Source organism: Vicia villosa, linkage group LG2, assembly GCF_029867415.1.
Source record: "Vicia villosa cultivar HV-30 ecotype Madison, WI linkage group LG2, Vvil1.0, whole genome shotgun sequence".
NCBI classification, from domain to species: domain Eukaryota; kingdom Viridiplantae; phylum Streptophyta; class Magnoliopsida; order Fabales; family Fabaceae; genus Vicia; species Vicia villosa.
Window position 1 is genome coordinate 79,178,714 of NC_081181.1, and position 72,089 is coordinate 79,250,802.

A 72,089-nucleotide genomic window follows, 5' to 3' on the forward strand; every position below is an offset into this window, starting at 1 on the left:
GAAGCATCACTTTGTTCAGAACTTGCAAGGTTTGGAGGTTGAGTTTTCTAACTCACTTTGAAACACATGACTTGTAATTCAAGAAAGAAGAGAGAAAACCTATAATTGTGAGGTTTTGGTGTGAATTGAAGAGTGATTTGCACCTCTATTTATAGGCCAAACATTCTGAACTCAGAGCTTTGCAACTTGCTTCTTCTTTGGTGATTTGGCACTTAAAGGATAGAAAGGAATCTTACCATTAAATGCATATGGTTAAAGTTACTAAACCATGGTTAAAATTGGCTATGCTTCTTATCTCTTTCCCATCTGTCTCAAATCAGAAAATATCTTCCAATTATTGCCTCTATGTATCATTACTTGGTCCATTTGGCAATTTGGCTCATAACTTTGGCAAAATGACTTGAAATTTCAAGTGAAAAGTTCACTAATGGCAAAATTCAAAACCATAGCTACACTTCAATTTTTTTCATGCTCTTGGACATTTTGGAAAGCTCATGTTACACACTTCAAAATCCTATTTGAAAGTTTCCTCAAGTCTCTTAAGGAAATGGGTGAAAAAGTTCCATGAACTTTGAGAAAAATGAGGTTTTAAGTGAAGTTTTCAAAAGATACCAACTTTGAAGCTCCATATCTCTTAAATGGTTGATCTTATGGAAAAAAATTATATGTGTCAAAGTTGTTTATTGGATCAAAATCTACAACTTTCATGTTGGAAGTTTTTTTCAGTTTGTAGGTGAAATTTTGAGAATTTCCCTTTAAAAGTTTGGAAAAAACCATGAAAAACACTTAGAAAAATTTTCTAAGTATGAAAATCAAACTTTTGACTTTTTGATTCTTGATTGATTTTCTTGATTTTTCTTGATCAAATGACTTCATATATCATATATTGATGATTTTTAACTTCAAAAGTCATGGTTGACCAAAATTCCCCAAAAGTCAATGGTGATCTTGTACAGTTGACTTTTTCAAACGAATCGCGTTTCTGGAGATTTCAAATGAAACAGGTTATCCTCACCAAATGAATGGTATGAATGGATCATATTGAAGCATTAGAGGATATTGAGCCATGGTTTGAGTTGTGGCACCATGTCCTGATTAAAAAGTCAGTTGTTCAGTGAATTAGGTCAAAAACCCTAATTGTCGACCTGATGAAATTGGTGACTGTGGATCTTGAATTGAAATTTAATTTCCATTGGATGTTGTCATAGGGATTATTTGAGGATGATTGAAACCTTTGATTGACTTCCTGGGGGTTTTTAGGGTTTCCCAAATGTGATCCCTGATTTTAGTCCCTGATAGTTCAAAATCCTGATCTGAGGATTTGAGATTTCACTGTTGATCAATCCTTGTGTAGGAGATGTTATGAGCCAATGGATTAGGTCAAAATGATGCACTTGTGGTCTTGAGGTCATGTCCCAAGTCATTAGGTCAAATCCTGAGCAAAAGTCAGGGGTGTGCTATCTTCAGTCAAAACCTTAATCTGGTTGATTCAAAGTCTTTGAGATTGTTGAAATGAATCTCTGAGGACCAAATGTTGATTATTGATGAAGATAATTCTTTTGAGATGAAGGGAGAACAAAACCCTAATTGATTGTTACTTGTACTGATGAGTGATTTCCTGATTAAATCCTGCTGAGTCACAAGTAGCAAACACAAGCTATGCAATTTTGTTAGAGATGCAAATGATGCATATGCAATGATATAAGATGGTATCTTAGGTCAAAAATTGGGGTATGACAAGAACATGTGTGAGTTTAGGTGATTTTGTTGGGGCTGTTTCTGGTAGAAATTGTGGTTTAGGGTTAACCGGAACTACTGTTGGTACAAATTCTGAATGTAAAACAGATACAGAGACAGGTTCAGAAAGATGTATACCTTTGGATATATTCTGAATAGCTTCAAATTCAGCCTCAAGTCTTTTCTACTTCTTGTTCTTCTTCTCTTCCACAACCTTCGTCTTCCCAAGAGAAATTTCCCTTCTTCTGGCATTCTCCAGTCTCTCTTTCTCTTTATCCACAGCTTCTTGACCTTCAACTTCTTGAGTTGATGCTTCTTGATTTACTTCTTCTTGCTGATTCACAACTTCTGGGATCTCTTCTTCTTCATCCGAGTCTTCTATTATTAATTTTCTTTTCCTCTTCTTCTTCTTCTCTACTTCCTTTCCATCTTCTACATTCTTATTTTTCCACTTTCTCTTTTTCTTCTTCTTCCTCTAAGCACCTTCTTGTTCAGTATTTTTATTTTCAACTAAAACAACCTGAATTTCTTCTGCAATAACTTCTTTTACATCAGCATTCTCATCAACTACTGCAGCAGCTTCTTCTTGGATTTCCTTCTCTTGGTTAACAGAAGGATGCTCAAATTTACGCTTTGTCCTTCTTTCTTTGTTAACAACAACTTCTTGAGCAGAATCTGAAGCAACTTTTGAAACTGCAGGTCTGGAAGTGGAAGCTTTCTTCTGACTAACTTTAGCAGGAACATCTTTGGCTTTATCTTCCTTGAGAGAGTTAAGATATTTAGTCATAACTTCTGGAAGCTCACTTCTGAAGAATGACTCAAACTCAGCAAGAACAGGACTTCTTTTGCTTCTTGCTTCTGGGAGAGGTTGAGGATTGACTCTAACAACTTGAATAAGATTCATCTTTCTCAAGGTGTGAGCATTCAAGCAGCTTCATGTATCAGTAACTAGATCCTTGATAACTCCTTGAGCTTCCAAGTCTTCAACAATCTTGGTATGAATCAGAAGATTTGTAATTATTCTTCCAAAAGGAATAATATTTCCCTTCTTCGTTCCGAAAGAATTTCTGGAGTCCCTTACAACACTCCACATGTGGTTGAAAATTATATAGATAATATCAACCTTCTTCTGAGTGGCAATGCAGTACAGAATGTACTGCTGCTCTTTGTTGACGAAATCTGGAGAATGAGTTGCTTTTCTGTGATAAAAGCACCCTAGAAGAATCTTGGTCCAGACTTTGTAAAGATCCTTCATGTCTCTGACACGATTTGTTTTCTTCACATCAGTATATAGCTTAGCCAGAACGGCATCCCAATCTGCTATTTGATCCATTTCAAAGACACCTTCAGGATTTCTTAGATCAAACATCATTATTAGGATGTTCTCAGTAACAACAATAAACCTTCCATGAACAAACGACAAGATTGATTTAGGGGCTATGACAGCATGCACCCAAAATTCTTTTACTAGTTCTGGGTATACAGGTCCACAGAACTCAGAGAACAGAGAAGTACATCCTTGAAACAACATATCCTCTTTTAGATGGAACTCGTGTTTTTCAAGACTATCAAAGTCCACTGTTAATTCACAGATTACTTCTAACTCATTTCTGGGAATGGAGCAAGAGATAACTGGAACAATTTGTTGTTTTTCTTCTTGAAGATGTAGAGGAACAGAGGAACCAACATGGAGAGATGATGAAGCAGCCATTAAAGCAGACCTGAGATTACTGGATACTTTTCTGGGTTTGCGTTTAGGGTTTGAGAAAAGGGCTAACAATTTGCAGAAATGCATGCAAGAAGAGAGAGAATGAGAGCGAAAAAGATAAAAGTTATGATTTGAAATGTATATATAGGGGCGGATTTGAAAAAGAATGCAATGAAATTATGAGAATGAACAGTTACAGAATCAATTGAAATCAAATGCATTAAATGATGAGTGACGTTAGGTGAGAGAACGTTATATTCGAAATGATTTACACAGTTACCTAGGGCGGCGTCCCATCAGTTTCACGCACGCTTTTACCTATCGTGTGAACACGTGTTCACCATCAGAAAGCACTTGATGACAGCTGTTACAGAATTTGCTTCTGATGAAAGATAGAACTTCTCATCTTCTGATTCTGATCAATGGTTCTGACAACTATTCTTTAGAAAAGATCTAGTTCTGATAGGGTCATCTTTCTTCCCGAGAATGACATCTTCTGAGTGAGCAGAAGTTAGTCTTGACGATCTTCTGACCGTTGGCTCTTCAGAAATTCTGAGATTCTCTAAAGACGCATCAACTTGATCTTCTGATCCTTTGATTCTGAGATCTTCAGCTTCTGATACTTTTCTTCTTGGTTCTTCAGCTTTTGATATATCAATATCTATATCTGCAAAATTCTCAAACTGCTTTGGCTTTTCAAGACCAAGCTTATCATCAAATCTGATATTGATTGATTCTTCTACAACCAATGTTTCAGTATATCATACTCTGTAGCCTTTAGAGCGTTCAGAATATCCAAGAAGGAAACATTTCTGTGCCTTAGAATCAATCTTACCAAGATGATCTTTAGTATTCAGAATGTTGGGCTTTTTGTTCTTCCACAATTCATAAGGAGTCTTATTTAGAATAGGTCTTATTGAGATTCTATTTTGAATATGACATGCAGTATTTATTGCTTCTACCCAGAAGTGCTTAGCCATATTGGTTTGATTGATCATGGCTCTGGCCATTTCTTGTAGAGTCCTATTCTTTCACTCTACAACTCCATTTTACCGTGGAGTTCTAGGGCAAGAGAAATCATGGGCATTACCATTTTCTTTGAAGAACTCCTCAAAGAATCTGTTCTCAAATTCGCCACCATGATCTCTTCTGACCTTTATGATTTTGCACTCCTTCTCAGATTGAATCTAAGTACAGAATTCAAAGAACACTGAATGAGACTCATCCTTGTGTTTTAAGAACTTTACCCATGTCCACCTGTTATAATCATCTACGATAACTAATTCATATTTCTTCCCTCTGACAGATGCTATTTTGACTGGGCCAAACAGATCAATGTGCAGAAGTTCTAACGGCCTAGAGGAAGAGATAACATTCTTAGATTTGAATGCAGGTTTGGAGAACTTGCCCTTCTGACATGCTTCACAAAGAGCATCTGATTTGTATTTCAGATTTGGGAGTCCTCTGACCAGATTTAGTTTGTCAATCTGAGAAATCTTTCTCAAACTAGCATGGCCTAATCTTCTGTGCCAGACCCAATGCTCTTCAGAAACAGACATAAGGCAAGTCACCTTCTACTTCTCAAGATCAGAAAGATCTATCTTATAAATGTTGTTCTTTCTCTTGTTTATAAATAGGATTGAGCCATCCTTCTGACTTACAGCCTTGCAAGACTTTTGATTGAAGATTATGTCATAACCATTATCACTTAATTGACTTATGGACAATAAGTTATGCGCTAATCCTTCTACAAGAAGTACATTAGATATGGAAGGAGAGTTACCAATACTTATGGTTCCAGAGCCAATTATCTTGCCCTTCTGATCTCCTCCAAACTTGACTTCTCCACCAGACTTAAGCACCACGTCTTGGAACATAGACCTTCTTCCCGTCATGTGTCGCGAGCACCCAGAGTCCAGGTACCATGACATGTTGTGCTTTGTCTTCTTTGCTGCCAAGGATATCTGCAACAGAAATTATCTTCTCCTTAGGTACCCACAACTTCTTGGGTCCTTTCTTGTTAGTTTTCCTCAAGTTTTGATTGAACTTGGGTTTAGCATAATAAACAATAGGAGGAACATAATGATATTCTTTAGGTTTAGCAGCATGATATTTTCTAGGTTGTGTCACATGCTTCTTAGTGTGTGTAGCATGAAGGCTTTTAGCATGTGAAGTGAGCCTAATATCATGTGAGTGGCCATATTTGAACTGATCATACAATGGCTTGTATGTGATTTTCATATCATCTATAGGTTCAAATTTGTGTGGGGTATCACCCTCATAGCCAACGCCAATCCTTTTGTTTCAAGAAACACCATATATCATATAAGCAAGATGACTTCTGCCAATACTTCTAGATAAAAACTTTCTGAAGCTCGAGTCACATTCTTTCAGAATATGATTAAGACTAGGAATGGATTTTTCTGATTCAGAAGAAGATCCAATATCTTTGGATAATTTTAAAACTTTTTCCTTCAGTTCAGAATTTTCCACTTCCAGCTTCTTAGTTTCAGAATCAAATAGCTCTTTCAGCTTTTTGTATTTGATACTAAGATGAGCCTTGAGTTCCAAAAGTTCTGTTAAACTGGAAACTAACTCTTCTCTAGATAGTTCAGAAAATACCTCGTCAGAATCTGATTCTGATGTAGGTTCTGATCCATCATCAACTGTGGCCATCACTGCAATGTTTGCTTGTTCGCCTTCAGAGTCTGATTCTGATTCTGAATCTGAATCATACCACGTTGCCATAAGACCTTTCTTCTTATGAAACTTCTTCTTGGGATTCTCCTTCTGAAGTTTTGGACATTCATTCTTGAAGTGTCCAGGCTCATTGCACTCGTAACAAATGACATTCTTCTTGTCAGATCTTTTACTTCCAGAAGATTATCCTCTTTCAGGCTTCTTTGAACTTCTGAAGTTCTTGAACTTCCTTTGCTTGCTCTTCCAGAGTTGGTTTACCCTTCTGGAGATCATGGACAGTTCATCTTCTTCTTCTGATTCTGATTCTTCAGAATCTTCTTGTTCAGCCTGAAAAGCGTTAGTGCATTTTTTATAATTTGATTTTAATGCAATAGACTTACCTTTCTTCTGAGGTTCATTAGCATCGAGCTCTACTTCATGACTCCTCAGGGCACTGATCAATTCTTCAAGAGAGACTTCATTCAGATTCTTGGCAATCTTGAAAGCAGTCACCATAGGACCCCATCTTCTAGGCAAGCTTCTGATGATCTTCTTGACATGATCAGCCTTGGTGTATCCCTTGTCAAGAACTCTTAATCCAACAGTTAGAATTTGAAATCTTGAGAACATTCTCTCAATGTTTTCATCATCCTCCATCTTGAAGGCTTCATATTTCTGGATCAAGGCAAGAGCTTTGGTCTCCTTGACTTGGGCATTTCCTTCATGAGTCATTTTCAATGATTCATATATATCATAGGCAGTTTTCCTGTTAGATATCTTCTCATATTCAGCATGAGAGATAGCATTCAGCAAAACATTCCTACACTTGTGATGATTTTTGAATAGCTTCTTCTGAACATCACTCATTTCTTGTCTAGTCAGCTTTACTCCACTAGCCTTCACAGGATGTTTGTAACCATCCACCAGAAGATCCCATAAGTCACCATCTAGACCCAGAAAGTAACTTTCAAGTTTATCTTTCCAATATCCAAAGTTTTCACCATCGAATACTGGTGGTCTGGTGTAACCATTGTTACCATTTCCATTGTATTGCTCAGCAGAGCCAGATGTAGATGTAGGTGTTGGATCTTTACCAGCCATCTTGACTTAAGCGTTTTTCTCTTCCTGAATATTTTCTAAACACGGTTAAGTGCTTGCACCTTAGAACCGACGCTCTGATACCAATTGAAGGATAGAAAAACACTTAGAAAGGGGGGGGGGTTTGAATAACTGTAGCTTTAAAACTCTTAAGATAAAAACAATTTGCACAAAGATTTGTATCCTCGTTCGTTGTTAACTAAACTACTCCAGTCCACCCCCTTGGAGTGATTTACCTCACCTGAGGATTTAATCCACTAATAACACGAGATTACAATGGTTTTCCACTTAGACAACCTCTAAGTCTTCTAGAGTATTCTGATCACAACCTGATCACTTTAGGAACACAATGCTTAGATACACTCTAAGACTTTCTAGAGAATCTGATCACAACTTGATCTCCTCTAGTTCTTACAAATGAATGTAAACAAATTCTTACAAGAGTATTAAAATGCTTCTTAAAAGCTATAATCACAACTGTGATATTTCTCTTAAATTTTAAGCTTAATCTCACTAAGTTATTACAACAGTAATGAAGTGAGGGTGAAGATGAAGTTTGAGAGCTTTTGAATTTGACAGTGTTTCTGTAAGTTTACGCAAAAGTGTTGTATTCAGCTTCTCATCAGAACTTCTATTTATAGGCGTTTGAGAAGATGACCGTTGGGAGCATTTAATGCATTGCGTGACCCGTACAGCATTGCATTTAATGTTTCACTCTTTTGTCAACTACCTCGAGCCTTGCTTTTCCTGCTTTAACTGACGTTGCATTTAATAGCTTCTAACATTCCTTTTGTCAGTCAGCGTAGCCTGCCATCTTGTACTTGCTTCTGATCTGATGTTTGTGTAAACAACGTTTGAATATCATCAGAGTCAAACAACTTGGTGCAGAGCCTCTTCTTTTCTTCTGACCTTGAAGAGCTTCTAGTGTGATACCATGAGAACTTCAGTGCTTCTGCTTCTGATCTCAAGTTCTTCTGATGCTTCAATAGACCATGTTCTGATTCTTCTTGACCATCTTCTGATGTCTTGCGAGAGCGTGTTTTGATGTTGCATACTTGAACCTTCTGATTGAGTGCTTCTTGCGCTGATTTTGTGCATACTCTTTATATATTTCCTGAAATGGAAATTGCATAGTATTAAAGTACCACATTGTCTCAAGCAAAATTCATATACATTGTTATCATCAAAACTAAGAATATTGATCAGAACAAATCTTGTTCTAGCAAAAATTACCTGAAATGTAAGAGAGAATCCTGACTTGAAGTTGAGGGATATAATGTAGAAAACAAAACAAAAGTGGAATGTAGGGATCAATAAGACACATGCATACAGAGCTAAGTCAATTGCAGTTGACATTGTAGATGGTTCTTTTAGGGATCAATATACAAGAATCCATGATTATGGATGTCATACCCCAAAATTTGCCCACCAAATTTTTATACTCAAGCTCATCCGAGTATCAACAGCATCTAAGGGGATGCACACTCTCTTAAACAAACAACCCATAACTAGGGCTTTTGCTTCTCTGCAAGAAAAATCAAGTTCTGACAATTCAAGTGGACCTCATAACCTCTCATATGCCTCAAAGGATCCTCGTGCCAATTTTCAAGCTCTGATTCAAAAGATTGCTCACTCAATGGCCCAAACGATCAATAATCGACTGGTTGACCTAAAAGTTAAACTATGGTCAAAACATAGTCAAAATTCTGATTTTTTGTCAACATCCTCATTATGAAGTATCATTCATAATTTGATCAAGTATTGATCATGGTTCATCAAGGAAAGATCAGAAATCAACAATTCCAAAAGTTTCAAAATTAGGGTTTTTGGATCAAAAGTCAACTGAACTTTGACCAGCCATAACTTTCACATGGAACATCAGAAATTCTCCATCCAAAGCTCATCGTAAAGGAAATTGAATTCATTACAACTTTGTCTCTGACATGCCAAGGCTAGAAATGTTTCATTTAAGAGATATGGATCAAAACATTATAGGTCCTTTTTGAAAGTCAATCAAAAGCAATTTTTTGTCAAAGCCCATATCATCAAGATAAAATCCTCAAATGGAAAAAGGCTTCCAAAGTGGCTTGTATGGGACATCTTGAAGTTTCCAAAAAATCCTAGAACTCCTCCATATCTTAAAAATTGAGGGAGATATGCCTTGTCGAAGTTGGACAATTTTAAGTAGGAAAATGTAGAATAGAAGGCTTCAAATTGAACTTTCTTGCAAAGGGACCCAATATTTTTTGGCCCAATCTTGTTCCACAAGTTATCCAAGACATCCATTCCAATTACCACGATTTTTTAAGATTTATTGGATTTTATATGAATTTTTATTCATTTAAATCATGGTTAAATCAATTATTTGGATAAAAATAGAATTATTGGATTTGATTTTGGTTCCAATCAGAATCAATCACTATAATGCCCCATATTTGATACCAATTTCGTGCAATTGGAGGTTGAAATAAAAAGATTAAAATTGGACCAAAATAGAAAGAGTGGAAAATCAAATTGCATCAAATTCCAATCTTTGATTCTATAAAGATTGGTGGAGTTTTTGTTACCCTATTTGCATCACATATATATATATACAATCACTCCATATGACAAGGGGACGGTTTTCTCTGCCTGAAAGAACCCTAAAAGATTTCAAAAAAGTCAAGAAGAATTCAAATTCGGTTTGGAAGTTGCCGGCGTTCTCAGGCCAAATTGAAGGTCAAAACATACTCCTGGGAACACTCTGAAGCTACTACCACCATTGTTGAAGCCTAAATCACCCTGTATAGCGCTCTTACAAGTCACGGTTTATACCTCTCTTTTTTTAATTCGATTAAGCTCTTATACTCATCATAAATTATATTTGAATGCATATTCGTGTTAAGAATGATGTTTACAAACTTCTGGTGCTATTTGATTGGAGTTTAGGTGCAGGGAACCCCGTCCGCCATTGTTGGGTCACAGAGGTTTTAAATTGGGGTTTTATAAACCAGGCGAAATTAGGCTAAATTGAAGGGCTCAACTGACTCGGGGGCTAACGTATAGGTGGCTGGGATTACTGTTTCGTGTTTATTGATGATGTTTCGTAGGTCTTGAAATGGAAGGGATATGGCCACGCTTAAAATCTGTAGCCAAAAGCGTGGTCTTTTTAGAACCATCCCAACGAAGAAGACAACTCAGGGGCGCGTGAATGTTGTTCTTTATAAAATTTGAATCGTTTTTTAATATATTATGTCTATCAGTTAATTTGTTTTCAACGAACAAGCATTGGCTCAGTGGAAGAGGGGCGCATTTGAGGCATTCGCTCATAAGGACGCTGGTTCGATCCAGCCCCACGACGTTTTGTTTTAATTTTCTTTCACTACAGATTCCACGCGATGCTCATACAAAAGTATGCCATGTGCCCTCAACGGATAACCATTTGATCATCCCAGATGTTGATCTAACACTCAGGAAACATGACGTGCACCGTACACCTTCAGAGCCTCACCACATAGAATAAAAGCTAAGTATTTCTTATCTTTTCTTGTTTTTTTATTTTTTTATTTGATTTCTTTTATTTTAGTTTCTATTTATTTTTCTTTATATAATAGATATTAAATTTATTTCATATCACCATTTGTTTTCCTTAAGATTTTTTTTAATTAATTATTAATTATTTAATTGAAACTCGATTTTCCTTATAATCCTTTAATTTTATTTGTTTATACATTTAATTAGTTCAGATATCAGGGTTTAACCCGTAATTGTTAAATTTTGTTTTGGTTTATCTATCTAGTCGAACCTTCGATTCCATTAACCTTTTAGGGTTTGTTTAATATCATTTTATATTTTGTTCGCCTTTTTGGTTAGAATAGGGTTCGTGATGAATCTGTCATACACTTAAAATTTCCTTTTCCTTGTGCAGCTTTTCAGGGTTATCATCGGGTTCCCTTCGACTATGCGCCACGCCAATCGAGAAACTAAGTCCCTGATTCTTATTATCATTTTAAATATTCCTCCTACACTTACCCCTATTATTTTTCGTTTAATTCTCAGATGTTCAGAGTCAATTGAGGATTCGAGGAAGATCAAGGCGTTCAAGATAATTAAATTGATTTTTTATCTCTCTTATTTTCTACTTTAATTCCCCCATCCCCGCATGTGTTTATTGTAATAGCGTAGGACATTTAAACTGCTTTACTTTTCTGCTGTGGTTAGTAATCTTAAGGAGTGCAAGCCTTGAATTAACATAGCTCACTAATTACAAGATAAATGTCATCGAAGTTAACCATATGATTGTGCCACACACACACCTTTAGGGTAATCCCTCTTGTTGCCTTATACTGTTGCCTTAATTGTTGCCTGTTGCCTCTAAGTTTACTAAATAGTCAAGTACCTCGATTCCGAGGATACCTAAAGAAAGGTTGCCTTAAAGAATGAAAATCATCTAGTCCCTCGATACTGCCTCGGAAAAATTAGATGATTGTCCTATTGCTAAGGTATCCTCGCATGATGCCTAAAAAGATTAATGACTATTATATCCTTCCCTTAAACTACGTGCCCTCTTTATGGCAAGGGACAGTCTTATGGCGAACGATGCTTTTTCGATGACCCTTCAATATCCAATTGAAAGACTTCCTGCCCTCTTAAGGTATGGATAGACCCTTTTGCCCTGAAAAGCTAAAAGAACAAATTTTAAAACTTAGGGTAGTTGCTATTAATTGCTTGCTCTTTTTAAAATTCAAATTTAAAATATTTTTCCCACTCCTTTTCAAAATCAAATTCAAAAAGACTACGCTTATTTACAAGCTAAAGTTCTTTTTCGAAAATCTTTTCAGATAATTCAAACAAACAAGTGAGCCTAGCGATTAAGAGCCCATGGAAAACCATGGATGCAAAGGGTGCCTTACACCTTCCCTTTGTATAACTTACCCCCCAAACTCAAAATCTTTTTAAAAGGTCTTTTTCTGTTCTTTTAGCCTTTCCAATTGGATAAAATAAAAGTCGGTGGCGACTCTTAGTTACCGCGGCATTTCTTTAAAAGTCAGTTCACCGTATTACAAAACTGGCGACTCTGCTGGGGATTTTTGAATAAAAGAGGGGTTACCTTAAAGTTTAGGGTTCACTTTAAAATGTTTTCTATTGTTTACTTTGCTTGCTTTATTTTTCAGGGCTGTTTTGGGAATTAAATGAAGGACGAATCCTACAACTGGATTCAAGTACACTTAAGATAGGAGTGGCATAGTCATGGAGACCTCCCTTGTGCATGCTTGGGATTGGTCAAAATGAAGTTCGCACTTGAGTTAGGCTTCCACTGGTTATTCTGTACCTCTTTTGCATGAGAGAGGTTTACGCATGTATCTTTGGGTGCGTCGGAGCTCAAGGACCTTTAGTCACCTTTAACCCATCTTAACTTTTATGAACGTAGTGGGAGGGCTATTCTTGGTGCATGCCAAGTTATGGTCCCGAACCGATACTACAGCTCAGATAGGTTTCTTCCTAAAGTATCATTGCGTGGTATGCATGTACCATGTTCGAGGGTGCTTTAGAAGGAACTGACAATTCTGGGTAACTCGGTAGAACCCGTTGCTGAAAATATTTTTCCCACTCCTTTTGAAAATCAAATTCAAAAAGACTACGCTTACTTACAAGCTAAAGTTCTTTTTCGAAAATCTTTTCAAACAATTCAAACAAACAAGTGAGCTAAGCAATTAAGAGCCCATGGAAAACCATGGATGCAAAGGGTGCCTTACACCTTCCCTTTGTATAACTTACCCCCCGAACTCAAAATCTTTTTAAAAGGTCTTTTCCTGTTCTTTTAGCCATTCCAATTGGATAAAATAAAAGTCGGTGGCGACTCTTGCTTACCGCGACATTTCTTTAAAAGTCTGTTCACCGTATTACAATGGACATGAGCTGTTAAGGTCTAATCCTTGTTCAACTGTGGTTATCACTAGTCAACCATGTTAACCAAGTCAAGGTGGAGAGGACAATACTGAGAATCATGATAAGCCTTTGAATCCACACTTCCAAAGGATCTATATCAACTTCAAAGCTTGCAAGGACAGTTTCTTCAAGTGTATACCTATTATAGGTTTGGATGGATGTTTTTTGAAAGGCTACTATGGGGGACAAGTTCATGCAGCAATTGAGAGGGATCCTAATGATCAAATGCTGCCCATAGCATATGCTGTGGTTAAGGGAGAAACCAAAGATTCTGGGAGCTGGTTTTTGGATTTATTGACAACTGATTTGGGAGGTATTAGAATATACAAGACATACACATTTATAAGTGATCAACAAAAGGTTAGTACTAATACATTTATAAGTTTATTTTGTATTGAATTATTTAGTACTAACCTATGTGATAACAGGGTTTGTTACCTGCACTAGATGAGTTGCTACCAGGAGTTGATCAAAGGTTTTGTGTTAGGTAAACATATTTTATTAAGTGCTAACGTATTTATTCAACCTTTTGAGTGCTAGGAAACGGATTCTTGATGCTAATGTATTTATTCCATTTTTTGTGTAGGCACTTATATATCAATTTCAATAAGAAGTTTCCTAGTGTCAAATTAAAGGAGTTGATGTGGAAGGCTGCATATGCAAGTCATCCACATGCTTGGGAAAAATTATGATACAAATTAAAGATGAGAATCCAGATGCCTTTAGACACATTTGGAAGATCCCACCTAGGTTCTAGAGTACATCAATGTTTAAAAGTGGTCCAAAGTGTGACACTTTGGTGAATAACGTGTCTGAAGCATTTAACTTCGTCTTTGTAACTGCAAGAGGCAAGCCCATTGTGACTATGCTTGAAGAGATTAGGGTGTACCTGATGATGAGGTGGGAGTCTAACAGGAAAAGGATTGCCAAATATGATGATACTATTTGTAGCAACCTGCCTAAAATTTATAACTTAGAGAGTCGCCACCTATTCTGAAGGGCGAATAGGAAACCCTACGCAGTATAGAGATCAGGGTAAGATACTATATTCAGGTCGAGGGAAGGTGTTAGGCACCCTCAACCCTTTCCTAAAGGCTAACATTCAAAGATAAAGGTTTATGGCAAGAGATAAAGAAAGATGACAGACAGTAAATAGAGTTAAAGGCTAATTATTAGAACATGATTAGAGTTTGGAAGAGGGGGACTCGCCTTGTTGCCAAGTGCCTACGTATCTCCTTAGGGAGAATCAGAGTCAACGTAGTTCGGGGACAGGATTGTAGGCCTTAGAATTTGATTTGAATGGTTTGAAGTTGATTTGAAATTGTTTTTGAAATGCGAATGTTCGAAGGTATTTTGAATTACCTTATCGTAGTTGTGAACATCGCAGAATTGAAGAGATGAAAATCCGTGGTTTGTGATTTGATGTATTTTAAGTGTTTTGGGCGTACAACCCTGATTTAATATGGCACTATTAACCGCAACGATCAATAGATTCGATCGCCATAGTTAACAGATTAGTAAAGGATTGCTGGCAATTCTAATCGATTGATTCGATTATCACTTTTAGCAAATTGATGTATTTTAATTATTAATTTATTAATTTATCGTTACCCCTCATAACCGATAGTTTCGATTACAAATAATAACGAATTGATAAGGGGAAATATGCTAATCATCATAACCAATAAGATGGTTAAAACCGTTTAGCAAAATAAATTTATTTGAATTTTAATTTATAGGATTTGATTAAATAATTAATCGATTATTAACCATTGCGACCAATAGATTTAGTCGGAACGAATAATAAATTGAATCCTAAAACCTTAGCCAAGTGTTCAATGGGATTAGATAAACCCTAATGCATTAATAAGCTTTCCTAGGGTTGTTGTGATTTATAATTAAAAATTAATTAATCAAATTACTCGAATAATCGAGAATACCATCGAAAGAAATAATTATTATAATCCTAATCCTAATTTAATTATATTTCCCTAATCCTAATTTAAATAAATAAAATGAAATAGATTGTATATACATTAATATATTTACAATTAAATAATTATAATACAAAGAAGGTAAAAGAAACCTGGGCTGCAATCCTGTGTGAGGAATCTTTGAGTGTCTATAGTGAGCCTGCGTTTCCAGCAGCGTTGGATTAGGCTGGGTGGCAATCCGAGGGTTGAGAGGTGAGGGTTCATGGTGAGCCTTTACCAAGTTGTATGCGTGAGATCCCTCATTGGATAATTTATAAAAAAACATGTTGACGCCAGGGTTCGAACCTGTATCCTAGTGGTTATGTTTCCATATCTCTTGCCAACCGAACTGCACATGTTAGTCAATAACAAGCCAATATCTAAACATTAAATATTAGAAACGCGTTTTCATAGTGAGTTCAAATAAAACAGATTCCAACCACCGCCGGTGACGGTACTGTTCCTCTTCTCCGGTAAATCACCTTCGGCAACCTGCAATTTTCGTCGGAAAACAAAAGCAAAATGTCCAGACCCACCAATTTGGGTGCCACGCATTCGATGGGTGTATTAGTTTTGATTAAAACGGCAAAAACGAACACGAATTTTATTAGAGCAAACCATGGTGAATATTGATGTGTTCTTGATGCTGATGAATAATAAGGAAGGTTTTAATCAATTCCCAGAATTTGACTCGGTGCCAGTTAGTCAATAGGTGAGAAAATTAGTCACAAAAAACAGAATCCTCTCTACTTTCTTCGGCCTCCCCTCTGCCATTGCTGTTGTCGTTGCTTTTTCTTTGCTTCTACATGATGATGCGATTGTTGTTGTTTGTTCTCTTTTTTTGTTAACAATCTACCCCTATGAGAGAAAGAGAGTAGTCTAAGAGAAGTTTTTTCTTTGAAAGAACACTTGAGGAAACCCCGGTTTTGTCTGTGTGGCTATCTCCAAGGGTGTGGATTCGTTTGGTCAAGAAAAGAGTCTTGCTGTTCTTTCTTTTTTTCGGTCTACCCTAACTGACAAGAAAAACACCCTATTTATAATGTTTAGATTAGGTTTCTTTTTATTCCTAATGGGCCTAATACCCAATTAAACTAATAATTATAAAAAGACTAAAAAATAAATCCTAATAAAACTAATATTAATACTAATCCTAATAATAGCACTATAAATCCCTAACGACAATTCTACTAATAATATTAACAATAGTTAATTAGTAAAATTAATAATATTAATACTAATGATTAGTAATAATAAAATTAATAAAACAAATGTTAGTAAAAGAACTATAATCCCAGAAAAAGATAAGATCCTTGTGATAATTGGGTCCAAGGTTTGGATTCCAAAACATCTGTTAATCGCACCCCACTTTAACTCAACCTGATTTATAAGAGAGCGAGTTTGACAATAGAAATGTCAAACCCTATGGCTCTTAATTTTGACTCTTGATGTGTTAAGAGACGTAGATCTGATCGGGCAAATTTTGGGGTATGACAGCTGCCCCTGTTCAATCTTCTTAAACCTGAAGAGTTGGATAGGCACGTCTGCCTATCATGATCTGAAAGGTAGAAGATGATTGAACACTGAAAATGCCCTGAAATTTGCTTTTGTCGGGAAGAAGTTATGTGGGAGATGGGCTTACAGATGCCACCCAAGGTAAATATCATTTCTCAGTATTTGAAGCAGATGCTCTCAAAAGGAACCAGATGATTTGATTGTAGCATGGCCTGAAAAGGCAACCTGAATTTTATGCAATGTTATGATGCATGCGATGTATGATGCAGTGAGCTTCTCAAAATAAATGAGAGCGGTGTATGTATATGCAATATGTATGAATGAGGTATGTTAGTTGAATGATGCATGATTGTTAATTAAAGCATGTTAGTAGCTCTGACAAGAAAGATTACACCTTCGATTGTTATTGATGATGTTTTGGAGAAGATCACTGCCGAGGGACCAACGTGATAAACCCAATTGAGAAACTTTTGTAGACCCCTTTGTAAACTCCTTTGTTGTAAAATTCTTTGTGAAACTCCGTTTGCCTGGAAAAGCTCCTAGAAAGGATGGAATACGTCTTAAAGAAGACTGCCTGGAAAGGCTCCTGAAAAGGATGGAATATGTCTTAAAGAAGACTGTCTGGAAAGGTTCCTGAAAAGGACTGATAATATTCATTTGATTGTAGAATGACCACTACGTGGTTGAACTGTAATGATAACTCCGTGTAGAAAATCCTGATATGGGAAAATAAATCCCTGGACCGATAGGATCATTTGCTATGATTATAGCAAACTTACCTGCACCATTAGGATCATTCGCTAGGGTTATAGCAAACTCACCTGCACCATTAGGACCATTTGCGAGGGTTATCGCAAACTCACCTGCACCATTAGGATCATTTGCGAGGGTTATCGCAAACTCACCTGCACCAATAGGATCATTTGCGAGGGTTATCGCAAACTCACCTGCACCATTAGGATCATTTGCGAGGGTTATCGCAAACTCACCTGCACCATTAGGATCATTTGCGAGGGTTATCGCAAACTCACCTGCACCATTAGGATCATTTGCGAGGGTTATCGCAAACTCACCTGCACCATTAGGATTATCTGCCCTGGTTTGGACCGATTTCACCTGCACCATTAGGATCACTTGCCCTAGTTTGAACGAGTTCACCTGCACCATTAGGAATTACCTGCCATGGTTCTGACAAGCGTACCTGCATAAGAAAGATTCACCTGTTTGGAGACTCACGACTCGAGGGTCGGAGAATACACCTTTCGCAACACGAGGGTTGGAAACTGAGTTTTTGTAACAGTCAGGCGGGAACCGACTACCAAACGAGAATTGGATTTAATGTAACAGTCAGACGAGAACTGACTACCAGACGGGAACTGGATTTAATGTAACAGTCAGACGAGAACTGACTTTGCAATGATTTGCCAGGACGGGAACTGGACTTTGTAAGGATTTGAATTGCTAATGAAAATTGGACCTCTGTGATATGTAGTATGTGAATGCCCCAGATGATATGTATATGCTAATGCGTATGTATATGTTTTATGAGTGAAATGAACAGCAAGGTTGCTATCATCGGTAAGGTTACCGGGAAACGTCAATCAGGTGATTGGAAATAAACCATCAGTAAGGTTACTGGCATCGGTAAGGTTACCGGAAAGCGGGTGGATAATGTTTATGTATGTTGATAATGCTTATGCTCATGTATATGTTGATTGACGTAGCGAGTGGAGCGAAGTAATGTCTTCTATAAGACTACCTGGAAAAGTTTCTGGCATGGATATGAACATTTGTCTTGAAGAAGACTACCTGAAAAGGTTCTTAGAAAGAATGAGGAATGTCTTTAAAAAGACCACCCAAAAAGGTTCGTAGAATGTCTTAAAGAAGACTGAAAAGGATGCCAAATCGTTTTGAAAAAGACTACCTGAAAAGGTACTTAGAACAAGAATGTCTCGAAGCGGACTACCTTAAAAGGTACTTAGAAAAAGAATGTCTTGAAGAAGACTACCTCAAAAGGTACTTAGGACAAGAATGTCTCGAAGAAGTCTACCTCAAAAGGTGCTTAGAAAAGGAATGTCTTGAAGAAGACTACATGAGAAGGAACTTAGGGAAAGGAATGTCTTGAAGAAGACTACCTGAAAAGGGACTTAGAAAAAGGAATGTCTTGAAGAAGACTACCTGAAAAGGTACTTAGAAAAAGAATGTCTTGAAGAAGACTACCTGAAAAGGTACTTAGAAAAAGAAATGTCTTGAAGAAGACTACCTGAAAAGGAACTTAGAAAAAGGAATGTCTTGAAGAAGACTACCTGAAAAGGTTTTTTGAAATAGAATGTCTTACAAAAGACTACCTAAAAGGTTCTTGGAAATGACGATGATTGTCTTAAAGAAGACTATCTAAAAAGGTATGGTGTAATGTGTCAACCAATGTATGTAATGCATGGTTTATATGTATTTGCATGATACTCCGATGATAGGCTGTTGATAACCAAAGCGTATATAGCTTGCTGGAGTTGCAGGTTTGTTTGATAAGATGGGGTGTGATGCTAGCGCGATTCCCCGATACCTGTTTTTTGAACTTTGAAGATCGTAGTTAGGAGGAAGATTGATTCGAGGTTGTAAAGTGTGAAGGCGCCTTTCCTTTTGTTGTGCGCCTTGCCCCAGTTTGATTTTGTGAAATAATCCACGCCTTTAACCTTTTGAGGTTCTCCACACCTTTAACCTTTTGAGGTTCAACACGCCTTTAACCTTTCGAGGTTCTCCACACCTTTAACCTTTTGAGGCTCTCCACACCTTTAGCCTTTGAATTGTTTGCCTTATGGATTTGATATCCAATGCCCCAATGTTTAGCAAAGAAAAGATGCCTGTGATCTCCAAGATGTGGAGGAAGTGCCCCAAGAAGTAACATTGTCATACAAATGTGATTCAAATGTTTCAGTGTTTGCATTGAAGGGTATGCCCTTGATCTCCAGGATATGGAGGACTATCCATAGTGTTCTATCCTTTGAATTTGAATTCTTCCTATGTTTGACATGCCCCAGTTTGTGATTGCTTCGAGGTGTGCCCCAAATCGATTGAACCTTTAGGAAGATTGCCCCTAGTTAATAGGATGTTTGCTTGTATGCCCCTGTAACCCTTGAAATTTTGCCCCTGTTTAGGAGAACCCTCTAAATGTGGTTTCCCCATTCAAGAGTCTTTATCAGAAATGATCGCCTTTGTGCTAAGTGTATATTCATAGATGGTGTTGCACCCTTTGAGAAGTAACTTCAATGCAATGCAAATGCAAGTTTTGAAATCGAGGTCCGTTATGAATTAGGACTGGATGTTTTAGAAATGAATGCTTGAAGAAGCGTAGTGTTTAGAAATAGTTTTAACAAACATAGGAGTCAGTATAACAGAAGCCTGCTTAATATGCTTTCGTGGTTAACCTTGCCTCAATTAGGACTTTTAAATTTTGTAACTTGGCCTGGTTCATGTTTTAAAAAACAATGGATATAAGGCTCAAAATTTTATTTAACCCATCCCTTTCTCCTTGATGTTCTCCAGATCCTAAAGTTCGCCTAATCCAATGGATATGCTTTGTTTGTAAGAGAATCGTTTCAGTTCTAATGTTGGGCAGAAGCCTTAGTAGAGATCCAAGCATTGATGGTAAAAGTGTTGTAAAGATCTAAGCATAGATGAGAAGCTTTGATGATTTAGCAGTCACAAGATTGTACTTTGTGTTTTGCTTTGCTTTGTTTTTATCCCTTATTTTTGCATGAACCAATTCCTTTGAGTTTGATCCATCGGGATGCCCTAATTTTTGCCTAAGTCATCTTTGTTTTTTTCTGAAATTCTCCATTTTGACTTAGCGGGCGTTTTTCTTTTGAAAGCTCCTTTTGAGATTTGATCCTTGGATATTGAATGTTGTGACTGCCATGTCGATTTTGATTTGTAAGCTTCACCTTTGACACTTCCTCGATCTTGAATGACGTAATGAGGAAGAAGATGTTGTGAATGTTATCTCCGTTGCTTCCTCAATCTTGGGTTAACGCGAGGAAGAAGATATGCTTGAACCATTGCTTTGCTTGACCCTTATGCTTGAACCTTTGCTTGGATTGACTGATTCTCTTGACAACCAAAATACACCGTTGAATTAATCGAAATCTACCCTGCCCCTGGTTAAAATCAAGGTTTATTTGAAAAGTAGAAGCAAACTCCAACTCCTGGCTCGAGGGGGTGACGAGGGATTAACATCCTTATACCTCCACTGTTTAGGGATTTGAAACAATGCCTGTACATCGTCGGTTCGGTCTTACCTTGAAAGCATATATTTAGCTGGACTTAGTTATTTGTATTCGTCATTCTCCCTCAAGTTTGTTAATGATTGGGAATGATAATTTGAAAGATAATTTGAAATAGAAAGTCGTAGTAATGCAAAAGCGGAGCGAAAGAATTGATTTCGAAACATGCATGATTATTTTATTGAATTATTATTCGAAAGGTACAACGTTTTACATCCAATAGCATTTTGTGATCGTAGGAATTACAACTAGAAAGATAAACCTATTAATCCTAAGGGCAATCTCCTTTGTGAGTCCGTTGACCTTGCTTTACTCCTTAGTTCCTAGACTTGTAGAAGTAAAAGGGTAATCTCGAATTCTCCTTGGGCACGTCAAACTTGTCGGAAATAAATGTAAGCGGTGGGTTTTCGTCGTATCGGAACTTCATGAGTTTCCTTTGACTGAACCTCTTTTGCCCTTTTTTCTAAGGATAGCATCACACCATTTGCAGCCTTCAAAGTTCATAGATTGATAGAAAAACCTATGGCCTTTTTGCCCCTTGGTGTGGAGTTAACATATGTTACCTTCCCTCCTTCGTAGTATGCATCTTTGTCTAGGATTTTGCCCTAGTTGGACTAATCCTTGCCCCCAGGTTATCGTAGAGAGTCCTCGAAAGTTTGATATGTTCTAAGATGAACCCCTTTATGACTAGATACATCTTGAGTGTATCTATGAGGGAACTCTTTGTTGAACTAATCCTTGCTCGACGATAGCCTTTTTTGTATTTATAATCTTGTTTCGAAAAAGGCATGAACACGTGGTTGGCATATTGGAAGACATCCTCTTTTTCTTAGTAAGACTAAGGTCATTCTCAATAATTTATCCTCCTTTCTCCATAGTTTATGATCCTTTTTTCTTTGTGAGTCTCGGGAAATCGGCTAGCATGGTAAGTATGGATGCGGGTGAAGGTAGAAATGCAAATGTGAATGTAAATGAATGAATGCATGAAAATGCGAATGCGTGGGTATGCGAGAGACTCCTTGCAATATAACTCCGTGTATGCGATGCAGACATGTGACATATGATCCTAGGGATAGCCTTAGAGACGACATTAGACCCTCGTGGAATCTTTGCAGGATAAATGTTATGACATACCAATGGAAATCCCTTAGATCAGGGAGTATGCAGAAGGTAGCGGCTGGTGAGCGTTCAAGACAGTCACCAAGTCTCATGGCCATCGAGAGGCTAATCAACGTGTACCAATGAAGTGGTCCTTGGTGGGGAGGTTCTTTATGCGGAACACAACCTATATAAGGACGTTATCGGGTGAAGGGAGACCCCCACAGGTTAAGGACGAAAGATGTAAGCACGGGGTGACCGTTCTAGACAGTCACTAGATCTCATGGTCATCGAGAGACCAATCGACGCGCATTAGTAAAGATGTCCTTCGTACGAAGGAAGTGATTTTTATAAATAGAATCCCTACAGGCTAGGGAATGCGTAGATGGAAGCACGAGGTGACCGTTCGAGACAGTCGCTAAATCTCATGGCCATTGAGAGGCCAATCGACGTGCGTAAGCGAAGATGTCCTTCGTGGGAAGGACGCGTAGTTGTAGATACAAGGATATAAAAATAAAATCCCTACATGTTAGGGAATGCATAGATGGTGATGTCCTTCGTGGGAAAGACGTAGTCTTAGAAATTTGAGTCCCTACAGGCTAGGGACCACGTAGGGATACCTACAAAATTGCAACGCATACATTCGTGGCATATAAATCGCAAATATATATCAAGCACAAAAGCACAAAAGTCCTAGGTTCATAGGTCCGACGTAGCGGCCCTTGGGAGCCAACCTTTTTGTAGGGGTTCTAGAAGGTCTCATGGGGTCGTTCGTAGCCTCCGAGACTTTTTGTCTCTTCGGATTTTAGAACAACTCCTTTTATCCATGAGGTTCGAATTTTTGGGGTAGGTTCTCGGAGAGATCAGCCAAGTATCCAGTCCTGCCCTCAACAAAGTCAAGCCTCGTTTTGGACATTTCCGAATACTCAACCCACTCCGAGTGGAGTTATCAATGAGACTCGTAGGCGATTCATACTCCCCTATTGATCTCAAAGTTAACTCCCTAAGTCCCACACTTAGGGTTTTAACATTACATAATGCCAGCAGTGTATATAAAAATATAACAATTAGGCAATTAAATATAAATATATTAACATAAACAATTAAATATAAACATATTATAAACAATTAAATATTTTTAGACAAAAAACAAAAAAAACAAAAAATAATTGCAAACCCTAAAAAAGGCGAATTAGCCAAACCCTAAAAAGTTGTCAAACCTAAACCCTGCCAAAACATATAGGAGCATAGTATTCACCATTATAGTTATCCCCAGCAGAGTCGCCAGCTGTAGCAACCTGCCTAAAATTTATAACTTAGAGAGTCGCCACCTATTCTGAAGGGCGAATAGGAAACCCTATGCAGTATAGAGATCAGGGTAAGATACTATATTCAGGTCGAGGGAAGGTGTTAGGCACCCTCAACCCTTTCCTAAAGGCTAACATTCAAAGATAAAGGTTTATGGCAAGAGATAAAGAAAGATGACAGACAGTAAATAGAGTTAAAGGCTAATTATTAGAACATGATTAGAGTTTGGAAGAGGGGGACTCGCCTTGTTGCCAAGTGCCTACGTATCTCCTTAGGGAGAATCAGAGTCAACGTAGTTCGGGGACAGGATTGTACGCCTTAGAATTTGATTTGAATGGTTTGAAGTTGATTTGAAATTGTTTTTGAAATGCGAATGTTCGAAGGTATTTTGAATTACCTTATCGTAGTTGTGACACTAGTACAAAAACAACAATATAATTTTAAAATTTACACCCAATATATCAAAAACGGGTGTAAATAAGAAATTCAGTGGCAATTTTGTAAATAAAGTATCATTTTAATTATTAGCAGGTGATAATATAAACCCGATTTTCTAAAAACAGGTTTAAATTAAAAATATTACTATAATCAAATCTCATTTACTCCCTTTAAACTAAAAAAAGGGTGTAAATTCATATAAACTAAAAAATATTATTTAATTTTATAACTTAAAATATATAATTTAAATATTTTTAAAATTAATGAGTCAAAATTTATTTAATGCTTATATTGAGATAGGGAAGAAGTATAATAAAAAAGGGGTTTAATTTTTAACTAAACCACTGTCAAGCCAAAACGAAAAATCCCAGTTTCTCCGAGCGTCTCCCTCTCGTCAAGGTAAGAAATATCCTTCAACTGCGATCAACATTTTTTTCCCATTGCGAGTTAACAATGTTTATCCTTTCACTGTTGTAGAAAAACTACGCTACAAGATTCACATTTGTTCTGCCATGGCTTCTTCTTGTGGTGAGTCCCGTTTTTCCCCCGAAATATGGAAACCCTAGAAGCACACTCTTATACTATTTTATTGTATTTCTTGGTTGATTGAGATGTCAAATGGTAATGGCTTTAAAATGCATGCTAAGTATAGCACATTTAAGTAGATTATTATATACAGAAATGATGTTGGTAAGGCTAAGCTTTTTTTTTGTGTGCTTGTTCTGGTTTTACTGATATCCGACTTCACTTAATGGGATAAGGCTTGATTGTTGGTTGTTATTGTTTTGAGTTTACTGCAGAACCTTAAACATTTTGCTGGTGTTGGTGATCTGTGTGTTGGTTAGTCTAAGTTTTCTTAGTTGTGTAAGGATTACACTGGCATGTGCTATAAACTTAGCTCTGCATCTGCTTATGTACAGAGGATGCTATGCTACAATTTGTTTTTTTTAATTGAACAAGATAACTTTAAGATGCCAACTGAGCGATTATAATTTGAATGTTATGTTCATGCCCTTTGTTTTTTCTGAAGTAATATTTCTCACCTACCTGTCTGCCTCACTTTAAAACTCTTCCATACCAGTTTTGAGTGACACTGAGATACAATTTGGAACTCTTTTCCATTGCTAACTAACACTACCATCTAGGCTTCATTTGTTTGTGCTGACTATAGTGATGGTTCAAAATTTCTTGCAATTGTTTATCTATATGCATATATATTGCATGTTATTATTCTCCTATTCTCCCGCAAACCACTCCTATTCTTTGTGGTCTACTACGTTTTTGCCCATTGTTAGTTAAATTATATTTTTGGTTTCTTTGATGGTGTTATTATTATTATTTGTTTATGTCTTACTTGATCGGTTTCTTATAGTACATGCTTGTTTGAAATTGGTTTCTAATTTGAATCATTTATGACCTATATTTTAGTGATCAATACTGATTGTTTAACAAGTTTTTAAAATTATCTCGAATGACTGTTCTCTCTTGTTATTTGTCTCACATCTCAGAAACAGGAATTGGAGAAGTCAATTCTTTGCACTATATGATTTTGATCGACTATCTGAGAGCTCGTAATGTTGCACAATGGTATGAAGAAGAATTTGGAGCGGAGATGCTCCACCAGCAAGTGGATGCAGTCGGTGTCCATAATGGTATTCGTTTACTAGGAATGTACTACTTGCATGTTGGGCCAGTAGGTTGCTGCGCAATCCTAGAGATCAGGACTCGATCAATGACTCGATCGATGACGTGATCCGTGAGGAACTGAAGTGCGTAACTCTTACTTGTTTTATTTACTTTTTGATTTGCAATTTGATTATTTGTTTTAATTTGGATGCATTGGTTTGTCGAGTTATGGGTGTGCGTGCTAAGGCGGTAGCTGAACAAGTTAAGGGTTCCCCGGCTATTATGGTTCAAGAGACACAACACTTTTATTAGGAAATTATCAACCCATTTGGATACAGTTGATTTATTGGGTCATTGAACCATGTACCAAAGATGGTATAAGGAAATCGAAAAGGAAAATCAAGAAAGGCTGAAAGAGGTGGAAGAAGCACATCTTAAAGCAACACAACTTCAAGAAACTATCGAAAGGTTGTTTAGAAAATAGTTAGCTTCAATCATAAACTATCATAAACTAGCATGCATTGATTATCGATTCTTTATTACTACAGATTAGAATCGAGTTTGTCAAACCTTGATTCAGAGAACCAGGTTCCTTGACAGCAGGCTTTAGTATAATCAAAAAACGAAGATCTCGGAAGATATTTTCTTCATTTATTATTACTTATTTTCTTCATTTATTATTACTTATTTTTTCGGCTAGAGTGATATTACATTCGTTTCCAGCCTCAAGGATCAAATAGCAAGTCTAGAATCCGAAAATGAAGTTCTTCGGAGCCAGGCAGCAATAGTGGCTGTAGAGCAGAAAGTTCATCCAGAAAAACTAGACGTTGCAGATAACACGACTGCCCAAATCAAGGTACATTTAAATTGATCTTTTCCGGAGTTAATTCATTATGTGACAATTTTATATTTAATTATCGTGCAGCACTTGGACAAAAGAAATCAAATAAACGAAGAAGTGCATGCAAGAAAAGTATTTAAAACATACTTCATTTTTTTCTTAAAAATTTGTGTACGTAATTCATAAAATATAGTTTTATTAATATCCTATTATTTTGGCATTTAATGTACATGCCAAGCTGATAGATATCATGTGTTTTGCAGTAAAACTTTAACTTCCTCTCTAGGTGTATCAAAAAGAATCTAGGATTCAAAAATGGTAAACCTATTGCAACTTGTATCATACACAAATGTCTTCGTCAGTGGCATTTTTAAAGGTAAATGGCATTTTTAATCACATTATTGAAGCCATAAATGACGTTCTAAAGGTAAATGACATGCTTTTGAAACTCTGCTTTGTGTAAGTTTTTGACATTTGTTCATTAGAGTTTATTTTAGTTTTGTGTTTCGTAATTGAAGTTATTTGGTTTGGTTCACTTTGTTTGATCTTGTTTCATTACTTTGGCTCATTTTATGAAGTGATACAGGGGTGATATCTGAAGAGTGGTTCAATGAGATGAGGAACAATGCATTAAGTACAAATTTTGAATAATTGAGCTCATTTTGAATTTTCTTTTGGGTTATTTGTATCTCCCATGTAAGAAGTTTGAATAATTGAGCTCATTTTGAAGTTGTAGTTTATGTTTATTTTTCAGTATGTTGATTCTTGTTTTGATTTTTGAAATTTCAGACCTACATTTAGGAGAATTATCATAAATGGTTCAACAAAAATGTTCTCAGGGTTACTTTACATTTATTCCTTATTGAACTGCTTAATTTGTTTGTTGGCAAAAACCAGAATACATGAACTATCCGCGTATGATGATAACTGTATTTGCAGAGCCTGATCTTGCAGGAGAAATGGCAGCAGCATTAGCAGCAGCGTCTATTGTTTTCCAAGACGAATCCGCTTAGTCCGAGAAACTCGTCAAAGGAGCTGAAACATTGTTTTCATTTGCAAGAGACAGTGGTAAAAGAGCGTCTTACAGTCGCGGACAACCTTACATTGAGCCTTATTATAACTCAAGTGGTTACTATGATGAGTATATGTGGGGCGGTGCTTGGTTGTTTTATGCTACTGGAAATACTAGCTACATTTCATTGGCGACGAATCCTGATTTACCGATGAATGCCAATCCATTCCATATGAAACCTGATTTGAGTGTATTGAGCTGGGATAATAAGTTACCTGCTGCAATGTTGTTGCTGACAAGGTTCAGGATGTTTCTTAATCCTGGTTACCCTTATGAAGATATGTTGAGTATGTACCATAATATTACTAGTCTTACCATGTGCTCTTATCTTCATCAATTCAAAGTCTTTCAATGGTCTAAAGGTATGACTATTTTCATCTTCATTCAGCACGTTTAGCATAAGCACTTATTATGCAAGTACTAATGTACAAACTATTACGGAGATGCGTGTTAACATGAAAATTTGCAGGAGGTTTGATACAACTGAACCATGGACAAGGTCAATCTCTTCAATATGTTGTCAATGCGGCTTTTATGGCATCACTTTTTGCTGGTTATGTGGAAGCCATAGGTGTTCCTGGATGGAATTGTGGCCCTAATTACATTCCAAGGTCTGATCTCAAGTCATTTGCAACCTCTCAGGTACCATATTCGTCATTCTGGTTTTGATTCATATATTTTTGCCACAAATTCATAAGTGTTCGTCAAAGTTCAAATAACTCGTTAACAATAAATGTGATTTTCATATTGGCATGAAACAGATGGATTACATCATGGGTCAAAATCCAATGAACATGAGCTACATATTTGGATATGGCAAGAAGTTTTCAACTCATGTTCATCACAGAGGTGCATCAATTCCAAATAATCACAAAAATTACTCATGCAATGGTGGTTGGAAGTGGCGCGACACCCCTAACAGAAATCCTAACAACATCACAGGAGCAATGGTTGGAAGTGTCAAGTATAGATTTTTTCGAAACTATAATTTGAGTTTGAATCTGAACTTGAATTTCAACTTCTGTCCGGATTGAAGGTAATCAGAATCAGTTAAAATGATGGACTGGGGGTGCAGGACAGAAGCTGAAATTGCTGCTCTCAGGCATGAACTTACACAAGAAGTTGTTGCTTGGTATAAACTAACCATCCTAATGTCACTAAAGGTAAATTTCTTTTCTGTACCTTCAACTTTCTCTTGTTGCCGTTGTTAATTGTTCTTGGGTTCTATATTCAATCTACGTGTGATTAGGATTTTTCCCAATACACCTCTTCGCGCAAAGCACTATTGAGTACCATGTAGCTTAAATCGATAGACTTTGTTATCATGATGCATTTCTTGATAGAAATCATAAAACTAGAGAAAAGTTTTTAACGTTTTTCTGTTTTTCTGTTTTAATTGTGCACTGTCTAATTTTTCTCTCGATATTGTGGTTTTTATTTAAATTACTGAAGCAGACATTGAAATGGATATGAAATAAGGTCTCTTCTTTTTATACTTTTAGCGCATCTTCGTCATATTCTCGGAGGGGCACTATCAACGGCTCGGTATGGTTACCATTGATACATGTGGCTCTTTCTTGTAATAATTTCTTGAGTCTTGCTTTTTTGCATACAGAAAACAATTGCTTCTCCAGGACGTGGTATTTTGGCCATGGATGAATCCAATGCTACATGTGGAAAGCGGTTGGATTCAATTGGACTAGAGAACACCGAAGCTAACCGTCAAGCATGACGTAAAATTATATATGAAGAAAGTGTTATGACTTAGTTAAAATATAATTTTTATGTGTATGATTTTATAATACGTGAAATATTATGACTGTACATGATTTTGTAAACTTTTTGGTTTATATTAAAAATATTTTGACTTAGTTAAAATATGATTTTTATGTGTATGATTTTATAGTATTTACAATATTACGACTGAAAATAAAATATAACTAAATGGTGTTTATGAAATAGGGTGTAAATAGATATAATTGTTCATTTATAAATGGCGTATTTACACCCGATTTTTACTAAAATAAGGGATAATTAAGAACATATTTACACCCGATATTTATTAAAATAGGGTGTAATTAAAATATAATTAAGCCCAATTACATCCGATTTTTATTAAAATAGGGTGTAATTAAAACGTAATTAAGCCCAATTACACCCGATTTTTATTAAAACAATGTGTAATTAAAACGTAATTAAGCCCATTTACACCCGATTTTTATTAAAACAGGGTGTAATTAAAACGTAATTACGCCCAATTACACCCAATTTTTATTAGAACAGGGTGTAATTAAAAACGTAATTACGCCCAATTACACCCGATTTTTATTAAAACAGGGTGTAATTAAAAACGTAATTACGCCCAATTACACCCGATTTTTGTTAAAAATAACGGGTGTAAATTCGTTAGACATTTCTCACCCTGTGGATATACACCCGATTTTTATTAAAAATAATGGGTGTAAATTTAATAAAAAATGGGTGTAAATTAACATTTTTGTACTAGTGTGAACATCACAGAATTGAAGAGATGAAAATCCGTGGTTTGTGATTTGATGTATTTTAAGTGTTTTGGGCGTACAGCCCTGATTTAATATGGCACTATTAACCGCAACGATCAATAGATTCGATCGCCATAGTTAACAGATTAGTAAAGGATTGCTGGCAATTCTAATCGATTGATTCGATTATCACTTTTAGCAAATTGATGTATTTTAATTATTAATTTATTAATTTATCGTTACCCCTCATAACCGATAGTTTCGATTACAAATAATAACGAATTGATAAGGGGAAATATGCTAATCATCATAACCAATAAGATGGTTAAAACCGTTTAGCAAAATAAATTTATTTGAATTTTAATTTATAGGATTTGATTAAATAATTAATCGATTATTAACCATTGCGACCAATAGATTTAGTCGGAACGAATAATAAATTGAATCCTAAAACCTTAGCCAAGTGTTCAATGGGATTAGATAAACCCTAATGCATTAATAAGCTTTCCTAGGGTTGTTGTGATTTATAATTAAAAATTAATTAATCAAATTACTCGAATAATCGAGAATACCATCGAAAGAAATAATTATTATAATCCTAATCCTAATTTAATTATATTTCCCTAATCCTAATTTAAATAAATAAAATGAAATAGATTGTATATACATTAATATATTTACAATTAAATAATTATAATACAAAGAAGGTAAAAGAAACCTGGGCTGCAATCCTGTGTGAGGAATCTTTGAGTGTCTATAGTGAGCCTGCGTTTCCAGCAGCGTTGGATTAGGCTGGGTGGCAATCCGAGGGTTGAGAGGTGAGGGTTCATGGTGAGCCTTTACCAAGTTGTATGCGTGAGATCCCTCATTGGATAATTTATAAAAAAACATGTTGACGCCAAGGTTCGAACCTATATCCTAGTGGTTATGTTTCCATATCTCTTGCCAACCGAACTGCACATGTTAGTCAATAACAAGCCAATATCTAAACATTAAATATTAGAAACGCGTTTTCATAGTGAGTTCAAATAAAACAGATTCCAACCACCGCCGGTGACGGTACTGTTCCTCTTCTCCGGTAAATCACCTTCGGCAACCTGCAATTTTCGTCGGAAAACAAAAGCAAAATGTCCAGACCCACCAATTTGGGTGCCACGCATTCGATGGGTGTATTAGTTTTGATTAAAACGGCAAAAACGAACACGAATTTTATTAGAGCAAACCATGGTGAATATTGATGTGTTCTTGATGCTGATGAATAATGAGGAAGGTTTTAATCAATTCCCAGAATTTGACTCGGTGCCAGTTAGTCAATAGGTGAGAAAATTAGTCACAAAAAACAGAATCCTCTCTACTTTCTTCGGCCTCCCCTCTGCCATTGCTGTTGTCGTTGCTTTTTCTTTGCTTCTACATGATGATGCGATTGTTGTTGTTTGTTCTCTTTTTTTGTTAACAATCTACCCCTATGAGAGAAAGAGAGTAGTTTAAGAGAAGTTTTTTCTTTGAAAGAACACTTGAGGAAACCCCGGTTTTGTCTGTGTGGCTATCTCCAAGGGTGTGGATTCGTTTGGTCAAGAAAAGAGTCTTGCTGTTCTTTCTTTTTTTCGGTCTCCCCTAACTGACAAGAAAAACACCCTATTTATAATGTTTAGATTAGGTTTCTTTTTATTCCTAATGGGCCTAATACCCAATTAAACTAATAATTATAAAAAGACTAAAAAATAAATCTTAATAAAACTAATATTAATACTAATCCTAATAATAGCACTATAAATCCCTAACGACAATTCTACTAATAATATTAACAATAGTTAATTAGTAAAATTAATAATATTAATACTAATGATTAGTAATAATAAAATTAATAAAACAAATGTTAGTAAAAGAACTATAATCCCAGAAAAAGATAAGATCCTTGTGATAATTGGGCCCAAGGTTTGGATTCCAAAACATCTATTAATCGCACCCCACTTTAACTCAACCTGATTTATAAGAGAGCGAGTTTGACAATAGAAATGTCAAACCCTATGGCTCTTAATTTTGACTCTTGATGTGTTAAGAGACGTAGATCTGATCGGGCAAATTTTGGGGTATGACACTATTATGGCCAATATCATAAAGCAGTTGGCAAAACAATCTCAGCTGACTAACTATTGGATGGTTAGGTAATATTCTTTCTTTGAGGTTAGGCACATGAAGTGGATTAAATATGATACTATACTGATACCATTATGTCTTTTATTCCTTTATTTGTAATAGGCGTGCAAGTGAAGTAGACTATGAGGTTAGGCACATAACAATCATAGAAGAAAAGTATTATGTTAATCTGTGGTCAGTGCATTTTTATGTACGTCCTTCCATGTATGTACTCAAGTATTTCCTTGGTTTGTTTTGATTATTTTTATGTTTTAATGTGTTTTCATAATTTATTTTATTTTTAGCCTTATTTGATTTTCGTATTTTATTTCCAACTTTGGCAACTTTCACGGAAACGATCATAATTCGATTCAGGCTTTCTAATAATCGCCGGAAAGCTAAGAGAGAGAGCTACGACTTTCATGTTGGAGTCGAAGTCAGATTCGGGGCCTATAATTCCCAGATTTGCGTTTGAAGCTGCAACACTATTGTTGTTCGGTTTTTGGGTCGTTAGTAGTGGGCCTGGTTTTGTAATTTGACCCAGTTGGGTCATAAACATTTTTTGGCTGATTCCTACTAGGTCTAGCCGCGGGTACTGTTCACCCATACACTATTCACGAAATTATTGAAGAGCTGGGCACAATTTCTATGGAGAACTAACCAAATATTGTCAAATAATTGTATTCAGGTTCCGACCTTGAGGTTATTTTAATTTTAATCTAATATTTATTCCTTTCAATTTTGTTCTATGTTCTTGAATGCTTAATTTGAATTTCATAGAATATACTGATTCAATTCAATTGATCGTATGATCCTAACAAATAATCACGTTACCGTTTGCTTAATTCGTTACCGTGTCTGATTTATCACGTTTGCTTAATTTGTGAAGCTTAACTCCGTTTGCTTCATTCAGATAATAGGATTATACATCACACAATACTCTTCGCGCTTGTCAGTGAGTTTGTAGTCGAATAGGAATAGATTATCCGCTTAGGAGATTAATATTACTTTAATCGATGATAGATAGGAACCGAATCAGCAAATTGACTTTTCAGCTTATTTGATAATCACTTATTTTAATCATTTTTTTTGTTAATCAGAAACCAAACCAACCCCCAATTCGATTTCAGTTAGTAATAACTAAGAATCCTTGAGAGACGATATTCGAGTTAAATTGTCGATGTATTACGTTTTTGAAAAACTACTCGTTTTGATCCGCGGGCGACAGCAGAACAATCTGTCAAAGTATGAGTGTTCATGTAGAATGTGGATGCTAACTTGGCTACCATGCTATCATGCATATGCATGTTTGAAGGATCAACGTTTAGAAGTAGATGACTTTGTTCCTGAGTATTACAAAAAAGAGTGTTATGAGGCATGCTATGCTTCAGTGATATATCTAGTCAATGGAACCACTCTTTGGACCAAGACAAATGCTGTTGACCTGCATCTACCTCCTATAAAAAGGCAACTTGGTAGACCCAAAATGAAAAGGAACAAAGATGCTGGGGAACAAGTTAGAAGTGCAACACAGCTTAAAAGAGCAAAGTTTGGTATCAAGTGTAGTGTGTGCCATAAGGATGGCCACAATAAGGCCACTTGCAAGTTGCCACCAGCTAATGTTTCTGCTAGACCATCAACCCAAGCACCAAAAACTGCTACATCAAGCCAACCAACTTTGGGCACTGCTCCATCAAGCCAAGGGCCAGATATTGCTACACCAAGTGGAACTTCTACTACACCTGTTACAACATCATCTCAGTAACAACCCAAAAAGAAAAAGAGACTTCAAAAGGGTCCCAAAAAGCAAGTTGCAAGCCAACCCTAAGTTTTAAATTAAGTTTGTTAACTGATGTAAACATATGACATTGGCTTATAAATGTTGAATGGTATATGTACTATGGCTTATAAATACCACCTTTTGTGTACTATGACTATGGCTTATAAATGCCACCTTTTGTGTACTATGAATGACTATGACCATGACTTATCAATTTAACTTACTTTTGCACAATTCATTTCTATTTAACTTAAGGGAAACAAAACAAATTAACTGATACATAACAATGAAAAGGATTGAAATTATACATCATAACTAATATTTCTCATAACACAGAAAACTAATACATCTCATAAAAGAAAATTGTTACCAAAATAACATTACACACTAAGCTCATACAACTAACCAACTTAAAAGAAAATTGTTACAAGAAGGAAAGAAAAAGATGAAGGAAGAAGATGAATACACCAAGGATTGTAGAGAAGAAGAAGAATACGCTAAAAGAATAAGATGAATTTGACCAAGGCTTGAAGAGAAAACTAGAACCTTAAAACCCTAGACATAATAACGTTATGTCGTTTGCTGACTCATGGAATAGTTGGCGTGCCTCTATGGTAATAAGAAACAGCGTGGACCTAGACTAACAGAATGGGATCTCATGTGTTAATGGAGGAAATACTAAGGGACTAAAACGTTACTTTTTTTACTTGTGGGACTATATCGTCACTCAAAATTAACTTATGGGACTGGGGGACTAATTATGCCTAAAAATTTAGAGCTCTTAAATTCGTGCGTGCGTAAGTTGTTAACTTTTTCTTCATTGATGTCCTCTTTATATAGGGTGAACTTTTTTATCCATTTAGATACAAACTTTCTTGTTTTGAAATGTTGATTGATGCTATTTCCAAAAGTGAAGATTAAGTCCGCTGTATTTAATTTCCAGCCATTACAAAATGATCTTACATTGGCGATTGTAACGTGTTAGATCTTTTGATCATCAGAGTTTCTTTGCAGCTTGTTGGTGTTTGAAGCGTTTAAGTATCAGAGTTTACGACTTTTCTCATTTGTCTTTAGAGCATCTTGTTCTTGTAAACTTCCTTCGATCTCTAGAACTTCTTGTTCTTGTATACTTCTCTCAACGTCTAGACCTTCTTATTTTTGTAAACTTCTCTCAATGCAGCCTTCTGCTTCTGAGAAATCACTTTTAAATTCTTAAAAATTTCTGCAATTTAAACAATACGATTAGAGTGCATATTTGTTCTTATTGAAAATTATATATTTGTTATCATAAAAACTCTTTCAAAGAAATAGAACCAAACTATGTTCTAAGAATCTCCACCTCTTTGATGATGACAAAAATCATATATTTCGAATGAATAAATAAATAAGAACATAATTAACATAAAGTCTCCCCCTGAGTTGAATACTCCTATAAAATTAATACTTCTCTGATATCTTTAGTTGGGAATCCTGATAGCTTTTGTATGGAAGTTCTGATGGCGCTTTCTAGTAGTTTTCCTGTTCTTTTTAATCAAGTAAGTCATATTTTATGTTATATTAAAATGTTTGAGACTTAGTCCCAGTGAACTGTTATAATTCAAAATATTTTACGTTTCTCCCCCTTCATTGATAAACTAGGAGAGTACAAGAAACAAAAAAACAAAGGAATTACAAGAACATAAGTTAGAAAGTAAAAACATCACAGATAGAATCAAACAGAACATCTTCATTTGAAAAATCCGCTTTGTGAAGAATTCTGATGACTTCAGCAGATTCAAATAAACGGATAGAACACGTCCATAGGGAATGAAGAAGTTCTGGCCGGATCTAGAAGCCATAATGGATTCCTTCAGATGATTGAAAATGATAGCTGGTAGATTTACTAGACGCCCTTTTTGAAGACGGTGAATGAGAATCCAATCCCTTGAAGACACAACATTGAGGAAATCGCCCCGAGGATGCAGGTTTGTAAGAATAAACCTAAACCATATTTTTACAGAAGGTTCCAGGGAATCTGAATTGTTGAGAATACGCCTGATGGAGCAGCTAAGGTTCTTTGGAACAACTGTGGCATTCCAGAAATTAAATTTTGCATGATTTGTAGAGGCAGGATCAGAAGGACACTCAATGGTTTCAGCAATGGAGGAATGAGTGATGACAAATGGGAATACCATAGATTATAGGCGTGGTGCGATTGCCATAACTACTAACTGATACATGAATCTAGAATGTTTTGACGATGTTAGGAAAAATGGGACCGCGAAGAATGGCCCAGTACCCAGCCCAAGCTTGTTTCTCTATACATGTGTTAAAATGATCGTTAACATTTTCAAGACTGAGGCGTTTCTCATAGATAAACTCAAGCAGATTTGAGTTATCCCGAAAGCATTGAGCATCCATGGAAAGAAGAGAGAAGGAAAGAAGAAGAAACACGAAGGAATACAAGGGAGATGACAACAAAGGAATGTGATAACCATAACTTTCAACAATGATAGATATAAATAAAAAATAAAATAACGTAAGAAAGGATTTAGAAATATGAGGTATTAAATAGCAAGATTTTCAATGCACCTATAATCATGAGAAGCGACGCTAGGGGAGAGTAGGGAGAAGAAGAATGATATCATATTCCATCGGAAACAAGAAAAACATTAAAGAGTACCATAATGATTTTAGAGACAGAGGGATAGCGTAATAAATCTTAAGAACAGTTACCGATGTGACTCGAACCTCAATACCTCAACTCAAATGTTTCAGCTTTTCATATACTGACAGTTGTTCAGCCTCAAAAGGTATACCGGCGTTTAGGGTTGACAATTATAAATGTAGTGAACTGCATGTTATATATTGAGCATCTTCCAGATCTTGTGGAGAAATTCTGAAACAATTTTCCCTTTGACTTAAGAAGAACAATTGATCAGATGTCCACAGATAAAAGCAGCCAAATTTCTTAGGAGTAATCATATAAGAATTAAATTTTCATTCTTAACATAATTTCATACTGATATTCTTCAGAATGAAATTAAACCTATCTTCTGCAAGGGGTTTTATAAAGATATCAGCCCATTGATGGTCTGTATCAATAAATTTTAAAAATAGAATCCCCTTCTGAGTATAGTGTCATACCCCAATTTTTGATCCTAAGATCATACATCATTCACATATCAATCATCAATCAAGAGTTTCAACTTAAAACTCTGTTTGTGGTGTTGGGCTCAATTCATCTGCAAGGGAATCATCGAGCACCAATATTTTTTTAGTTTGTATATCTCTTACTAACCAAAATACCAAAAATATTGCCTTGTGCTTTTGTATGTTTGTGTTTTGTAGGTACCAAGTCAAAATATCCTTCAAAAGAGGCAATCTTCAGCATCTCTCAGCATGCAATCGATTTGCACAATGGAGCAATCGATTGCACTCACTTGATTTGCACCAGATTTGCATTCTGCCTGCTGTGCAATCGATTGCACCATCAGAGAAATTAATTGCACCAACTTGTTTTTCACTAAATGCAGGCAGTGCAATCAATTGCACTAAAACAACAATCAATTGCACCAGTGCGAAAATGGGAAAAATATAGGCAATTTTCAGCTTTTGATAACATTTGCAAGTATGGAAAGCCTGACTCAGTTCTTATATTTGATTTCCTACATCATTTTATCATAAACCCTCATATGATGACATCCAGACCATTGGATCATAATTTTGGCTCCACATCCACTTACCAAAAAGCTCTCTTCTTCTTTCAAAAAGTTAGTGAGTACCATCTTGAACCTCACTAACTTTGAGCTAAACCTTCATCCTTTCACTATTCTTTCTTGTTGTTCATAATCAATTCAAGCTTTGGTGTTGTGTTCTTGAAGGAGACTCAAAGTTTGTGAAAGATTTGGTAAAATTCTTGATCCTTTCCATAATCAAAGATGTGATCTGTTTGTTTCTTGTGTGTGATGCACCTTTGGTGCTACATTGATGTTATTTGATGGTGATTTGATGGTATTTTCGTGCTCAAGTTAATCCAAGATCACAAGGTGTTTGGTTATATGTTTAAACAAGTTCTTTCCCTTTGTTTTGCTGTTTTTTTTGAAAAAATGCACGGTGCAATCGATTGCTCTCTTGCTGCAATCGATTGCACAATTGTAAAAATGTGCTGTTTTTGAAAACTGAAGAAGGTGCAATTGATTGCACCATTAGTGCAATCGATGGTGCAATCGATTGCACGTTGACAGAATTCTGTTTTTTGCCTTTTTTAAAGCTTTTTTTAATTCTAACTCTTCTTCTACTCCATTCTTTTGATATTTTCTTTGATTCACAAATTAGAGGCCTAATTCTTCTCTAATATCAATGGACTTAGGGCGTCGATAGGATGAGAATCCAAATCCGCAATATTAAGTGATTGAGCTTAGAGATGGAAGGAGCTTTTGGATGTGGTTCCTTCTTTTACTTCTTTTTTATTTTCATCGATGAAAGTCTTTGATATCTTGAGAATTCTTCTGGATTCTTGGTGAAGACGATATCGCTACCTATTTTCTTTTCGTCCGGTATTGCTTTCGGAGAGTTTTCTATATATCGCTTCTCTCGCATGCATTAGCACATAAATTTTTGACCAGCCTCGTTTTAGGGTGATTTCTACATAAATCACTTGGCGATCTACTTAACATAGCGTAACATTTCGTTTCCCGAATAAAAAGATCAAGTATGGAAGAGAATTGTATGCGGTTGATTTAACACTTATGGAAATTTGTCGTGTAGTCTCCATGATTTTGTCAAGCTTCTAATAAATTTCCATTAACTTTAAATCCGAGAACATCCTTCACTCACCATTGATCTTAATTACTAAATCTTTGATGACATACTTGACAAGTTTCAAGATGGTCATCTTTAACAACTAACAATTAACTTTAATTTTTGCACTTTATTATATTGTTCTTTTATTATATTGTTCTTTATATTTCGCTTTATGCTTTATTTTATCATTTCATCACGTTTATGTTTCCGCCATTTTCTCTTTGTCCATTTGGACATTTATATTCCATTATTTTCTCTTTGTCCATTTTGACGTTTTGTTTATGTTTGTGCTATTTTCCTTTTGTCCATTTGGACCATACTCTATTTTTGTGCTAAAACACTAATAAATAACAAAAATCTAAAAAACACATAAGGCTCTCTATGGACTATTGGTTACTATCCTGAACATTTTGGAGACTTGGACTTTTCGACTTAGTATCTCTGAACCCTATTACTCTTTTGTTATTCTGTCTGGCATTGGATTGTTGTGTGTTTGTGTGTGTAGGTATTTCCTCGAAAGCCCTTGATTTTACCCAAAAACAGTCGTTACTCTGCCCAATTTTTGTCATAATTTTAATGTGCTTAATAAAAAGTGGTGCTAAAGATAGTAAGTTAATCTGGATCCCTAAGTGGTATTGCGTCAGTTTAGTGTTTCCAATCCAAAGGATGGGAAATCTACCTTGATTCTTAATGTCAAGTGTTGGTTTCTTTTTGGTTAGATCGTTCTTTCCTTAGATTTTATTTATGCACTAGGATAGTCCCTTCATCTCTTGCCCCCTTCTTATATTTTCAAAATCTTCTCCCTTTTCCAGAATCTTCTTATGTTTGCAACCATTTTAAAACATTTTTTTCTTTAAAAAATATCTTTTGCCCTTAGTGGCTTTTCTTCAAAAGCTTAGACACGATTAATTGTTGTAATGAGTTGCGATACCCCATGATTTTGAAACTGATTGATATGATGAGATATTTTTGGACATAGTATAGGAATGTTACTCTCATATATGTTAAAGTCTTCAAATTGATTCTTCATCTAGATCATTTGAGTACTGATCTAGCCGCAGCAATGTATTCGGCTTCAGCAGTTGATAGTGCAACAGTGGATTGTCTTATACTGGACCACAAGATTAAGTTATCTCCCTGAAATTGGCAGCTTCTAGATGTAATTTTTCTTTCGATTCTATCTCCAGCAAAATCAGCATCGTAGTAACCTACTAATTTATACTATAACAAATACCAAGATTTGAAGTACCTTTCAGATACTTGAAAATTTGCTTAACCGTTGTTAAGTGAGATTCTCTAGGATCTGATTGAAATCTGGCACATAGACCGACACTATATAGAATATCAGGTCTTAAAGCGGTTAAGTATAGGAGAGAGCCAATCATACCTCTGTAGAACTTTTGTTATAGTTTCTTACTTACTTCTTCATTTTCTAGAATGCAAGTCGGATGCAAAGGGGTTTTGGCTGGATTACTTTCTAACATATCAAATTGCTTCAGAAGTTCTTTAACATACTTGGTTTGGTGTATGTAAGTACCTTCTGGTGTTTGATTAAATTTGGATACCCAGAAAGAACTTGAGTTCACCTATCATGCTTATCTAAAATCCTGACTGCATATTCTTAGCGAATTCTTTTCCCACGGAGGCTTTAGTTAATCCAAAGATTATATCGTCTATGTAAATTTGATAGATAAGAATATCATTTTTAAATGACTTACAAAACAAAGTTGTGTCTACCTTCCCTCTGGTGAAGCCTTTTTCTATAAGAAAGTTACTTAGTCTTTAATACCAAGCTCTGGGAGCTTGTTTTAGACCGTATAATGATTTCTTGAGTTTGTAAACAAATTCTAGATGTTTTGAATCTTCAAAACCAGGGGGATGGTGTACATAATTCTTCATCAATGTAACCATTTAGAAATGCACTTTTGACATCCATCTAATATAAAGTTATGTCATTAGTTACAGCAAAAGAGATTAATAGTCTGATAGATTCTAACCTGGAGACTGGTGCAAAGGTTTTTGTATAGTCTATCCCTTCATGCTGACTATAACTTGTACAACTAGTCGTGCTTTGTTTTTGAGAACTTCTCCTTGCACATTCAACTTGTTTTTGGAAACCCATTTTTTTCCAATGATGTTGAAGCCTTTGGGTTTAGGAACAAGGTCCCATACATCCTTTATGGTAAATTGATTCAGTTCATCTTGCATTGCATGTATCCAATCAATGTCTATGAGAGATTTGTTGATGGAAATAGGTTCAATCAGAGATACTAATCCCATAAGAGACTCTTCAGTATTTGAAATTCTAGTATGTGTAGCAACCTGCCCTAAAAAATTAAATTTAGAGTCGCCACCTATTCTGAACGGCGAATAGGAAACCCTACGCAGTTAAGAGATTCAGGGTAAGTTATTATAATCAGGTCGAGGGAAGGTGTTAGGCACCCTCAACCCTTTCCTATGGCTTTGAATCTAAGGTAACAGTTTATGGCTAAAAGTTAAGGTTAATAGCTAAAGAAGTGAATAGGGGAAAAATTGAGATTTTAGGGAGGGGGACTCGCCTTGGTTATCCAAGTGCCTACGTATATCCTTATGGAGAATCAGAGTCAACGTAGTTCGGGCACAAGGTTGTACGCCTTAGAATTGATTACGGAGATGTTTGAAGGCTTTTTGAATGGCCTATCGTAGTTTGAATTTGATCTGAAAGGCATTTTGAGTTGCCTAGGATAAAAATCCGTAGAGTCGTGGTTTAGTGTGTTTTAGATTTGGGCGTACAACCCTGATTTGATATGGCACCGTTAGATGCGATGACCAATAGATTTGGTTAGTATAGCTAACGGATTAAGGGGCGTTGCTGATTACTCAGATCGGTAGATTGATCGTCGCGGGCAGCAAATTAAAATGTATTTTTAGTTTTATATATTTTTTATCCCTCGTCTAATGCGACTAATAGATTTAGTCGGGTCGATGAGAGAATTCATTAAGGGTTAATGTTTTGCCAAATGGCAATGGGATTGGACAAACCCTAATATTCGGATATATCTAGGGTTTTTATGATCTAATATTAATTAAACCAATTAAGTCGAACAATCGACATAATCGAATAATCGGGATAATCCTCAATAAATCTAGATCCTAATCCTAATTTTATACTTCTAATCCTAATTTTAATAAATTAATTAAAGTAAACATAACTAATTAATTCTTAATCTAAACAATTAAATAGTAAAGTAAAAATAAATAATAAATAGAGAAAACCTGGTTATAATCCTGTACATTGGGTTTTGAAGGAGCATGGTGAGGTCTCAGCTCCTAGGGCATTGGATTGCCTCTGGTTAATATCTTATGGCTATGATGATGCGGGTGCATCATGCCAAACAGAGATGCGTGGCACCGGATCCGTGTTCAAAAGAACAGAAAAATTAACAAAACAATACGCAGGAGGCAGGGATCGATCCCGTGCCCCTGCGCTTCGTGAGTCTAACACGTTACCTTTGCCACTGCGCCATTCACGATTTCGCTGTTTAACAATCCAATGCCAAACAATATAAATGAAACGCAAACCTTTAATATCTTGCAACGAAACCTGCGCGCCCCCTTCTTGTTCATGTTCTTTGTTTATTTTTTCTGAAAAGCACAGGGACCTTTGGCTACGGTTCCCTTTCATGGCTACATGTCTCCACCATTCAAATCTACAAATTAGTGTCAAAACATACCAAATAATAACTCGGATGAACCATATATAACATCCCGAACTCCATGGGACCATTAATTTAGTCCGAAATTATCCGTAACCGAAAATCCCAATTTCATAACTTGTGAAACCTAACCATGGTGATTCACAAAACCTGCAAGAAAACTCCAATCAAATGGCATAGGGAGATTGTAAACATAATTAAAAACACAAATATGGATCAAAACTTGATTTATGACATATATATGATGGAACTCGAATCAGAAGTTTTTGAAGCATAAGCGTGAATGTCTAGGTACGTTATGAGCGTGTTCAGATCGATGCCGGTAATTTGGTTACGCTCAAAGAACTCCAGGGAATTGATTTAGATGTTTGGTTTGGCTCTGCCACTGTTGTTTGTAGTTGTTGTTTGGAATTCATCACAAATTAATTCTACAGCAAACAATGTTAACAGATAGACCAAAACATGTTCCCACATCTTCTTCTCCTTTATTTATGCTTTATGGTATAGTTGCTGCAAAACAAAAAAAACAACAATTAAAACCAATGTTATTCTATTGTTAATAGAACATATTAGTTATTAGAATTTTGACTATGGAAAGATCAATGATGGTTAGAAATATTTGACAAAATGGACACGTGAATAAAAAAAAAAGGTCTTTGACTTTTCTACTTGTTGTGAATTCAATGGCAAGAACAAAGTATAAACCAAGGAAGAATAAAGGACAAGGAAGAAGAGGAACACAATAATTGGTTATAACTGCTATTCTTTTACTTTCTCTTAGAACAAGATTACAAGTTTACAAGAATAACAAATAACCTCTCTCACCCTAAATTAGGATTTGCAACTTAGCAATGATGAGAGACTAGTATGCTATTTATAATAAAACCTAACATACTAACTAATGGGCTTTTTCCACAAGGCCCATTACACAAGCCAACTTAATAAACAAGCTAACTTAACAAATTAGGGTTTAAACACTAAAACCTAATTTAACATGCTAACAACCCTAGCATCTTCGACACAAGCATGTGAACAACCTTCGACTTCATGCTTAACTCTGTCGAACCAAGAAGTTACCCTTTCGCCATACTAGAGTTTGATCCAGTATCTCACAAATCTCCACCTTGGATCTAACTCTACAACATCAAGGGAACAAACTAGCTTTCTTCATGCAGCTTTAGCAACTGCATACAGTGGAAAAACTTGCAACTCGGTAATGTCTTGGTGATCATATCAGCAGCATTGTCTTTAGTCGAAACCTTCAGCACTTGGACTTCTCCACGCTCGATTACTCCTCTGACGAAATGCAGCCTCACATCAATGTGCTTAGTTCGCTCATGATAGGCTGAATTCTTCGACAGGTGTATTGCACTTTGACTATCACATTTAACAGTGATACCTCGACCTTGAAGTTTCAGCTCCTTCGCAAAACCTTCAAGCCACAATGCTTCTTTCACAGCTTCAGTTAATGCAATATACTCCGCTTCAGTGGTTGATAGAGCAACAACCTTTTGAAGTGTTGCTTTCCAACTAATTGTTGTGCCAAACATAGTGAAAACACATCCAGAAATAGATTTTCTGGAATCCATACAACCTGCATAATCAGAGTCGACATATCCTCCAATTGCTGCTTTACCATCTTCACCCAAGGCTCCACCATAAATTAGGACTCTTTTCAGAGACCCATTTATGTACCTTAAAATCCACTTCAATACTTGCCAGTGAGCCTTTCCAGGATTCGCCATGTACCTGCTTACAAGACTTATTGCGTATGCTATGTCGGGTCTAGTACAGACCATAGCATACATCAAAGAACCAACTATATTAGCATATGGGATGCTATTCATATAGACTCTTTCCACATCAGTACTGGGACACTGATCAATACTCAGCTTGAATTGAGGGTTTGTTGGAGTCACAACTGGCTTCGAATTCGACATACCAAACTTTTCAAGAATCTTCCGTAGATATGCCTCTTGAGATAGGCATAACTTCGACTTCTTTCTATCTCTTCGAATGTCAATTCCAAGAATCCTGGAAGCAGCTCCCAGATCCTTCATATCGAACTCCTTATTGAGTTCAGCCTTCACCCTCATCACATCTTCGACACTGTTGCTTGCTATGAGAATATCATCAACATAAATCAACAAAATAACAAATGAATAACCAGGTCGAAATCTGAAGTAAAACACAGTGGTCGAACTGACTTCTAATGAAACTTATGTGTGCCATGAACTTGTCGAATCTCCTATTCCACTGTCGAGGAGATTGTTTCAGCCCATATAAAGATATTTTTAGCTTGCACACATAATCTTCCTTTCCCTTTTCGACATACCCTTCAGGTTGCCTCATCAGGATCGTTTCATCTAAATCACCATACAAGAACGCAGTCTTCACATCCATTTGTTCCAGTTCAAGGTCGAACTGTGCCACCATGGCAAGCAACATTCGAATGGACCTATGCTTCACAACAGGATAGAACACATCATTGAAGTCGACACCTTCTTTCTGAGTGAAACCCCTTGCGACCAGCCTTGCCTTGTATCTTTTCGACGTCACTCCTTCAATTCCTTCCTTAACTTTGAAAATCCATTTACAGCTGACTAACCTTGCCCCAACAGGTTTCTTGATCAGTTCCCAAGTATGATTATCATGAAGAGATTTCATCTCATCATCCATGGCCTTCAGCCATTCAGTCTTATTTCGACTCCTCATAACTTCCTTATAGTCTCTAGGTTCTTCGTCTAGAACCTCACTTGCAGAGATTAAGGCATAAGCTATAAGATCTGCATATCCAAGTCTCTGAGGTGGCTTGATGACTCTTCTCGACCTATCTCTCGACAATAGGTAGTCATCGTCAGTTTCCTCAACTTCCTCATCATCTTCTGCTTCTTCTTCGACTTCATCAGGGACATGCAATTCAGCATCAACATGCTCCACCTCAACAGGAATCTCTACCTGTTCCAGCTCTTCGTCAGATTTATCTGTACTTCGAACAACATAATCAGTTTTCTTAAAAGCCATTTCAGCTTCATTGAAAACAACATCTCGACTGGTGATACACCTCCTGTGACCTGGCTCTAGGCACCATAGCCTATAAGCTTTGACTCCTTCTGGGTATCCCATGAACATGCATTTCAGAGCTCTAGGTTCGACTTTGTCTTGTCTAATGTGAGCATAGGCTACGCAGCCAAATACTCTCAGTTTGTCGAGATATGGTGGATGTCCCGACCAAACTTCTTCAGGTGTCTTCATATCTAACACTATCGAAGGACATCTGTTTATCAGATATGTTGCTGTCGAAACAGCCTCAGCCCAGAACACCTTCGTTAACCCCGCACTAATCAACATGCATCTGACTCTCTCCAAAATAGTTCGATTAAACCTTTGAGCCAAACCATTTTGCTGTGGAGTACCTGCAGTAGTTTTATGCCTTGCAATACCAGAGGCAGCACAAAAACTGTCGAATGCCTCATTGCAAAATTCAAGGCCATTGTCGGTTCTCAACCTCTTGACCTTTTTGCCAGTATGATTTTCAACCAGAGTCTTCCAACTTTTGAAATTCTCAAAAGTTTCATCCTTAGTCTTCTGGATGAATACCCATAATTTTCTGGAATAATCATCTACTATGGATAGAAAATACCTTGCTCCTGAATGTGATGGACACCTTGCAGGCCCCTAAAGATCAGCATGGATGTAAGCAAGGGATCCATGTGTTCTTGATTTGCCTTTGTTGAACTTCACTCTGCAAGATTTTCAGTGTACACAGGGTTCACAAAACTTCAGCTTTTCGACTTTGTCTCCACCAAGCAGATTTTGTTTCCCTAATTCGACCAGACCCCTTTCACTGACATGGCCCAATCTCATGTGCGAGATTTCTGTTTTCGACAAAGGTTTCGTGGATGCAACATTTGTCGAACCACTTACAACTTCAGCCTCAAGGGTATACAAGCCTTGTTTCTTCACGCCTCTCAAGACTTCCTTCGAACCCTTCATGACTCTTAGGATACTTTTCTCTCCTTGGAAAACATATCCTTTCTTGTCGAATTCACCAAGAGAAAGCGGATTTCTCTTCAAATCAGGAACATACCTGACTTCAGTCAACAACCTTATTGACTCATCATGGAGCTTGAATCTCACAGATCCAACACCTGCAATCTTGCAAGCCTTGTTGTTTCCCAGAAATAATGATCCACCATCTTGATCACATAATTACTCGAACAAGTCTTTGTTTGGAGTCATGTACCAAGTGCAACCTGAATCCATAATCCACTCCTTCTTAGAGTCACTGCTTGAAACCACAAGAACATCAGATGATTCGAAATCATCTTGAACAATGGCAGCGTTGCCATTATCCTTACCTCCATGATATTTCAGGCGTTCAGGGCACACCTTTCTTGTATGACCCTCCTTCTTACAATGGTAGCATCGAATGCCAGATTCTTCCCCACTGTAAGACTTCGAATGGCTTTTGCCTTTCTTCTTGTCGAACTTACCATCCTTTCGTAAGAGTTTTCCTTTAACGGCCAAACCTTTGCCAACAGTCGAAGGTTTATGCTCCTTTCGTTCATTCAAGTCCTTAGAGTACAAGGCTGATTGAACTTCTTCAAACGTCAAGGACTCCCTTCCATACAAGAGAGTTTCTTTGAAGTGAGCATGTGATCGAGGCAAAGAACACAATAGTAACAACGCTTGATCTTCATCATCTATCTTCACATCAATATTTTCAAGATCAAGAATCAGCTTGTTGAACATATCCAACTGCTCAGCCAATACTTTGTCTTCAATCATCTTGAATGAATACAAAGCTTGCTTCAGGTAGAGTCGATTTACCAGCGATTTGGTCATATACAAACTTTCAAGTTTCACCCATAACCCTGATGCCGTCGTCTCCTTTGATACCTGCCGGAGAACCTTATCACCAAGGCTCAACAAAATTGCGCTGTGTGCTTTCTCGATCATATTTGTCTTCTCCGCTGCCGTCAATTCTGCATTCATGGCTGCCTCTCCCTTCAACGCTTCCAAACAACCCTGCTGAACCAGTAGGGCTTTCATCTTCAAGCGCCACAGACCGAAATCATTCACTCCAGTGAAGTTTTCAATCTCATACTTTGTTGAAGGCATCTTCTCCACGCTCACCGCACCAATTTGTTGTGAATTCAATGCCAAGAACAAAGTATAAACCAAGGAAGAATAAAGGACAAGGAAGAAGAGGAACACAATAATTGGTTATAACTGCTATTCTTTTACTTTCTCTTAGAACAAGATTACAAGTTTACAAGAATAACAAATAACCTCTCTCACCCTAAATTAGGATTTGCAACTTAGCAATGATGAGAGACTAGTATGCTATTTATAATAAAACCTAACATACTAACTAATGGGCTTTTTCCACAAGGCCCATTGCACAAGCCAACTTAATAAACAAGCTAACTTAACAAATTAGGGTTTAAACACTAGAACCTAATTTAACATGCTAACAACCCTAGCATCTTCGACACAAGCATGTGAACAACCTTCGACTTCATGCTTAACTCTGTCGAACCAAGAAGTTACCCTTTCGCCATACTAGAGTTTGATCCAATATCTCACACTACTTTACATGGTTTATGTGTATTATATACAAAGGTGAAGAGAATGTATAAAGTATGTGTGAGTTTACATGGTACTAGCAGTACCAAAGTTTAGAAAACGTGGAAAAATATCAACAAAATTTGGAAACCGCGAGAGAGAAGAAAAAACAATGGTTAGCAATCGGCCCCCCTTTAAAATAGGGTTGTTAGTTGTGTATTTATAATAAAAATTAGGGTAAGGAGCGGACCTGGATTTATTATATTTTCCCTATTTTAAATCTAATAAAACTTATAAATCTAATAAATCTACAAATAAATAAAACTATAAACTCAATATTAATATAAACTTAAAAAATAAAAATATAAAGAACTATATTTTTTGTGATTTTTCTAAATAAATAAATAAATAAAAAGAAGTTTGAAGCAAACATTATAAAAATAAAAGAAGAAAAGTTAGAAGTGGGATTCGAACCCGGGACCTCTCGATCGCACACTCTTATCCTTAAATTCTTACCGACTTCACCATATCAATTATTCGAAATAAAATGGCATAAACCATTATAAGAGGGAAAATTTTGGGGGTATGACAGCTGCCCCTGTTCAATTTTCTTAAACCTGAAGAGTTAGATAGGCACGTCTGCCTATCATGATCTATAGGTAGAAGATGATTGAACACTGAAAATGCCCTGAAATTTGCCTTTATTGGGAAGAAGTTTTGTGGAAGATGGGCTTAAAAGATGCCATCCAAGGTAAATGCCCCTCTTCTTTTAGAGTGTGAAGCATATGCTTTCGAGAGGAACCACTGTGTTTTGATCGTAGCATGGCCTGAAAAGGCAACCTGAATTTTATGCACTGTTATGATGCATGCGATGTATGATGCAGCGAGCTTCTCAAAATAAATGAGAGCCATGTATGTCTATGCACTATGTATGAATGAGGTATGTAATTGAATGATGCATGACTATTGGTTATGTTAGTTGAATGATGCATGATTGTTAGTTATGTCAGTTGAAGTATGTTAATAATTCTGAAAAGAAAGATAAAACCTTTGTGTGTTATTGATGATGTTTGGAGAATATCACTGCCGCGGGACTCACGTGATAAACCCAATTGAAGAAACCTTTTGTAAAACCTTGTGCTCGAGCGTGAGAGAAAATAACCGTCCTGCTAAAACCTGAGTCTTACATAGCGAGGACTTGTAAGAGGGATCACTTGTTATGATTCTAACAAGCTCACCTGCACCTTTAGGATAATTTGCTAGGGTTATAGCAAACTCACCTGCACCAATAGGATCATTTGCGAGGGTTATCGCAAACTCACCTGCACCATTAGGATAATTTGCTAGGGTTATAGCAAACTCACCTGCACCATTAGGATCATTTGCGAGGGTTATCGCAAACTCACCTGCACCAATAGGGTCATTTGCGAGCGTTATCGCAAACTCACCTGCATCATTAGGATTATTTGCTAGGGTTATAGCAAATTCACCTGCACCAATAGGATCATTTGCCCTGGTTCGGACAAATTTCACCTGCACCATTTGGATCATTTGCCCTGGTTCGGACAAATTTCACCTACACCATTTGGATCATTTGCCCTGGCTCGGACAAATTTCACCTACACCATTAGGATCATTTGCCCTTGTTCGGACAAATTTCACCTACACCATTAGGATCACTTGTCATAGTTCTGACAAGCTCACCTGCGCCATTAGGAGTCACTTGTCCTGGTTCGGACAAGTTTACCTGCACCAATAGGAATTACCTGCCGTGGTTCTGACAAGCGTACCTGCATAAGAGGAATCATTTACTATAGTTCTAGCAAACTTACCTGCACCAAAGGAATTGCCTGCCATGGTTCTGACAAGCGTACCTGCATATGAGGAATCATTTGCTATAGTTCTAGCAAACTTACCTGCATGCAAAAGACTCACCTGTTTGGAGACTCACGACTCGAGGGTCGGAGAAAATAGCATGTCAAATATTCATGACTCAAGGGTCGGAAAGGAAACGATATGTTTAGAAAATCACGACTCGAGGGTCGGAAAACACACCTGTCACAACACGAGGGTTGGAAACTCACGACACGTGGGTCGGAAAATACACCTATCATAACACGAGGGTTTGAAATCTCACGACACGTGGGTCGGAAAATACACCAATCACAACACGAGGGTTGGAAACTAGGCTTTTGTAGTATGTGAATGCACTTGATGATATGTATGTGCTAATGCGTATGTATGTATGCTGATGCTGATGTCAAATCCCAAGATTTCATCTCCTTAACCCCTTGAATTTGTTTAATCCATGCTTGCACCTATACCACGACTATGCTTATGCTGACTTGGTAATGGTTCTGTATGTCGATAATGCTTATGCTTATGTACATGTTGATTGATGTAACAAATGGAAATGAAGTAATGTCTTCTATAAGACTACTTGAAAAGGTTTCTGGAGTGGATGTGAATGTTTGTTTTAAGGAAGGCTATCTGAAAATATTTTTAGCAACGATTGAGGAATGTCTTTAAAGACGACTACTTGAAAAGGCTGAAAGATGTCTTAGGAAGGACTACCTAAAAAGGTTCTTAGCAAGGATAGAAATTTGTCTTAAAGAAGACCACCTGGAGAGGCCGAAAGATGTCTTAAAAAGATTACCTACAAAGACTGAAAGATGTCTTAAAAAGCTACCTAAAAGGTTCTTAGAATGTCTTAAAAGAAGACTACCTGAAAAGGTTTTTAGAAAAATAATGTCTTAAAGAAGACTACCTGAAAAGGTTCCTAGAAAGGATCGTAGGATCTGTCTTAAAGAAGACTACCTAAAAAGGTTCTTGGAAATGACGATGATTGTCTTAGAGAAGACTACCTGAAAAGGTTCGTAGAAAAGAATGTCTTAAAGAAGACCACCTGGAGAGGTTCCTGGAGAGAATGACAATTCGTCTTAAATAAGACTGCTGAAGAGATTCCTGGAAAGGATGATGAATGTCTTAGAAAAGACTACCTGAAGAGGTTCTTAGAAAAGGATCATAAGATTTGTCTTAAAGAAGACTACCTGGAAAGGTTTTCTTTTTTTTTTAACAAAGGATAAGGGATGTCTTAAAAAAAGCCTACCTGGAAAGGCTGACAGATGTCTGAAAGGACTACCTAAAAAGGTTCTTAGAAAGAGAATGTCTTACAGAAGACTACCTAAAAAGGTTCTTGGAAATGATGATGATTGCCTTAGAGAAGACTACCTAGAAAGGTTTTTTAGAAAAGAATATATTGAAAAAGACTACCTAAAGAGGTTCTTGGAAATGGCGATAATTCGTCTTAAAGAAGACTACCTAAAAAGGTTCCCTGAAAGGATCGTGGGACTTGTCTTAAAGAAGACTACTTGAAAAGGTATGGTATAATGTATCAACCAATGTATGTAATGCATGATTTATATGTATTTGCATGATGCTAGCGCGATTCCCCGATACCTGTTTTTGAAGATCGTAGTTAGAAGAAAGATTTGTCGGATGTTGTAAAGTGCGAAAACGCCTTTCCCTTTTGTTGTGCGCCCCAGTTTGATTTTGTGAAATACTCCACGCCTTTAACCTTTGGAAGTTCTCCACACCTTTAACCTCTGGAGATTCTCCACACCTTATGGGTTTGATACCCAATGCCCCAATGTTTAGTGGAGAAAGGATCCCCATGATCTCTAAGCCATGAAGGAAGTGCCCCGAGGAATAACCTTGTCGTACCAATGTACTCAAACGTTTAGGTTGAAGGGTATACCCTTGATCTCCAGGATATGGAGGGCTACCCATAGTGTTCTATACTTTTGAATTTGAACTCTTCCCATGTTTGACATGACCCTGATTGAGATTGCTTCGAGATGTGACCCAGGTCGATTGGACCTTAGGAAGAATGCCCCTAGTTAATAGGATCTCTGATTGTATGCCCCTGTAATCCTTGAAAGTTTGCCCCTGTTTAGGAGAACCCCCTAGATGTGGTTCCCCCATTCTAGAGTCTTTATTAGAAGTGATCTCCTTTGATTAACCCATTTCGAGATATCCTCGATGCTAAGTGTATACTCGCAGGTGATGTTGTACCCTTTTGAGAAGTAAATCCAATGCGATGCGTATGCAAGTTTTGAAATCGAAGTCCGTTATGAATTAGGACTGGATGATTAGAAATGAATGCTTGAAAAAGCGTAGCGGTCAGAAATAGTTTTAACAAACTTAAGGAGTCAGTATAACAAAATTCTGCTTAATATGCTTTCGTAGTTAACCTTGCCTCAATTAGGACTTTTAAGTGTTGTAACTTGGCCTGGTTCATGTTTTAAGAAACAATGGATATAAGGCTCAAAAATTTATTTAACCCACCCCTTTCTCCTTGATGTTCTCCAAATCCTAAAGTTCGCCTAATCCAATGAATGTGTTTTGTTTGTAAGAGAATCATTTTAGTTTCGATGTTAAGCAGAAGCTTTAGTAGAGATCCAAGCATTAATGAAAATGTTTTGAAGATCCAAGCATTGATGTGAAGCTTTGATGGTTTAGCAGTCACAAGATTATCCTTTGTATTTCGCCTTTGTTTTTATCCCTTATTTTTGCATGAACCAATTCCTTCGAATTTGGTCCATCGGGATGCCCTGATTTTTGCCTAAGTCGTTTTTGTTTTCTTTCATGAAATTTTCATTTTGACTTAGCGGGCGTTTTTTCTTTTTGAAAGCTCCTTTTGAGATTTGATCCTTGGATGTTGAATGTTGTGACTGCCATGTTGATTTTGATTTGTAAGCTTCGTCTTTGATACATCCTCGATCTTGAATGATATATTGAGGAAGAAGGTATTGTGAATGTTATCTCCCTTGCTCCCTCAATCTTCGATGAACGTGAGGAAGATATGCTTGAACCTTTGCTTGATCCTTATGCTTGATCTTTATGCTTGTATTGACTGATTCTCTTGACAACCAAAATACACCATTGAATTAATTGAAATCTACCTTGCCCCTGGTTGAAATCAAGGTTTATTTGAAAAGTAGAAACAAAACTCCAACTCCTGGCTCGAGGGGGTGACGAGGGATAAACGTCCTTATATCTCCACTGTTTGGGAATTGAAGCAATGCCTGTACATCCTCGGCTCGGTCTTACCTTGAAAGCATATGTTTAGCTGGACTTAGTTATTTGTATTCATCATTCTCCCTTAAGTTTGTTAATAATCCTAAAAATAGAAGTGTGCGACTGGAAAGTCGTAGTAGTGAGTGAATGAATCGCCTCCAAAACCTGCATGGTCATCCCATTAGAATTGCTAATCCGAAGGTACAACTTTTATCCTGAGTAACACTTAACGATCGTAGGGATTGAAATTCTGACACGATAGACACCTATTGATCCTAGGGACAATCTCCTTTGTAGATCCATTGACCTTGTTTCACTCCTTAGTTGATGGACTTGTAGAAGTAAGGGCAACCTCGAATTTTCCTTGGGCACGTCAAACCTGTCGGGAATAAATTGTTAGCGGTGGGTTTTCGTCATATCGGAACTTCATGAGTTTCCTTTGACTGAACCTCTTTTGCTTTTCCTAAGGATAGTATCACACAATTACAACCTTCAGGGTTTGTAGATTGATAGAGGAAATCTCTGACCCCTTTTGCCCATTGGTGGGGAGTTAACACACGTCGCCTTTTCTCCATCGTAGTCATGCCTCTTTGTTCAGGATATTGCCCCAGTTGGACAAACCCTTGCCCCTAGGTTATCGTAGAGCGTCTTTGTAAAATTGATGTGTTCTAAGATGGACCCCTTGATGACTAGATACATCTTGAGTGTATCTATGGGGGACTTCTTTGTTGAACTAATCCTTGCTCGACGATTACCCTTGTTATATTTACAAACCTGTTAAGGCATGGACATGTGGTCGGCATGGCGAAAGGCACCCTTGTTTCCTTAGTGAGGCTAAGATCCTTCTCAATGATTTATTCTCCTTTCTCCATAGTCTATGATCCTTTCTCTTTGTGAGTCTCGGGAAATCGGCTAGCGCGGTAGGTGTGGATGCGGGTTTTGATAGAAATGCAAATGTAGATGCAAATGTATGACTGCATGAAAATGCAAACGCATGGGTATGCAGGACTCCTTGTATTGTAACTCCGTGTATGCAATGCAGGCGTGTGATGTATAATCCTAGGGATAGCCTTAGAGGCGACATTAGATCCTAGTGAAATCCTTGCAAGATAAATGCTATGACACGCTGTCGCTACCGCGAAAAATGGATCAGAGTCGCCACTAATATATTTATCCTATCGCGAGAAAGGAATATTAGAAACCTAACTCGGAATAAGAACAAGGTCTTTCGACCATAGAACAGGGCACGGGAGTCGGTTACGCAAGGGGAAGGTGCTAGCACCCCTCACGCCCATCGTACTCGATGTTATCCACCTATGTTTGTTTCTATCTAAAGGGTGTCTAATGTCTAAAACCTAAATGCGAATGCATGCAAAAGAAATACGGGGAAAAGAAGGAATTATTTACAAGTGTGCTCGCTTAGGCCCCGCGACCCAATGCCTACGTATCCCTTTCAGGAATCAGAGCGACCGTAGTTCGGCTCCATAGTTTCCATTTGTTTTGTGTTTTTTAGTTGAACGGAGGTTAAGGTTACAGTCCACGATGCTCGACCTTTGGAGACTTATACGCCTATTTTTGGACTGGACTTAACATGTTCTTAGGTGCCTAACAAGGCAAAAGAAAAGAATCTTGGGTTTGTGTCTTTTATTGTAATTCCACAATGACGAAACCCACTACAAGGCTTCGCATTGCTTCCTTACTTTGTTTTAAGTCTGAGCCTTTTATTAAGCATTTTGAGTATTTTTGGTTGGTGTTTTTTAAGGGAGTTTATTTGCGACTTAGATCATACCAAAAAAGAGTTTTTTTTTTAATATTTAGAGAATGCACATCGAGGTCTACACCACAGTCGTTTCTCTAAATAGCGGTTAAGAAATACACCGAGGCCTACGCCTCAATCATTTCTCTTCCACTGAGTAGGAATGAACATACATCGGGGCCTATGCCACAATCATTTCTTTCCTACTACGAAAAGAAAAAAGTAACGGTATGATCCTTATCAGTATTTATTAAGTTTTTTAATGTTGAAAAAGAAAAGAAATGAGAAAGGGAACTAACCAATTTTCTAATCTAATTGTCATTGTTCTAATCTAAGTCTAATGCTAACATGGTGACTAAATTCTAAAAAGAGTATACAAATGATATTAACAAAGTAGACCAAGAATATGGCCAAAAAAAGTAACAAAATCACACAACAATTATACAAAAAATAGCATGGAAATGGTACAAAAACATAAAGAGAAGCAATTCAAGTATTAGTACAAAATTAGTCTAAAAAATACTACTATTTTTATGAGTTTTATTGTGAGAAATTGAATTCTAATTCAAGTCTAAATTGTACTAAAAATCTATTAATCCTAAAACTATATATATATTTTTTTATGTCTATAACTATCTAAAAATCTAACCAAATTATGATTTTATTAACTAAAAAAATTAGATCAAAACTATGTCAAAAAACCTTAAATTCTAATAAGAAAAAAAAATGATCAGGGGGGTTTAAAGTAGAATGTTGGGTTGTCTTTAGCAAGGCGCTGGGCCCAGAGAGATGCTAGCCCAACAGAGTTTTTTTATCATAGTATTCAGCCAGCCAAAAGAATTAACATGGGCCAAGGGATGTGAACACCGAATTTCGGTGATGGCCTAAGGGAACTGCATTGATCCACATCTTTTCCCAACATCAATTGAAACACTTATCCAGATTTTTCCATCAGATTTCATTAATGGCCTAATCACTACTTAATTACAATTAATACTGAGACTTTTATGCACTAATTATTCACATTAAACCTAGATTAATACAGACTTTATACTACATAAAAATCTTATGTCAATTAAAGCATATTAACTCAAAAAAGAAATTGAGAAAGGGGCTAGGTTAAGAAATTATGACCGTTCATCTTGCGTCTTCTTCCTCTCACTTGTGAACGGCGGCCGAGACTCAACCTCTCCGACGAAAACATGGTGGTGCCGATATCAAATGGCCGCACGACGAATGGAGGCCACCTCTCTCATCTTTCTCTTCTTCCTCACCGTTTGATCATCTCGCGTTTCAGTCTCAATGTCCTCGAATCTCCGAAAACAAATCCGGTTCTAGTTCGATGAAGATGAAGGACGAACAAATTGACTTCGGTTTCCAGGTACTTCATTCTCTCCTTTTCTCGCTGTGATTCTTTCTTTACTTCACCGATTTATCCTTCTTCGTGAATCCCATTCAGTGGTGTTTTTCTTCAGGTTTGTTGTTGTTGTTGCGATGGAAGAATCAGAACTAATCGCGAAACACGCCAATGGAAATCCCTTAGATTAGGGAGTATGCAGAAGGTAGCGGCTGGTGGCCGTTCATGATAGTCACCAAGTCTCATGGCCATCGAGAGGCCAATGGACGTGTACCAATGAAGTTGTCCCTCGTGGGAAGGTTCTCTATGCGGAACACAACCTATATAAGGACGATATTGGTTGAAGTGAAATCCCTATTGGCGAGGAATGGGATGCGTAAATAGAAATCCAAACCCTACAAGTTAGAGGGTGCGCCGGAATAAGCATGGAGTGACCGTTCAGGATAGTCACTAGATCTCATAGCCATCGAGAGGCCAATCGAACGCATGCTGATGAAGTTGTGCTTCGGGGAAGGATGCGTCGTTGTGAAAACACATGGGTGTAACAGAAAATTCCTACAGGCTAGGGAGTACGTAAGAGTAAGCACGGGATGACTGTTCAGGACAGTCACTAAATCGCATGGCCATCGAGAGGCCAATTGACGTGCGTAAACGAAGATGTCCTTCGCTGGAAGGACACGTAGTTGTAAGAATAAAAATATTTAAGAAGAAACTCCCTACGGGTTAGGGATGCGTAGACGTAGGCACAGAGTGAACGTTCGAAACAGTCACCGAATCGCATGGCCATCCAGAGGCCAATCGACGTGCGTAGATGCAGCATGGAGTGACCGTTCACGACAGTCACTAAGTCTCATGGCCATCGAGAGGCCACTCAACGTGCATAAATGTAGATGCCCTTCGTGGGAAGGACATGGTCATGGAAATAGAGTCCCTGCAGGCCAGGGAACGCGTAGGGGTACCTGCAAAATTGACATGTAAGACATTCGCAGTATATAAATTGCATATATAATAAGCACATAAGCACATAAGCCCTAGGTTCATAGGTTCGACGTAACGGCTTAGGGTGCCTACCCTTCCCATTGGTATGTTCTAGAAGGTCTCATGGGGTCGTCCGTAGCCGCCGAGACTTTTTGTCTCTTTGGATTTTAGAACAACTCATTTATCCATGAGGTTCGAGTTTTAGGGGTAGGTTCCTAGAGAGATCAGCCAAATACCAAGTCCAGCCCTCAACAAGGTCAAGCCTCGTATTAGACCTTTCCGGATATTCAACCCACTTTGAGTGGAATTATAATAAGACTCGTAGGCGATGTATTTCCCCTCTGGTCTTAAATATAATTCCCACACTTAGGTTTAACGCAATTTATAATATCCCAACAACAATGCGATAAAAATACCAAATATTCAATTAACAGAAATATTTAATCGAATTGATATAAATGAATGAGATTGTAAGTGAATAAATAAATAAATAAAAATTTAAATATTTAAATATAAAACACTTAATCCATAGAAATTATAAATAAATATATAAATAAAGATTTAAATATTTAAATATAAAAAGAAAAGAAATGAAACCTAAATCCTGCTCCAAAACCCTAATTTTGGCAAATTAGCCAAACCCTAATAGCTAGCCATAAACCTAAATAATTTGCAAAACCTAAACCCTGCCAAAACCTAGGAGCATAATAATTCACCATAGTGTATCCCCAGCAGAGTCGCCAACTATATAGAATATTAGGTCTTAAAGCGGTTAAGTATAGGAGAGAGCCAATCATACCTCTGTAGAACTTTTGTTATAGTTTCTTACTTACTTCTTCATTTTCTAGAATGCAAGTCGGATGCAAAGGGGTTTTGGCTGGATTACTTTCTAACATATCTAATTGCTTCAGAAGTTCTTTAACATACTTGGTTTGGTGTATGTAAGTACCTTCTGGTGTTTGATTAAATTTGGATACCCAGAAAGAACTTGAGTTCACCTATCATGCTTATCTAAAATCCTGACTGCATATTCTTAGCGAATTCTTTTCCCACGGAGGCTTTAGTTAATCCAAAGATTATATCGTCTATGTAAATTTGATAGATAAGAATATCATTTTTAAATGACTTACAAAACAAAGTTGTGTCTACCTTACCTCTGGTGAAGCCTTTTTCTATAAGAAAGTTACTTAGTCTTTAATACCAAGCTCTTGGAGCTTGTTTTAGACCGTATAATGATTTCTTGAGTTTGTAAACAAATTCTAGATGTTTTGAATCTTCAAAACCAGGGGGATGGTGTACATAATTCTTCATCAATGTAACCATTTAGAAATTCACTTTTGACATCCATCTAATATAGAGTTATGTCATTAGTTACAGCAAAAGAGATTAAGAGTCTGATAGATTCTAACCTGGAGACTGGTGCAAAGGTTTTTATATAGTCTATCCCTTCATGCTGACTATAACTTGTACAACTAGTCGTGCTTTGTTTTTGAGAACTTCTCCTTGCACATTCAACTTGTTTTTGGAAACCCATTTTTTTCCAATGATGTTGAAGCCTTTGGGTTTAGGAACAAGGTCCCATACATCCTTTATGGTAAATTGATTCAGTTCATCTTGCATTGCATGTATCCAATCAATGTCTATGAGAGATTTGTTGATGGAAATAGGTTCAATCAGAGATACTAATCCCATAAGAGACTCTTCAGTATTTGAAATTCTGGTATGTGTAGCAACCTGCCCTAAAAAATTAAATTTAGAGTCGCCACCTATTCTGAAGGGCGAATAGGAAACCCTACGCAGTTAAGAGATTCGGGGTAAGTTATTATAATCAGGTCGAGGGAAGGTATTAGGCACCCTCAACCCTTTCTTATGGCTTTGATTCTAAGGTAACAGTTTATGGGTAAAAGTTAAGGTTAATAGCTAAAGAAGTGAATAGGGGAAAAATTGAGATTTTAGGGAGGGGGACTCGCCTTGGTAATCCAAGTGCCTACGTATCTCCTTACGGAGAATCAGAGTCAACGTAGTTCGGGCACAAGGTTGTACGCCTTAGAATTGATTATGAAATTGTTTGAAGGCTTTTTGAATGGCCTATGGTAGTTTGAATTTGATCTGAAAGGTATTTTGAGTTGCCTAGGATAAAAATCCGTAGTGTCGTGGTTTAGTGTGTTTTAGATTTGGGCGTACTACCCTGATTTGATATGGCACCGTTAGATGCGATGACCAATAGATTTGGTCAGTATAGCTAACGGATTAAGGGGCGTTGCGGATTACTCAGATCGATAGATTGATCGTCGCGGGCAGCAAATTAAAATGTATTTTTAGTTTTATATATTTTTTATCCCTCGTCTAATGCGACTAATAGATTTAGTCGGGTCGATGAGAGAATTCATTAAGGGTTAATGTTTTGCCAAATGGCAATGGGATTGGACAAACCCTAATATTCAGATATATCTAGGGTTTTTATGATTTAATATTAATTAAACCAATTAAGTCGAACCATCGACATAATCGAATAATCGGGATAATCCTCAATAAATCTAGATCCTAATCCTAATTTTATACTTCTAATCCTAATTTTAATAATTTAATTAAAGTAAACATAACTAATTAATTCTTAATCTAAACAATTAAATAGTAAAGTAAAAATAAATAATAAATAGAGAAAACCTGGTTATAATCCTGTACATTGAGTATGATCTTGAAGGAGCGTGGTGAGGTCTTAGCTCCTAGGGCATTGGATTGCCTCTGGTTAATATCTTATGGCTATGATGATGCGGGTGCATCATGCCAAACAGAGATGCGTGGCACCGGATCCGTGTTCAAATGAACAGAAAAATTAACAAAACAATACGCAGGAGGCAGGGATCGATCCCGTGCCTCTGCGCTTCGTGAGTCTAACACGTTACCTTTGCCACTGCGCCATTCACGATTTCTCTGTTTAACAATCCAATGCCAAACAATATAAACGAAACGCAAACCTTTAATATCTTGCAACGAAACCTGCGCGCCCCCTTCTTGTTCATCTTCTTCGTTTATTTTTTCTGAAAAGCACAGGGTCCTTTGGCTACGGTTCCCTTTCATGGCTACATGTCTCCACCATTCAAATCTACAAATTAGTGTCAAAACATACCAAATAATAACTCGGATTAACCATATATAACATCCCGAACTCCATGGGACCATTAATTTAGTCCGAAATTATCCGTAACCGAAAATCCCAATTTCATAACTTGTGAAACCTAACCATGGTGATTCACAAAACCTGCAAGAAAACTCCAATCAAATGGCATAGGGAGATTGTAAACATAATTAAAAACACAAATATGTATCAAAACTTGATTTATGACATGTATATGATGGAACTTGAATCGGAAGTTTTTGAAGCATAAGCGTGAATGTCCAGGTACGTTATGAGCGTGTTCAGATTGATGCCGGTAATTTGGTTACACTCAGAGAACTCCAGGGAATTGATTTAGATGTTTGGTTTGGCTCCTCCACTGTTGTTTGTAGTTGTTGTTTGGAATTCATCACAAATTAATTCTACAACAAACAATATTAACAGATAGACCAAAACATGTTCCCACATCTTCTTCTCCTTTATTTATGCTTTATGGTATAGTTGCTGCAAAACAAAAAAAACAACAATTAAAACCAATGTTATTCTATTTTTAATAGAACATATTAGTTGTTAGAATTTTGACTATTGAAAGATCAATGATGGTTAGAAATATTTGACAAAATGGACACGTGAATAAAAAAAAAAAGATCTTTGACTTTGCTACTTTACATGGTTTATGTGTATTATATACAAAGGTGAAGAGTATGTATAAAGTATGTGTGAGTTTACATGGTACTAGCAGTACCAAAGTTTAGAAAACGTGGAAAAATATCAACAAAATTTGGAAACCGCGAGAGAGAAGAAAAAACAATGGTTAGCAATCGGCCCCCCTTTAAAATAGGGTTGTTAGTTATTTATTTATAATAAAAATTAGGGTAAGGAGCGGAATAAAATGAAATGACATATACCATTATAAGAGGGAAAATTTTGGGGTATGACAGTATGACAGACTTAGATGTCATATAAGGATGTCGTGACATCTGATACGACATTGTAAAACAGACAAGGTAGGAGTACAAATAAAACAGTGCAGAAAAGCAATAAAAACACAACAGAATTGTTCACCCAGTTCGGTTCAACCAACCTACTTTGGGGACTACCAAGCCAGGGATGAAGTCCACTATCAGTAGTATCATTTCAAAGCTAAACTCCCCCATTTACAACTTCTAACTTAATCACTACCCAATGACCCTTCTACCTAGGTTCTCCCTAGATATGAGAAACCACTCTCAATCCCAATCATAGCAATGATGTCTAGCATTTGACAACTCAGCCACTGCATCAACGGCCTAATCACCAACATTCTAAATACAAACACAAACATAAACTGGAGTTGCTTAACAACTTCCTCCAAGAACACAACATCTCTTACCTACAGGCTTCGAGATTCACACTAAACTTATCTTGCTTAACAGCTTCGAGAATCACATATCAGTGAGCATCCCACATTTTGGGTGGTTCACTTACACGGCTAACCCTGAAGACTACATCTTTCTAAAACCGGCTAGCTCCTCCAAACATGGTGACCTTCCTGCAGTCCGGGAGGTTCACTCAACAGACTCAGCCCTTAGAAACTACATTATTAAAATTATGGCTGGTACAAAACTTAGGTTACAAAGCTTCTATTTATAACCTATTCCCAACTGGACTTGGGCCTTCAATCATAGCTTTATTTGCTGTTACAAATCAGCAGAAATATTCTTCTAAAAGAAAGGTCTTTAATCATAAGTTTCCTAAATTGTCTCCACAATTAGAAACTACACAATCTTCAATATTCTGACTTGATTCTTTTGACCTTTAAATCGTAACAAACTGACATAACGAACTATTACTAAAATTATTCCACAATATAAGCTCCAAGATATTCTCCACAAATATCTCCATAAAATATGCTCCAAGATATTCTCAACAAATATCTCCATAAAATATGCTTCAAGTAACAACAATAAGTTGTTACACTTTTGCAACAGATTTTCCTATAAAATCTTTTCACATTTAGTTTTTTAAATGTTCTCCTTAGATATAGCTCCTCATAGGATCTGATGTTTTAGTAATATTATGTTTCTGTTATAACGGAATCCAAACTATCAGCTCAAACACAATGTCATTTACGATGTCACGACATCTTCTTTGACATGTTGTTCCAGATGTTGAAACATTTCAACACAACATGTTTCTTCATTAAATAGAACTTCAACCCGCTTTCTCTTACAAGTTATACTTCTATTTAACCTATTGCTGCTAAATTAGTTTTACCAAACATAAAGCCAATCCTCAAAAGCACTAACAATCTCTCCCTCTTTGGCTTATTTTGGCTAAAACTAATTTACATAACCTTTGTATTACAGAAGCATAAAAAATACAAGGGCTTAAACATTACAATTCAATAGCAGCAATTTAGAAGTCTTCAGTAGTCACTATTTATGATATTTCAAACTTTACAAGTGACAGTCTTCAGTCTTCTTTTACGATGTTGAAACATCATACTAGGACATCTTTTTGGCAGGTCCAACTCCAATGTTACCTCTCTCTTTTAAGGATCCCACATATCACACAAAGTTTCTCCCCCTTAAAAGTTGCTCTTCAGAGATAATATAACATAACCACTTCTCCCCCTTTTTAGCCATAATAAGACAAAGGCTTTGTTGAAGGAGAACTCACTATAGCATAGGAAACATAACATCACAGGTATCATTTTCATAGAGAAGGAGAAAATGGAAGCCATGATGCATATGAGAAGGAAAATACTAAAAGCTCCCCCTCAAACTGAGAACTATGCTACGACACAAATTGACACAACATCCTCTTTTAGAGCATAAGAGGTTACTCACTAAAGGAAATTTAACCACTTGGATTATCCATTTACCGACATAGAGAACCAGACCTCTATATTGGATAATTCATAACCTAAGACAGTCAGTGCTCATGACTTTAGATAGGACTTAATTACAGGGACTTATCCAAATAGACAACAGATTTCTATATTGGATGACTTAGAACACAAGAAGCAATTTGTGTTCATGACTCGAAACAAAACTCTAAATGAAAATAAATTTCTTTACAACACAACTGCAAAGAATGACCTGAGACATAATAATATCTGAACACTACCCTTATACACTATGCTTGTCACAATTTGACAAACATAATCTAGACTCTAGACTTAACTCATATCTGAAAGAAGGACACGAGAGACTCAAACAAGACTCAAACAAAACGAAAAAGACTCTAAAAACCTAAGCAATTTAAATAACATACCTAGACTTTAAAAAATTTCTTGATCAAGAGATGTTATTTGAGAAAAAACTGCATCAGGTGGACTTGTGCAATGGTTGGAACATGCACTAAATCAGAACAAGTGATATATGTTTTATATGATAATACAAAGAATTATCCTTGTTGGTTTTCAAGGATAAAACATATCTTGAGTTATGTTCTGACATCTTGTATGACATTGTTCTTCTGGCTTAAAGATTAGTCCTTGAGAGACTTTCCATTTGATTAGAAGCAGAATAACATTTTCCTTGCTGATCTTCATACTCTCTTACTCCCCCTGAGATATACAAATTAAGGTTATCTTTTATGTTTGTCCTTGAAGCACTCTTGATTTGGAATTTGCCACAGTTTCCAAATTCAGAATCCCTGGTTTGCTTGCTACACAAGATTCAGATTGTCACACTCTTCAACTTGACGTAGAAGAAACTTTAATTGTATAACCATAAATTAATCTTCAGCAGATAAGCCTGAACCTTATCTTTCTGGTGTCTTCAACAGTAGTGATGATGTATTTTCATGTAGAGCTTTTTCTTCATCACATACTTCTTCTCTTCATACAGTTATTACAAATATCCAGTTCCCATCAAGATATTTAACAGTATCAGTATGCTTTACCAGATACCATTGTCACACTTCCTAAACTTGTGAAGATAACAGTGAACATTAACATTTAGTTCACACTAGTCCATGAATTCTTCATACAAATACTCAGCTCCCGACAGAGTATAAGAATCTTGCATTCAGGCTGCACATCTAATAAGTACTTAGTCTCCCGTCAAAGCACCTAGTTAGTCAGTTAGAATTGACTACTCACACTAGATCATTCTGACTGATTACCTCTTCAAACTTATATACTTTCCTCTTGGCAATAAAATACTTTCAAATAACTGAAGATCTTGAGATGATGTTGTAACATCTGTTATGACATCATCCTTCATGGTTCTTGGTTAACATCTGTAACACCCCTCTAATAACCCGCGGAATTTAAACAAATATTAATCAGAGTAACAGGCAAGAGGTGTCACAATTCATAAAATAAAGGATACACACGTTCGGCACATGTCATGCATTCACTGAGACATCTAAAATTATAACTCATTAAATAAAATCATGTTTACACAGCGGAATTGAATTATCGAGTCAACATCCATCAATAATGTATCAGACTTCAAACAAACATAACAAATAGAGTTATAATCAAAACTCCAAAACAATGCGTTCCCAGTGTTACATCTACCAGAGCATGACACCGACATGAAAACTAAAAACCGACTTATGAGCTAATCCTCACCAAGTCGCGCCGCTATCCTCAATCTGAAAATGACAACAAGTAAGGGTGAGTCTCATCACAGTTAACCAATGTTATTGCATCATACATAATAACATATCATAGTGATATCATTCACCCAATTGTTTCATATTCAGACAAATCATCATCACACATTCACAGATAAACAAACGAGTCATCACATAACATATATAATCATGTTATAAGAAATATCATGCATATGTATGAAACTGACACTATGCATGTGGTACCAAACATCACTAGTGGAAAAATCCACCGACCGATCTATCATCATCTAGATACGGCCCTGCCAGCACAGATTCCACACAATGGGAATCTTTCCCTTCACTGAATCCTTCATCTTTAGGATACAAACCTCAACAATGATTTTCAATGCATGCAAACAATATATATAACATACTATCATCGTCATCATTCTAGGAGTAGCATCATCTATACTCATTCATCATCATCATACCTCATAAATAAGTATGTTTATATACATATAATTGCACCATTCAATAAATCAGACGACAATATTTCATACAGATTTATCAGTTTAAAGTTACACGTTGTTATACCCCAAAATTTGCCCGCATCTTTTTTCAAGAAAACTCCAATCTAAAAATTAGGAGTTTCATATAATCACGGATTTTTATTTCATAAATATCCTGACATATGAAATACTTAGTTTTTAGAATTTTTCTTATACAGTATTTTGGCTCGCTGTTGAAATTATTCTTACGCAAACGCCAGTTACTGTTTATTACTTCACACACGCTATTTATTTGATATTTATTTACAGATAAATAGTACTAACGCAATTGGTACAAAACTAAATCTTTTGCAGGCGCAGAGTCGAGGGTTCAAACTGTACTGGTAAACAAGTAAATTATTACTAATTTTTGTTTCCCACTAACTTTTGTACTATATTCCATTATTTTCAAAATCTCTTCAAATCTTTTTTTTCAAAAATCAAATCCTAAACTTTATTCTATACATCTCTTTTTCCCCAACACTATCATACACTTTCTTTCAAATCTTACTTCCACTCAAATTTTCTTTTGTACGGAATCACTTCATTCCCCAACGTCTCTATCCTTCTTTTCATTCTATAAATACCTCTCATTTTTTCCATAAAATCTCACATCAAATTCTAACTCATCTCTCAAATTTCCACTTCATATTCATTCTTTCTTCTTCCCCGACAAAATGGCGAAGCGGATGGAAACGTGTTTTCTTATGGTCATCACCGTTGTGGTGGTAATCATGTCTTTCTTCTGTCTACATAGCCCTGAAAACTGTGGACCTGGGATGCTTGCATTCCCAATCATCTACGTGTTATTATTTGTAGCATGGGTTATTAATCGTCATTCGTAAAGTTTGTCGTATCTCCTATTTCTTAAATGTACTGTTTACTCGTCGTACTGTTCATTATAGTATGTAATATTTGTACTGTCAGTATTAAATGTTGTACTATTTGTCATACTGTTGCTTAATTATTCAGATAATATTTTGTGTGTTTTCTGCCAGTCAAATATTTATTTTTCTGTGCATTAAATGTTTTTCAGGGCTATTATCGGTAATTTTGCTCGCGTACAGTAAATATTAGTTATTTATTATGTCTGTGTTTTTAACAAGTCATGTAAATAAACTTTCATCTTTCACATAAAACAAAAACAACAAAAAGAAAATTAACTTTGACTGTTGATTTTTTCACTCTAACTGCTACATTAATACCCGAACAGTCAGTTGACAGTCAAACTGCTGACAGTACAATTCTCCGTGTTTTGTACCATCAATCAAATCAAACTTTTGCATTTCAAAATTCCAAGATTTTTGTCCTAGAAGTCTTCTGAATATCACATGATTAGCAGAGACTCAGCACTGCACAAAAATCAGGTACGCTTAACTGTCTCCTACACAAACAATCCCTAATTAGGGTTTCTTGTTTTTTCAGGAGAAACAAGTTTTTGAGACTTCAAATGGATTTAATGGACCTCCATATATCTCAAAGTACCATCATACAAATTTTCAAACTTCAATTCACTCAGACGCACCGTCAGCAGCTCAAACAGTCAACAGACGACCCGTTTGACCAAAAAGTCAACAGAACTTTGACTGGTCATATCTCTCTCATCCTTCATCCAAAAAATTCAAACCAAAGCTCATCTTGAAGGAAATTCAATTATCTTTAAAATGCAATTGATCCCATGGTCATTACATTCACCATTTGAAAAATATGAACAAATACATTACAGGTCATTTTCAAAGTCAACAAAAAGACACTTTTTTCAAAAGGACACACAAGGAGCATCAAAAATCATTTTGACATGAGACCAAGGAAATTGGTTAGAGGACTCTTTGAGGTTTCCAAAAAGTGCAAGATCTCCTTTATATGAAAAAAATTGAGGGATTTACACCTTGTTGAAGTTGGCTAAATTTTGGGAAAATGCATAAAACCAACATTGATCAAAAATGTATTTTTTCCAAATGGGACCATGTTTTCATTGTTCAAACATGCTTGCCATGATATAATGGGCCTCCCACGACCAAGACAAAGCCCACACCATTTTTATTCATTTTTGGTTTAATTCTATCCTATTTTAAGATTAAATGAAAATGGAAAATGGAAGGATAATGCATAGCTTAGTTTCTAAGCATGAGTCATCAAAGAATCTTTGATTTTCTGCAGAAGATTGAAGTACAAGGCAAGAGAATTGAAGAGGAGCAAGACTTGGTCAACAATTCAAAGATTTTTAATATTTAAAAATCAAGAATTCAACAAAAGCAATCAATGCTTTTAGCTTCAATTTTAAGCACTCCATGGCCTATAAATGAAGCTGAATACTTCAGTAACAAGATACACACGAATTCATAGCCAATAGAATGCTTGTACCATACTTGTAATCACTTGAAATTTTCAAAGAAATTCCAAATTCGAATTTTGAATTCAAGCTTGTTTCAATTCAAACAAAACACTTAAACACAACCCTCAAGTATCATTGAACATAACCAGACCAATTGCAAGCCTTGGAATATCCTGATTCGACCACAAGACCTCACGGTTTGCTCGAAATAAAACTCACCAAAATCTCATAACACATGCATATTTAACAAGATGTAGACTCATATTTAAGTTTAGTTTGAGGACCTAATCATTTCTGGAGACTTAATTGAGGTTTGGACACCTATACGAGGAACCACCATTTTAGGGTTCTTACTTTCAAATTTAGGGCTTTACAATTAATGCAAAATTACGAGTTCTAAATAGTACCATTAAACTCGCATGAACAAGACGAACTAAATGATGGCATCGCGCCAAATTTATGTTGTTGTTTGCTTGTATTCGCTATTTCCAACAGGTGTAAAAGGTTAGAGTTTTTACACCACCTGCAAGTGAAAGGTGTAAAAGCCCTATCCTGAGGAAGAAGATGATGTGTGGCGTCCTCTGATTGGCTGGAGGGCGCGCGCGTGTTTTTAAATTGACTTTGGATTCAGTGTTTTGCAGGTACGTCACGTGCTATGGTCCCTCATGCTGGTAACCATTAGATCCGTCCAATCATCAATCCAACGCATCAGAACGAAGCACCATATTATGGACTCTATTTAATTATCACATCTGATTATTATCTTTATATTTTCTATTTTTATTTTAATTTCTTTATAAAATTAATTAAAAATAGTTTTAAATATCCAAAAAATCCACAAAAAATATTTTTAGGTTTCTAAAATAATATTTTATTTTCTGATATAAAAATATTTTATTTTTCTTCATAATTTAAATATTTTGTATAATTAATTAGATAATATGCATATATTTGTCTTTTAATTATTTTCCACCAATCAAAAAATCATAAAAAAAATTGTTCTTTATATTAAATATTGTTTATATATTATAAACTAATTTTGTACATATTTAGAATAATTTTCTCTTTAAGTTTTAATTATTTGTGTAATTATTTATATAATTATGTGTTAATTAACTTAATCAATTTCAAATCAATTTCAAAAATCCCAAAAAAATTAGTTTTGTTTTAAAATTAATTAACAAGCATTTTGAACATATTTTGAACCTAATTTTTAGGTTTGAAATTTATTTTCATCTTTTTTCGTCATTTTAATTTAATTAATCATGCATTAATTATAATTAAAATCAATCATAAAAAATCCAAAAACATTTATTTTATTTTCTTGCAATTTAAATTCCTAGATAAATGTATAGGTTGTCAAATTCATGTAAATAGCGTAGTTTACATTTCCTGCACAATCGATGTAATAGCGTAGATTTACTTTCCGCATTTTACATTTCCGCATTTCAAATTCCAGCACATATAAACTGCGTGTATGCCAAAGATAAAATTGAATCGTTAGACCACCAACTTCAAAGATAAAATATCTGAATCAAAACACAATCACATTTGCACCTCTTAAGGTAATCCCTTTCTCATTCTTTTTAAAAATCAAAAAATCAAAATTCTACTGTTTCGAATCGAACTTTTGTTTATATCCGGTGAAAGGATAGATTTTTAAAGGAAATAGGATAAAGACCTTATAACTCAGGGTAGACCTCCTAATTTGCTTGCTCAAATCAAAACAAACAAATCTCTCATATATCATTGTTTTTCAAAACAAAACTTTCAAAAAAGACAATACTTTGTATATATCCAATCAAGGATCATTACGAAGTTAACGTTCTTTTTTTCAAAACATCTTTTGAAAGATAAAAACACTTTGTATACATCCGCACAAGGATCATTACAAATTCAATTTACAAAGGTATTTGAAACCACATACGAGCATTTCAGAGCAATTGAAAACAAGTGAGCTAAGCAAATTAAAGAGCCCATGGATAACCATGGATACAAAGGGTGCTAACACCTTCCCTTTGTATAACCTACCCCCTTACCCAGAATTTCTTAAAGGTCTTTTTTCTGTTTCTTTTATAAACCTTTCCTTAATTGGATAAAATAAAAGGTCGATGGCGACTCTCTGATTTTCAAATACAAAAGCAGAAACAAAAAGAGTCAGTTCGCGTATCTCTCCGCGAGAGGTACGGTAAAAACCGAGGGCGACAGAACTGGCGACTCTGCTGGGGAATATTACTTTCAAAAAACAAAATGTTTTCAAAAGGGGTTACCTTTAGAGAATAGATCACTCCGATGTTTTCAATTGTTTGACTTGATTGCTCTATTTTTCAAAGGTTTGTTTGGGTATGTTGCTTGTGTGAAAGATTCTAACCTGAATCTCGAGATACCTTAAGCATGTGACAATAGACCAAGGAAACTGTACGACATGTACCGATACAGTTGATCTGGTAGTCACCGTTAGTGCGATACTTTGGTTTATACTGATGTCCCTTGAAAACGGTCAAGGAGTATATTAGGCTTCCGAAATGTCATTAAACACTAATTTGTCTTAGAACCTTTTAGTTGAACTTGACTTGTGGCCTATTAAGTGGCTAGCTTTGAAATTGATCGAAGTTAGTTATCCTCGAGGAATATTTTGATCGGCCGTTCGAGCGCCGTATTGAGATGTTACTTTCTAGGACAGGTTTTAACCAACTCAACTTCAATGGGGAGGGTATCACCTATTAGCTTCATGCAAGCCTTTAAACCTAAGACTATTGTTTGATTTGTTTGTGTGTGCCACATGTTTGACATCATAAGCATCATAAGCATATCATTTTCTCACTAATCACTTCAAGGATCAAAGAGTTTACCTTTGTTTATTTATTACAGGTAATGGCTCCCGCTACTAGAGATTACATCCGAATCAACATCTCAACGGTGCCATCTAAAATGAAAAACTTAGTATCAGAATTCCCCAGGAATGTTCAATTCACCGAAAGGCATGGTCACCTACTCCATTTGGTTACCTCAAAATTTGAAGAAGACATGATATGGGTCCTGTTCCAGTTCTTTGACCCTGAACATCATTGCTTTACCTTTCCAGATTACCAGTTAGTACCCACTTTGGAAGAGTTTTCTGAACTAATTGGATTACCTGTTGGAGAACAATTACCTTTCACTAGTTTAGAAAGGATTCCAAAACCTGAAATCATTGCTGCTGCCTTACATTTGCGAAAATCAGAAATCGAGTCCAATTGGGAAACAAAGAGTGGAGTTCAGGGTTTGCTTGCTAAGTTCTTAATGGAAAAGGCTCGATTACTACTAGAAAACAAAAGTTATCCAGCTTTTGAGGAGGTTGTGGCTCTTTTGATCTATGGGTTGGTTTTATTCCCTAATCCCGACCAGTTCATAAGTGTACATATCATCAACCTTTTCCTAACCCGTAACCCGGTACCAACATTGCTGGGAGACATTCTACATTCTCTACACACTCGTACCATGAAGAAACGAGGAACTCTTATGTGCTGTATCCCACTACTGGCTAGGTGGTTTACATTTCATCTTCCCGGATCAGTGTTGAGAAATGAACAAAGAATGCAATGGTCTCGCAGGATTATGTCTTTGTCTCATTCAGATATCCGGTGGAACAAGTTCTTTCAAAGAGACATTACTATCATTGATCATTGTGGAGAGTACCCTAATGTGCCACTCCTTGGCATCAAAGGGGGCATCACTTACAATCCCTCTTTAGCTTTACGCCAATTCGGATATGCAAGGAGCAACGGTCCTCACGACATGATTATCCGTGGCATTATGTTTGATTACGAGGATGATTCCCATAGACACCGACGAAGGTTTATACATGCATGGGGCAGTGTCTATAGAATAGAAAGCAAAACTTTGGGGCAATGGAATGTTATCCTTATGGAACCTTACCTCAGATGGGTGCGGGCTCATGCTCAGAAACTCATCATGCCATATCCCGCTATTCTACCTGTGACTATTGAGACAGAAGTTGAAGGAGACGAACCTCAAGTTATTCTACACCCAGATATGCCAACTGACTTGGAAGAGTTGCAAAAATCTTGGGTTCAATTAAAAGAGGAAAGAGACACCTTCAAAACACACTGTCAGGACTATGAGAGAAGGTTATTGGAACTCACCAGACAACTCCAAGAAGAACAGCAGATCAACACATTCCTGGGTGCAAAGAGAATGCGTCCATGGGAGACCTGAGGGATCATTCATTTCCTTTATTTCTGTTTTGTAAGCCCGAATGAGGCAAAGAAAAAAAAAAGCAAAAAAAAGAAATAAATTGTTTAACTAATGTTTGTTTCTCCTTTGTTTTAACAAATCTAAACTCTAAGATCCTTGAAAACATTGCATATACATTTCATTCATATACATTGCATATAAATCTCATTCATATACATTACATATACCTTTCATCCATTCATACACATTGCATAAACAAGTTCACATGACGGATTTCTCATCTCCTCGCTGTTTATTTCAGTCAGAAGAGATGGAATCTGAAACAAGCATCAAGAATCTCGAAGCACAGAACGCCCAAGTTCAAGTGGCAATTCTGGAACTGGAAAAGGGGCAACAAGAACTGA

At 36.4% G+C, this 72,089-nt stretch overlaps 1 protein-coding gene across 7 annotated transcripts; it reads left to right on the top strand.

The window, feature by feature from the left end:
- Positions 1-24,082: 24,082 nt before the first annotated feature.
- On the top strand, positions 24,083-29,117 carry LOC131646328 (endoglucanase 7-like). 7 transcript variants are annotated; one of them, XM_058916391.1, is made up of 11 exons: positions 24,083-24,158; positions 24,237-24,287; positions 25,268-25,853; positions 25,934-26,241; positions 26,311-26,397; positions 26,490-26,602; positions 26,813-26,922; positions 27,016-27,660; positions 27,768-27,940; positions 28,060-28,461; positions 28,914-29,117. In XM_058916391.1, exons 8-10 carry the CDS (start codon positions 27,372-27,374, stop codon positions 28,330-28,332), a joined length of 735 nt encoding a protein of 244 aa, XP_058772374.1. In that variant the 5' UTR covers positions 24,083-24,158; positions 24,237-24,287; positions 25,268-25,853; positions 25,934-26,241; positions 26,311-26,397; positions 26,490-26,602; positions 26,813-26,922; positions 27,016-27,371; the 3' UTR covers positions 28,333-28,461; positions 28,914-29,117. The 7 variants fall into 7 exon arrangements, with proteins under 7 accessions (XP_058772374.1, XP_058772376.1, XP_058772372.1 ...); XM_058916393.1 differs by having other exon boundaries at positions 25,934-25,973; positions 26,109-26,241; positions 26,490-26,922; XM_058916389.1 differs by having other exon boundaries at positions 25,268-25,528; positions 25,612-25,853; positions 26,490-26,922.
- Positions 29,118-72,089: the final 42,972 nt, after the last annotated feature.

Coding starts and splice junctions, on each gene's coding strand:
- LOC131646328 (XM_058916390.1), top strand. CDS start 27,372: ATGTGGGGCGGTGCTTGGTTGTTTTATGCTACTGGAAATACTAGCTAC. Junction 27,661..27,767: donor AGTCTTTCAATGGTCTAAAG/GTATGACTATTT, acceptor GAAAATTTGCAG/GAGGTTTGATACAACTGAAC. Junction 27,941..28,059: donor AGTCATTTGCAACCTCTCAG/GTACCATATTCG, acceptor GGCATGAAACAG/ATGGATTACATCATGGGTCA.